The sequence below is a fragment of the Dromiciops gliroides genome, chromosome 2 (genome assembly GCF_019393635.1).
Source record: "Dromiciops gliroides isolate mDroGli1 chromosome 2, mDroGli1.pri, whole genome shotgun sequence".
Lineage (NCBI taxonomy): Eukaryota > Metazoa > Chordata > Mammalia > Microbiotheria > Microbiotheriidae > Dromiciops > Dromiciops gliroides.
The window spans coordinates 190,460,961-190,532,541 of record NC_057862.1 but is presented as its reverse complement, the minus strand read 5'-3'; the positions used below and the strand labels follow the sequence as shown (position 1 = coordinate 190,532,541).

At 44.5% G+C, this 71,581-nt stretch overlaps 1 protein-coding gene across 2 annotated transcripts; it reads left to right on the top strand.

Annotated features, from left to right (window-relative positions):
* The first annotated feature begins 37,553 nt into the window (after positions 1-37,553).
* Positions 37,554-66,492, top strand: BMF (Bcl2 modifying factor). Of its 2 annotated transcripts, none has more exons than XM_043986118.1 (4): positions 37,554-37,635; positions 40,488-40,784; positions 43,303-43,463; positions 65,461-66,492. In XM_043986118.1, exons 2-4 carry the CDS (start codon positions 40,493-40,495, stop codon positions 65,560-65,562), a joined length of 555 nt encoding a protein of 184 aa, XP_043842053.1. In that variant the 5' UTR covers positions 37,554-37,635; positions 40,488-40,492; the 3' UTR covers positions 65,563-66,492. The 2 variants fall into 2 exon arrangements, with proteins under 2 accessions (XP_043842053.1, XP_043842054.1); XM_043986119.1 differs by lacking the exon at positions 37,554-37,635 and adding an exon at positions 37,925-38,025.
* Positions 66,493-71,581: the final 5,089 nt, after the last annotated feature.

Below are 71,581 nucleotides of genomic sequence, written 5' to 3'. Positions count from 1 at the left end.
GCTAGTAAGTGTTAAGTGTCTGAGGCCGGATTTGAACTCAGGTACTCCTGACTCCAGGGCTGGTGCTCTATCCACTGCGCCACCTAGCTGCCCCTTTTTACAGTCTTAAAATCATGATACATGTCTTAATTATCCCCCATTCATCTATATATGTAATACATATGTGTATATGTGTATGTATATGCAAAGTCTCTTTGAGAGTTGATTTCTTTTTCTTGAAATTAGGATTGATCCAGAGAATCTGCTATACTTATGGAGAACCAGATTGTTCAGAAGCATATGGGTAAAGAATTCCTAATAAAACACGTCAGGGCAGGTCCATCCCAAGAACCCCCTACAACCTGGACACTATGGTCTAGTGCCCACATATGGCCACCGCCACCTGTGCTGTCTCTCCACTGCCTTCCTAAGCATCATGTGGCTTCCTATGGGGCAGGGACTTTTGAATGACAGTTCATTAGAAGGCAGGAGCCATCTGAAACCCAAACTACAGAGCAATCTGTCTGGTCTTGTCTGGAAGCCAGACTGGTCAGTGAGGGCCAGTGTGGAACAAAGAGCTCTGGAGACACAGGAATAAACATCATGAAACTTTAATAGTGTTCTCTAGCAGCAGGTGTAATAGATCAGGGTCAGCCCCCCCTCCCAGACTCTCCCCAACCTATCCAGCCACCCACTGTCCTTAGCTCTCTCTCTGCCTTCCTCCTTTTCTTCCCTTCGTATCTCTTGTTGGAGATTTCCTTACAAGGAAGCCTGCTGAAAGCCGGCCAATTTCCCTTAATGTCTGCATGCTCTTATATCTAAGTACCCCACTGGGGGCTGACTTGAACTGACTTTGACTGTGAGACAGAGACAAAGAAGGATGGGCTCAATCGGGCAAGTGGGCATGTGTCCAATGGACCTCTTCTGTAGATGTTAGAGTGCTTTCTATAGCCTGGGGACTTCCTTAGACCATGTTCCCACATTGACATAGCTCTTTTTGGCTGGGAGGCTACTCACCCATATGTTCCATCTGGCCTGGCAACTTTCAAGACCTATTAAGGGGAGAAGCAAGACCTGTGAGGCTGAAAGGAGTTATACGTATAAGGAAGAGGCCTTCAAGAACCCTAGGCAGGAGGCAAGAGCCATGTAGAGGTACTGTTTAATGAGTCCTCCATCTTGCTGTCTCATAAGATGTTGGACAGAAATCTTTGCTCAATTAAAAGGGATTGTAGGGGCAGCTAGGTGTCGTAGTGGATAAAGCACCGGCCCTGGATTCAGGAGTACCTGAGTTCAAATCCGGCCTCAGACACTTGACACTTACTAGCTGTGTGACCCTGGGCAAGTCACTTAACCCCCATTGCCCCGCAAAAAAAAAAAAAGGGATTGTAACTGGGCTGTGTAGTTCATAGATTCATAGGGCAAAAGAGCTGGAGAGGGAGCTTAGGAATTATCTAATCTAACATTTCTCAAACTGTCTTCCATGGAACTCTAGAATTCCAAGTAATATTCCAATAGCCTAAGTTTCCACAAAAGACAAGTTGTAGCGATAGACAAACACAAACAGAAAACCTGCCCTTTTTGTTATCTGCTTGGTTATGGAGAACCAGATTGCCCTTATGAGTAAAGAACCCATGTATGTTCAGACTAATGTAGAGAAAAATAGGAAATTGGTCAGAATTGAGTACAAGGCTAAAAATCCGGCTTAATGGGTTGATATCATCATTAGGCAGGCCAGTAATGCACAATAAACTGATTGTTATCTATCTGTCCCAGAAGAGAATATGCAACAAAAAAAAGGCATATTCTTCTGTGCTTTTAAAAAATACTAATACCTATTATAGACACTTTGGTAGTGCTAAGGAGTCTGAAGAGATTAAAAAAAAAGCAAGTGATAACCAAAGACTTTGATGATGGAACAAACATTTAAGGATCTAGCTCAAGTATCAAAATCCAAATGCAGAAGAAACACAAATTTGGCAATAGTTCTCTCCAATTTTGAATTTTTTCTAGTAATCCTGATGTGTGGTATATGTGCCATTTTACCATTTTAAAAAAATAGCTCATTAGTTCCAGCAAAATGACAAAAGACATTTATTTTTTAATTTAATTTTATTTTTTGCAGGGCAATGAGGGTTAAGTGACTTGCCCAGGGTCACACAGCTAATAAGTGTCAAGTGTCTGAGGTCGGATTTGAACTCAGGTCCTCCTGACTCCAGAGCCTGTGTTTTATCCACTGTGCCACCTAGCTGCCCGGACAAAAGATATTTATGAACAAAATAAAATGAATTTAAGAATGAGACACTTCCATTTTTAAAGCAAAAATGTTACAAACATAAATATCCTCCTCCCATCTCTTCCTCCCACTGACTAATGTAAGTGAAGGGGAGGGTGAAAATTGTTGTGAGCTTACACAGCCATCTCTCATATTTAGAATTATTTCCAAAGATCAAACCTATTGACAGCCCATAATCATTTCTCATTCATTTAGATGTTTGTCATATTGTTGGACTTAGGATAAAACTGATCTAAAATATAAGGTAAAATTAAATGGAAAATAATTAGTTCTATGTAATTCGATACCATTAAAATAATTTAAGATTGCTCTTCAAGACTTCCATAGTTCTGAAAACACCAAGAAACACTTGTTTAGTCCAACCCATTCAATTTATATTTCATATATGTCATGGTCTTAATCTAGGGGTTCAAAGAAATTTCTATGGGAAGCTTTAATTTTATATACTCAATTAGGCCTTTAAAAGTATAACATACATATTTTTGTAAATAAAAAAATTGTTGGGGCAGCTAGGTGGCACAGTGGATAGAGCACCGGCCCTGGAGTCAGGAGTACCTGAGTTCAAATCCGGCCTCAGACACTTAACACTTACTAGCTGTGTGACCCTGGGCAAGTCACTTAACCCCAATTGCCTCACTAAAAAAAAAAAATTGTAAGTTGTCCAAAAGTCCTTATAATTGTCCTTTACCAGATTCTCAGTGTATGAGCTATTCAGAGGTCTAGAGGTAGAAAAACAATGCATCTTTGGGCTACTAAGGAAGCACAGTCTAAAATCAAGTAAGTATTTATTAAATACCTACTATGAACCTGACAATATGGTAGGCACTGGGGATATAAGTACAGAGAATGAAACATTTCCTATACACAAAGCATTTTCATTCTAAGGGGAGAGAAAGACACACACATACACATACACACACAGAAAGAGAGAGAGAAGGAGGAAGGGAGAGAGGGAGTTCGAAGGAAGGGAAGGGGAGGAGGAGGAGGAGGAGAAAAAGGAAGAAAAAGAAAAAGAAGAGGAAGAGAGAGAGGAAGAGGGAGAAGGAGGAGAGGAGGAGATTTAAATATATATATATATATATCATAAATACAAAGTTAGTAAATAGAAATATATACAAAGTAGGCAAATACAAGGTAATTTGAGAAGAAAGGAACTAGAAGTTGTTGGGGTTTGTTTTTGTTTTTTTTTTAGTGAGGCAATTGGGGTTAAGTGACTTGCCCAGGGTCACACAACTAGTAAGTGTTAAGTGTCTGAGGCTGGATTTGAACTCAGGTACTCCAGGGCCAGTGTTCTATCCACTGCGCCACCTAGCTACCCTGGAACTAGAAGTTGTGAAGATTAGGAAAAGCTTCATGTAGAAGATGATGCTTGAGCTGTATCTTAAAGGAAGAGAGGGGCTCTAAGAAACAGAGGTAAGAAGGGAGGGCTTTCCAGGCATGGGGAACAGCCAGTGCAAAGGAAGAGAGGTGGTAGATGGATTACCATGTGTGAGGAACTGGATCAGCAAATATGGGGAAGGGAGTGGGGTGCAATGAAACTGGAAAGATAGGTTGGGGACAAACTATGAAGAAATTTAAAAGTTAAGCAGAGTTGTTTATATTTTATCCTGGGAGCTAGAGGAAGCAACAGAAGTTAATTGAGAAGGGAACTCAAAAGATCTGAATTTAGGAAAATGCTTTTGGTAGTTGTGTATAATATGGACTGGAGGAGGGAGACACTTGAGGCAGGGAGACCTATTATTACAATGGTCAAGGAGGCAACTGTAAATTATTAGATAAGTGATCATGAGAGCCAGAAATAAGGTGGTAGCTGTGTGAGTGGAGAGAAGGGGTCAGATGTGATAGATGTCATGGTAGAGAAATAGAAAGATCTGCCAATTGAATGGATGTGTGGCATTCAGGAGAGTAAGGAAGCCAATATAATTTGGAGAGTACAGACCTGGGAGATTTGAAGGATGGGGTACCTTTGATATAAGTAGAGAAGTTTGGAAGAGGAGAGGGTTTAGGGAAATAGATTATGAGTTCAGTTCTGGGTATATTGAGTTTAAGATTTCTCTGGGACATCCAGTTTAAAATTCCAGTAGGCAATCAGTGAAGTGTGAATGAAACTCAATGGAAACACAGACCGGATATATAGATGTGGTTATCTGCATAGAGATGATAGTCAAACTCATAGGAGTTGCTGTGGGTACCAAGAGAAGAAAGTGTAGAGTAAGAAGAGAAGAGAGCCTAGGATAAAACCTTGGGAAACATCCACACTTAGGGAGTGTGTTATGGATGATGAGCCAACAAAGACTGAGAAAGAACAAGCAGACATATAGGAGGCAAACCAGGAGAGATTAGCATCATGAAAACCCAGAGAGGAGAGTATCTAGGAAGAGAGGGTTGTCAACAATGTCAGATGTAGTAGATACATTGAGACAAATTAGGCCTGAGAAAAGACTATTTGATTTGGCAATTAAATATCACTGAAATAGCCACTTTCCTCATTAGGGAAGTAAAGAAAAACATTTCCCTTCCACTGCCTTATGTGTTACCTGTTGGCATTCCTGCTGAAGTTTAGCTCTGGGCTCTCATGGAGAAAGATGGTAGTAGGAATGTTGTAATCTTTAATTTGCATTTGGAAATACTGGGATCTGGTGAAACACTGAGATGGTGGTGGTGGGGGGGTGATAAGAAGAAACACATGTTGATACATCAGTCAAGAAGCCACAGAGAAACTTCAGTAACAAGCAAACATCTCTTCACTTAGTAAATACTAACAATCAAATTCACCAATGGAGTCCTGTCTGTAACTGAAAGCAATTCACATTTGGATAGTCTGTGGAACAACCAATTTCTAAGAATGGAATCAAAGTTCCTCCATGTGCAGTATCCACATGAGTTCGGCCAACAATATGTTGACAAGGAAGCATTGAACACATGGACAAGTCATGGGGATTTGTTTGTGGAAACAGAGGGACTTAATGGTGGCAATTCAGGATCATTTCTCTGAGAAATTACAGAGGAGTATCCTTAAGGATCAGACAGCAATCAATACAGATTATACTGGGAAAAGATAGAAATTGTTCAGTAGATCACTTCAGGATGCAAGCATTTAGTATCTATTAAATACTTTAGCACAACATGACCTAATGGTTAGAATTATGTGTCAAAAGTTTGCTATCATTCATGGACTGACAGATATATATATATATATAAATTATCCCTGCCATCCTATATTTTACTGGAATTGGAACAAGGATTATTTTTGTGAGCCTTTGGAAGACAAACTTCTTGATACTTTAATTTAACTACAAAAGACAGTATTTTCTCCATCTGTGTAACAGCCTATAGAACATTCAATATAAAGGAATATAGCAGGATAGTTATTTGTTCCAGGACTTTCTATTTTAATTTCAGCAAGTATGATGAGAGGAACTATTTTCCAAATATAATGGCAACAATGATTTTCATCTCAAAGAAGGCCCCAATGGAAGTAGTCCAGAGTCTAAGAACCCTGGGAAATATAGTATCCTCTCCCCCACTACAGACCACTGGTTCTGATTTCTGCCTTTCCCCCTCAGAGTCATCATCAAAGGGAACAACTCTTGTGGAGAGAGGGCCCAACCCATCTGCCACCACCAGCATCAACTACTGAAAAAAATCCTGCTACCAGCTGACTCCTCATTGTCACAGTCTGGGGAAGCATTCCTGATGGAAATAGGCCTGGCATATGCCTCTGCAGGTGCTGCAACCCCGACCTTCTCAGCAGTCACAACTACTGAAGACACAGAAAAGCAAGTTTTTACCACTAAAGTCCTCAGTATTGTATATTCAACATAGGATGGTTCAACATCAGAAATAAAATTGATTTTATCAATGGAAATAACATTTTAAAAGATTCATTACCATCTGTTTTGCTGCTTAATCCTAAGGACAATGATCTTTCCATCTGACTTGTAATGGAACCTCTTATATTCATTGTTGTTGTTATTGTTGTTTAGTTTTAGTCCTGTCCAATTCTTTGTGACTCCATTTGAGGTTTTCTTTGCAAAGATACTGGAGTGGTTTGCCATTTCCTTCTCCAGTTCATTTGGCAGATACAGAAACTGAGGCAAACAGGGTTAAATGGTTTGCCCAGGGTCACACAGCTAATAAGTGTCTGAAACCAGATTTGAACTAAGTTCTTCCTGACTCTAAACCCAGTGCTCTCTATCCACTTTGCACCCTGCTGTCTTCTTTTATGTATTATCTCTCCATATTAGAATGTGAGCTTCTTGGGTACAGGGACTATGGGACTGTCTTGCTGAGAGGGAAGAAGGAAGAAAGAGAAACAGAGACACAGAGAGAGATAGAGAGACAGATAGAGAGGCAGAGACAGAGACACAGAGAAAGAGAGAGGCAGAGAGGCAGAGACAGAGACAGAGAATGACAGGGACAGAGACACAGAGAAAGAAAAAGAGAGAGAGAGAGGGACAAAGAGAATTGATTGTGTTTATTGTGTACTTGACATTGTTCTAACTACTAGAACTACAAATACAAAATAAGCAAGACATTCCTTGCCTTCAAGGGACTTATGTTCCAATACTGGAAAACAGCACATAAAAGAGAGTTAGGAGATATGTAGGGAATGACATGGTGAGGAAATGGCCTAAGATTGGTAGGGTTGGGGAGTGGTGGTGGGAGGCCTGGTTCCTGGCAAAATAAGGCAAAAGCTCACTTATCAGAGACCAAGGTGGAGGGAGGGGGAGGAGTTGTAGTGGTGGTGAGGTGGAGGTAGTTAATTGCCCAAGTATTAAGCATGATGAAAAGATGCCAGGGCAGTGTTTGTATTCCCCAGAGCTTAGAATAGCTCTTTGCACAGAGCTGTTATTGTTGTTCAGTTGTTTCAGTCATGTCTGATCCCATTTGAGGTTTTCTTGGCAAAGATACTGGAGTGGATTGCCATTTCCTTCTCTAGCTCATTTTACAGATGAGGAAACTGAGACAAATAAGGTAAAGTGACTCGTCCATGGTTACGCAGCTAGTACGTGTCTGAGGCTAGATTTAAAATCAGATCTTCCTGGCTCCAGGCCTGGCACTCTATCCACTGTGCCACCTAGCTGCACCTTTGCACAGAGTTAGTTGTTTAATAAACACTTATTCATTCATTTATTCATTTTATTTTTGAGGCAATCAGGGTTGAGTGACTTGCCCAGGGTCACAAGCTAGTAAGTGTCTGAGACCAGATTTGAACTCAAGTCCTCTTGACTCCCGGGTCTATTCATTGCACCACTTAACTATCCCTATTCATTCAATTCATTTTACTCATTCGTTCATTCACTCATTTACAGAATGCTTAAAGGTTTACAATATACTTTCCTCATAATAAATCTATAAAATGGAGAGTTCTGGATAGCAACTTGTTCCATCACTGCTTCTGTTTTAATTCCTTTCTAAAAATATGAAAATAATTATTTTTTTTTCTATAACAACAGCAATAATATTCACTTTGAAGAAAACCCTCATGGAGACAGCCCAATACCTAGAGTCTCAGAGACCTATGAATTACAGTGCTCCAGAATAGGACAGGATAATCTCATTTCAGTTCATAGTAACAAGTTAAGTGACTTGCCCAGGATCATACAGCTCATAAATGTTGAAGCTGAGACTAAAATCCAGGTCATTTGAATCTATGACTGATACTATTTCCATGACACTAAGCTTTCTAGCACTTAGGGTCTCAAAAAAAATGCCTTGAGGTTTCTATAAAAATGTTCAAAGCACTCATGCTGAAACATTATAGTCCATTTGATAGTCTCCCATCAGGAGGGAAATTACTTTATATCTTGCTTTTAAAATCTCACGTTTTTGGAACAAAAACTCATTGTTTAATGAAAACAGCTGAGAAAATTGGAAAATAGTATGGCAGAAACTAGGTATAGACCAACATCTCACACCATATACTAAAATAAGCTCAAAATGAGTACATGATTTACACATAAAGGATGATACCATAAGCAAATTAATGGAGCATGGAATTGTTTATCTGTCAGATTTATGAGTAGGGGAAGAATTTAGGACCAAAGAAGATACAGAGAATAAAATTAAATGTAAAATATATCATTTTGATTATATAAAATTAAAAAGCTTTTGCACAAACAAAACGAATGTAACCAAGATTACAAGGGAAGTAGAAAACTGGGAAAGAATTTTTGAAACAAATATCTCTGATAAAGGCCTCATTTCTCAAATATATAGAGAAGTGAGTCAAATTTATAAAAATACAAGTCATTCCCCAATTGATAAATGGTCAAAGGATATGAACAGTAAGTTTTTGGACAAAGAAATCAAAGCTATCCATAATCATATAAAAAATGCTCTAGATCATTATTGATCAGAGAAATGCAAATTAAAATAACTCTGAGCTATCACCTCATACCTATCACAGTGGAAAATATAACAAAAAGGGAAAATGTTGGATGTTGGAGGGGATGCGGGAAATCTGGGACACTAATCCACTGTGGATGGAGTTGTAAAAAGATCCAAACATTCTGGAGAACAATTTGGAATTATGCCCAAAGAGCTATAGAACTGTGCATACCCAGGGACACCTAGGTGGTGAAGTGGATAGAGCACTGGCCCTGGAGTCAGGAGGACCTGAGTTTAAATCCGGCCTCAGACACTTGACACTTACTGGCTGTGTGACCCTGGGCAAGTCCATCCCAATTGCCTCACACACACACACAAAAAGAACTGTGTATACCCTTTGATCTAGCAATACCACTGCTAGGTTTGTATCCCAAAGAAATCTCCAAAAAAATGAAAAAGACCTATTTGTACAAAAATAGCAGCTCTTTTTGTGGTGGTTAAGAATTGGAAATCAAAGGAATGTCCATCAATTGGGGAATGGCTAAACAAACTGTGGTATATGATGGTGATGGAATATTATTGTGCTATAAGAAATGACAAGCAAGAAGACTTCAGAAAGGTCTGGAAAGACATGTATGAAATGATGTATTGTGAAGAGAGCAGAACCAAGAGAACATTGTACACAGAGACAGCAATGTTGTTTGATGAAGAACTGTGAATGACTTGACTATTCTCAACAATACAATGATTCAAGACAATCCCAAAGGACCATTGATGAAACATACTATCTACCTCCAAAGAAAGATCCGATATTGATGGAACAGACTGAAGCATGCTATTGTTCACTTTCATTTTCTTCTTTTATTCAAGTTTTCTTATACAAAATGGACATGTTTTATATAACTGTACCTGTATAACCTGTATCTGATTGCTTACCACCTCAGGGAGTGGGGAGGGAGGGTTATAATTTGGAATTCAAAACTTTAAATAAAAGTGTTTATTTTTTTAAAAAAAGAAAGAAAAAATTATGCCTTGGCCACTATCTCATCATAGAACTTCTCTAACTGATTAGGGCCTCCTCATTCTGGAACCTCCAAGGGCTCTTGCAAGTCTTCTTAATTTAGACTATCCAACTGTTAGGCCTGCCCCCTTCTCCCATTTGTGATTTCTTCTTGGAGTTCCCATTTTGTAGAGGGGCCCAAGACAGCCTTGATTCCCCTCCTGGCTTTCAGATTTCAAAACCATGTTCTGTCGCTGGATACCTACATCTCCCTTCTCCTTTTCATCTCCCTTTTGTTGGTTGTCTTTAACCATTAAAATATAAGTTCCTCAAGGGTAAATACTCTTTTTGCTTCCTGGCAAACAGTGAATAAGTAGTTAGGTGGTGCCATAGTGCACAGAGCACTGGTCCTGGAGTCAGGAAGACTCATCTTCCTGAGTTCAAATCTGGCCTCAGACACTTTACTAGCTATGTGATCCTGGGCAAGTCACTTAACTTTGTTGGCCTTAGTTTCCTCATCTGTAAAGTCTCCAAATGGGACCATTAAGAGTCAGACATGGGGGCATCTAGGTGGCACAGTGGATGGAGCACTGGCCCTGGATTCAGGAGGACCTGAGTTCAAATCCAGCCTCAGATACTTAACACTTACTAGCTGTGTGACCCTGGGCAAGTCACTTAACCCCAATTGCCTCAACAAAATTTAAAAAATTAAAAATTTAGAGTCAGACATGACTGAAAATGACTAAACAATAACACACAGAAAGGTGCTTAATAAATACTTATGTGATGTTTAAAATCTAAATTGTGGTCACCTTAAATCAGAAGCTTCAGCTCCAGTCTAGCCTAGAGTTCCAGCCTGGTTGGGTTCTTCCTGAAGTCCTCCTCCAAGAGCCTGCTTTAATCAGGAACCCCCTTTCGAAAGCTGTTTGTGGAAGCTTTTTTATACATCTGGAACAGAGGCGGTTCTTACACCCTGCTTCAAGGTGATTGGTTGGCGTCATCCAAATCCATTGTCTTTGAAGGTGTTTTCAAGTTGAGTTCACAGTCTAGTTTCTGAGAACAATACCTTCTTAAGGGATAGCCAGGTGTGATTACAATCCAATTAATTTGATACAATCCAATTAACTTGAAGTAGGCTTAATCAGCAGTCAATCACTCTCACTTGATTCAATCAGTATAGATTAATCTACAGGTGGGTCTTTGAGTATCTGCTAAAATCCCATTATTTCATCACATTTATTTTCTTCCTTCTTTCCAATAGCTGAACAAATTGCAGTACATTAATATAATGAAATCTTATTGCGCCATAATGGAGATGCAGCATACAGAGAAACATAAAAAAAAAACACTTATCGGAACTAATTCTAAGTGAAGTACAACTAGGATACCAATATACAAAATTACTAGAATAATGTTAAGGAAAACAATGCTAAAAAACATCAGAACTCTCAATATATGCAGTGATCAATCTTGTTCCCAGAGAATAATGAAATGTACTTCCCTCAATAGGGAGGACTGGGAGAGGGGGCTGTGGGTATGGAATATTGCAGATACGCCATCAGAGAATCATCTATTTAAAGCTGGAAGGGAATTTAGAGGCCATCTAGTCCAACTCTCTCATTTTACAGATGAGGAAACTGAGACTCACAGAGGTCAAGTGATTTGTCCAGGGTCATAAAGGTAGTAGTAAGTAGAAGAGGTGGGAATAGGATCTAAATCTTCCTACTTCCAAATCTATCCCAGCCCCTACATTTTTTTGGTGGTGGTGGGGCAATGAGGGTTAAGTGACTTGCCCAAGGTCACACAGCTAGTAAGTGCCAAGTGTCTGAGGTCAGATTTGAACTTAGGTGCTCCTGAATCCAGGGCCGGTGCTTTATCTGCTGCACCACCTAGCTGTCCCTCAGTCCCTACATTTTACAAATGAAGAACTGAAGCCCAGAGAGATCCACTCGTCCAAGATCATACCAGTTAGTAAATGGCAGAGTTGGGGTCCAAAGCGAAATCACTGTAAAATCAAAGCCTTTTCATGGTACCAAGCTGCCTCCCTAGACTGATACAATTACTGTGTTGGTTAGTTTTGCTTAAGTGTTTTTCTTTATTACAGGGAGGTTGAGTTATTGGGAAAGAACTCTGATATAAGAAAGAAAAAGCATCAATAAAACAACAACAGAAGTTATGTACTCATACTCTTGATTTTAGTTGAAAGTGGGTTGAATAGGGAGCATGTTTATAACTGAGCTGGAAACCTTAAGCTTGTGGTTATTCATTGTTCTAGTATAATGCAAGCTCTTCCTTTTAAAAATCTTTATCTGCTAGGACAAGTTGAGTGCCTTGAATATACTTTAACATTTCAGTACTTAAGAGTTTTTTATTCTATCAGAGTGGATATGCCTTTCAACTGAAATAGATCACTTTGTGTTTTTGTTTGTTTGTTTTTGTTGCTGTGTTGGGTTTTTTTTTTGGGGGGGGGTTGGTTTTGCAGGGCAATGAGGGTTAAGTGACTTGCCCAGGGTCACACAGCTAGTAAGTGTCAAGTATATGAGGTCGGATTTGAACTCAGGTCCTTCTGAATCTAGGGCCAGTGCTTTATCCACTGTGCCACCTAGCTGCCCAGATCATTTTGTTTTATTCTTTGTATTTGTAAACCCCACATCTAGTATCTAGCTTCTTAAACTGTGGGCCCTGACCCCATATAGGGTCATGTAACCAAATGTGGGGGTTATGAAAAATTTGGCAACAGTAAAAGATTATGTATGCCTATTTAATATACCTATATACCTGGGGTTGAGTAAAAATTTCTCAGGCAAAAAGGGGGCAAGAAGTGAAAAAAGTTTAAGAAGCCCCAATCTAGCATAGTACTAGATGCTTAGTGTTGTTTGTCCTTCCTTTTCATATATGACCAACAACATCACCAGGGTGATCAACTTGATTTGGACTGAAGTAAGGCAGAGTGGCACAAAGTCGTCAGCCTCACTCTCTCTTCCAGATTCATCAAAGTCCACTAGCAGGACAAAAGTTAAGATGACTGACAATGGCGTAGGATTCAACGGATGACCTTGGGGTTTTCCATGTCTAACCAAACTCTAAGCCCTCCACAGCACCTGCTTTGGCCACTTTCACGGCCATTGGAACAAATTATTCTTATATACTCATTCTGCCAGGGAAAGTTTTTACATGCTTGTAGTAGATCTCCCCCTAACTCACTGATGGCTTTGAGGCATTTGATTACCTCCAATCTAATTTGTCCTGTCTCAGGAGATGGTTTTACCCAGGCTGTGGCTGCTGCACATATTGTAGCTTTTTGGAGCCTCAGAAGAGAGATGGGTGACAGGGGGACACCAAAGGTGAATGAGCAGCCAATCTTCACACCAGAGGTGCTAGTCCTCTCTGAACACTCCATGCACCCCAGGTGCTCAATAGTGATTGATTGATCATTATTATTGGTGACTTAGATGATCTTTAAGAATTGCTATGGTTGGGGCAGCTAGTTGGTACAGTGGTTAGAGCACTGGCCCTGGAGTTCAAATCCAGCCTCAGACACTTGACACTTACTAGGTGTGGGACCCTGGGCAAGTCACTTAACCCTCACTGCCCCACAAAAAAAAAAAAAAAAAGAATTGCTGTGCTCAAAAAATGAGTGTGGGGCAGCTAGGTGGTGCAGTGGATAAAGCATCGGCCCTGGATTCAGGAGGACCTGAGTTCAAATCCGGCCTCAGACACTTTACACACTTACGAGCTGTTGTGACCCCGGGCAAGTCACTTAACCCCAATTGCCTCACACACACACAAAAAAAATGAGTGTCATCCGGTGACCAACCTAATGATGAGTGTCTATGAACTTAAGTTGGTTCTTGGATACCAGACATGGATTGTCTCAGTAATAATAATGACATAATAGGGGCAGCTAGATGGCGCAGTGGATAAAGCACTGGCCTTGGATTCAGGAGTAGCTGAGTTCAAATCTGGACTCAGACACTTAACACTTACTAGCTGTGTGACCTTGGGCAAGTCACTTAACCCCAATTGCCTCACCAAAAAAAAATGACATAATAACAATAATAAAAATTTATATATTGTTTTACACTTTGCAAAACCCTTTACATATTTTGTCTCACTTGATCCTTATAATATCCCTGTGAGGTAAGTGCTATCCATCCCCATTTTACAGAAGAGAAAACTGAGGTCTAGAGAGGTTAATTGAATTGCATAGGGTCCCATCACTGGTAAGCATCTGAGGCAGGATTTGAATTCAGTAGGACCTGCCAGAGTTTGCATCCAGAGGCACAGACTTGGACAATGCAGAGCCACGTTCACCCATCAGCCTTGGGATTCAAACCACATCAGTGCCTTCTGACCCTCTGATTGGCTCCACCAAAAATCTCCATTTAAGGAGGACACCCAGGTCAGTCCTCCTCCAATACCTGGCTGCAAGCCTTTGAACTTCTCCATCACACCCCCAAGCTGGGTCCCTTTCTCTCCCTCCTTCTTTCCTTCCTCTTTCCAGCTTCCTTTTGTGTATAGTCTTCTCCTAGTAGATTCTAAGATCCCTGAGGGCAGGAAGTATCTTTGTGTATATTTGTACCCCCAGCGCTTAACATAATGCCTGACACATAGCAGGAATTTAATGTATGTTTATTGACTGATGGCAATGCAAGGTCACTTCTACAACACAATGAGTCACGTTAGGCAAAGACTTCAGATGGCAGCCTCATACATAGTAAGGACTAGGTAAATGTTTCTTGAATGAGTTTACAGTGGGACCAGTGGAGAAGTATTTCCAGTATAAATCTTAGTTTTACTTTTAGTTAGCAGTCTTTGGGAAAGACATAGTAGGAGATGAGCAATTCATGACTAGTTGGGGAAATTCAGTTACTGAGAAGGCTCGTGATGATGACGAGTCATTGTTGTTTTTCTCCTTCTGCTTTATTAAGAGATCAACCCAAGGCACCGCTAGCTGCCTCAGTTCAGACCTCAACTTCTCCAAGGGGCCTTCCTGCTCTTTCCATCAGCAGCTCCTGTCCCCTCTGAGGTTACTTTGTATCTAATCTGTATGTATCATGTATAGGCCTATTTATATACATGTTATCTCCTGCATTGGGATGTGAACTCCTTGAGAACAGAGGCTGATTTTGCCTTTTCTCTGGGTCCCCAATGCTTAGCACAAGTGACAGGCCCATACTTCTTGTTTGATAGCAGAGTAAATAACCAATTGGAAATTAATAGCCTCTGACATGCTAGTCCACAGGTAGGTAGATAGATAGATAGGTAGGCTGACAAGTGGATAGACAGATAGAGATAGATATATAACAGATAGATATAGATAGATGGATGATAGGTAGGGAGAGAGAAAGAGGGAGAGGGAAGGAGGGGGAGATAGGGAGGGAGGGAGGTAGATGATAGATAGAAAGATAGATAGATAGATGATAGATGGGCAGGCAGATAAATAAATGGACAGACAGACTGACAGACAGACAGATGATCAATAGGCAGTCAGATAGACAAATGAATAGACAGGTAGATGACAGATAGGTACATAGGTAGCTAGTTAACTAGGGAATTTCTTTCTTTCTTTCTTTCTTTCTTTCTTTCTTTCTTTCTTTCTTTCTTTCTTTCTTTCTTTCTTTCTTTCTTTGTTTACTGTGGGGCAATGAGGATTAAGTGACTTGCCCAGGGTCACACAGCTAGTAAGTGTCAAGTGTCTGAGGCCAGATTTGAACTCAGGTCCTCTTGAATCCAGGGCCAGTGCTTTATCCACTGTGTCACCTAGCTGCCCCCTAGATAGGGAATTTATTAAGTGTTACCATGTTCCCATGTTCCCATCGGGTGCCAAGCAAGCAAGACAATCCCTGCCCTCAAGGAGCTTACATTTGTAACTATGGGGGTGGGAAGTACTGGACAATAAGTCCCCTGTTGCATATTCTAATGAGGGAATAAATGGAAAGGGGTAGAGGGGGAACCCCTGGTACAACATGGTTTAGAGATGACTAAGAAGTGAGGTAGAGGCCTGGATCCTAGCAAGATAAGGTGAAAGCTAACCTACCAGAGCCTAGAGTGATTTCTCAGGAAGCCAAGTTTCCAGAGGTGAGGAGTTGGGGATGATGGCAGGAGTCAAAGTGGCCTGGTTTGGAGTCGGCCAGAAATATCACACTCTCTGTAATCTGAGGACAATTAGAGAAAATTCCAAGCAGAGCCTACACTTCTTGCTTTGATGTCTGGCTTTCTCCCTCCCTAAATAGCTGAACGATGATGTGGGAGGTAGGGGAGGAGAGGGTAGGGAAAGAGGCCACAGTCCTTCCTTTGGGTGTGAAACTGATGGACTAATGGGTCAGTCATTTCAAAAATGGACATGAGAGTATCTTGGAACAAACCCAGACAGATTTCAGGAGATGCCTGGCTGGAGTTTGTAACAGGAACTCCCTACCCTCATCAATAAGTAAAGGATTTAGGTGACATGGGACCTTCCTGTCTCCCATGAAAGACGCCAGCTTCTTCCCAGGGAACATAAAGCTTTGTAATTAAAAACAAATATCAGGCTCAACCTTTCAACTTCTTTTTCCCCTCCGGGACCAGTTGTCCAGTTGAGGGGAGAGGGAAATGGGTCCAGGGGCCCCACAGATTAGCAGATTATAATTCCTTCCTGTTTATCCACAGAAGGGATCTGCCCTCAGTCCCAAACTAGGACTCAGAGGAAAGGCTTCTATTTTTCCCCTTTGTTTCTTTCCTTCTAGGGTGAGCCTGGTGACAAAAAGGAGAATGGTTTTCATGAGGTTGGGGTTTATAAAACACTCAGAAAGAACATCCTCAGTTAATATTCTAGTTGGGATTATGTTGAATCACCTCCTCTCGGGGCAGCTAGGTGGCACAGTGAATAGAGCACCGGCCCTGGAGTCAGGAGTACCTGAGTTCAAATCCGGCCTCAGACACTTAACACTTACTAGCTGTGTGACCCTGGGCAAGTCACTTAACCCCAATTGCCTCACTAAAAAAAAAAAAAAAAAAAGAAAAGAAAAAAGAATCACCTCCTCTCTTCTTGGCAATAGCAAACATCAAGGGGTCCCCAGGAGGTGAGGGCAACTGACTCATAACTTATCTGTTACAGGGTGGGGCAGTGAACCCAGGAGTTCTGATTACTATCCCCACAGCTAGAGGACCTGGGTTAAAATTCCAGCTCTGCCACTTACTAATTAAGTGACAACCCATCCGGGACTCAGTTTCCTCATCTGAAAAATGGGGGTATTATACTCAATGATTGCCAAGGTCCCTTCCAGCTCTAAATCCTGCAATCCCATGAGTCATACTTTGGGAGCTTCCTATCTCCGATGATGATGATTTTAAAGGTCATTGCTGAAAAAGAGATCATTGACCTTGGGGAGACAGTATGGTACAACAGAAGGCATGCTGGATCTCAGATAAGAGGATCTGGGTTTGAATTCTGACTCTGATGCTTGCTAGCTGTGTGACCTTGGGCAAGTTACTCCAAACTCTAGGGCAGTGGATAGAGCACTGGCCCTGAAGTTGGGAGGACCAGAGTTCAAATCTCACCTCAGATACTTATTAGCTTTATGACCCTGGGCAAGTCACTTAACCCCAATTGTCTTAAACATCTGAGGACCATCTCCAGTCATCCTGATGTATATCTTGCCACTGGACCCATATGACCCTGGAGAGAGAGTGAGGCTAGTGACTTTGCACAGCCCTCCCTCACTTAAATCCAATTCAGTACATGTCATGGCATTACTCTGATGTCGCAGTCCTTTTTGAGAACAAAGGACAAACAACAACATTACTCCAACTCTGGACTCATTCATTGGCTATATGTACCCCAAGTCCGGAATGCCCTTTCTCCATCTCCTGGCCTCTTTTAATTCCTAGTTAAAATCCCACCTTCTGCAAGAAGCCTTTCCTGATCCCCCTTGATTCTGGTGCTTTCCCTCTGTTGATAATTTTCATTTTATCCTGTGTATATTTAGTTTGTATGTAGTTGTTTTCACATTGTCTCCCCCATTAGACTATAAACTTTTTTTTTTTTTTGGCAGGGCAATGGGTGTTAAGTGACTTGCTCGGGGTCACACAGCTAGTAAGTGTCAAGTGTCTGAGGCCAGATTTGAACTCTGGTCCTCCTGAATCCAGGGCCGGTGCTTTATCCACTATGCCACCTAGCTGCCCCTGACTATAAGCTTTTTGAAGAACAAGGCCTGCATTTGGCCTTGGTTGTTGTTGTTGGTTTTTTTTTCATTCCCAGTCCTTAGTGCTTGCTGCGTATATAGTAGGATTGTAATGAATGTTTATTGCCTAGCTGACTCACTATCTCTGAAAGTCCCTCACCTGTAAAAGGAGGGGCTTGGACTAGGTCACTTGCAGTCTTAAATCAATGCTCCTGTGAGTTTGTGGCCTCACAGATCTTCTTCCTTATACACAGATCCTTAATGCTACACGTGTTGCTTCTTGATCAGATTTCATTTGGTAGCATTAGTTTATTCTCTACAAGAAGATACTATGTGTCTTGAGTGGAAGAGACTGTATTGTCCTTCAATTATACCTCCCACGGCACCTAGCATGGTTTGGGGGACTTAGTAGACACCCAATAAATGCTTGTTGCACCAACCAGTCCATCAATAAACCTTTATTAAATTCCTACTATGTGCTAGACACTGTGCTAAGTGAGGCCCACAGGAAAGGTTCTTCTCAGAAAGGAAGCTGCTCATTATCTCTGTTTAGCACTTTTCCTCATAGATTTGTAGACCAGTAAAATAAGATTGAAAAGCACATTGACAGGGACAGCTAGGTGGCACAGTGGATAAAACACTGGCCCTGGAGTCAGGAGGATCTGAGTTCAAATCCGGCCTTAGACACTTGACACTAGCTGTGTAACCTTGGGCAAGTCACTTAATCCTCAGTGCCCTGAAAAAAATAATAAACAGGGCAGCTAGGTGGCACAGTGGATAAAGCACCAGCTCTGGATTCAGGAGTACCTGAGTTCAAATACGGCCTCAGACACTTGACACTTACTAGCTGTGTGACCCTGGGCAAGTCACTTAACTCCCATTGCCCTGCAAAAAAAAAAAGAAAGAAAGAAAGAAAGGAAGGAAGGAAGGAAGGAAGGAAGGAAGAAAGAAAGAAAAGCACATTGACAAAGTACAAGAAGAGACAGAAGGAAACTTTCATGTCCTGAATGCTCATATGCTCAAAGGGGTATATTTTCTTCAATAATGCAGATTCCAGCACATCCACCCTGACCTGATCTGTGTGACCCTTGGCCATACCCTCCCACAGGTTCACTGAAGGGAGGTCGCCAGATAGATGTTCTAGGGGCTTTCTCTTGCCCCAATGAGGATACTGCTAGAACACAGGAATGTCCATCAGTTATTCCTCTCTTGTGTTATATAACTGCTGGCCCACCTACTTCTTTTTGAAAACTCAAGTAGGCCTTTCATGGTGGCACAGTGGATAGAATGGTAGGCCTAGAGTCAGGAAGACTCCTCTTCCTGACTTCAAATCTGGCCTCAGACACTTACTAGCTGTGTGACCCTGGGCAAGTCACTTCACCCTGTTTACCTTGGTTTCCTCATCTGTAAAATGATCTGAGGAAGGAAATGGCAAACCACTCCAGTATCTTTGCCAATAAAGCCTCAAATGTGATCACAAAGAGTCAGACACAACTGCAAATGATCCAATAATAACAACAAATGTATATGTGTGTATGTATATATATATAAACAAGCTACTATATGTGTATACATATATGCATATATGTACACATATAGACATGTGTGTATATATGTGTGTTTATGTATCTATGCATATGTGTGTATATACACAAACACAATGGATAGAATATCTATACATATCTATACACATACATATATACATACACATATATGGAGAGAGATTCCCTCTATGTACACTTACTTGCTCCCATACAGTTACTTTCCCCTGCTTTTCCCTCTTTGTTTTTTCTACTTCCTCAGACTGATGAAGTTTGCGGCAGGAAGACCTAAATGCCAGTGTGGTCTCAGATGCAGGTGATGCAGGCCAAGTTAACCCGTCAGCCTCAGTTTTCTCAACTGTAAAAGGAGGATAATAAAGCATTGAATTCCATGGGTTGTTTTGAGGACAAAATGGGATAATATCTATAAAGGGCTTTGCACACTTTAAAAGTGCTATTTAAATGCTAGATAGTATTAGAATCCAAATCCGGCGGCTCCATTTATCCATAAGGGACATGGGGAGTTTGTCATGAACATCTTTGCAGGTCTTTTCCAACTATTTGTTGTCCTTCCGGTTCCATCTTCTTTGGATAACTTTCTTTAATTGGATCTCATATTTACTTACTCTTTTAAAAATGAAATGCTCAGATCCATAGAAATAAATTGTTCAAAACAAGTATATATTTCAAACATAATACAATTAATATAAATTCAAGAGTATAAAAATTATGTCATTTCTTTTGCTTGTGGGCTGAGTACCATTCAGATGAGAGAGACATAGAATATTCAGCATCTCAAACTGAATATAAAAAGTTTGTGGGTTTTTTTAAAAAGAATCAGCTAGGTGGTACAATGGATAAAGCACCAGGTCCTGGATTCAGGAGTACCTGAGTTCAAATTCGACCTCAGATACTTGACACTTACTAGTTGTATGACCCTGGGCAAGTCACTTAACCATCTCTGCCCCGAAAAAAAAAAGTATCAGCACCCAAAATGAACATAATTTCATGCTCTTAAAATTATTATTAGCTTTGTGACACTAGTTATGGTAAATGGGATTTTAGAGATGGATTATGAGTGCCCCATCCTCCCACCACTCCCTCTGTCCCTTCCTTTTGATAGGACTTCTTTAAGTCTGGACAGTTGGAATTCCTTCATGATGAGTAAGAATAATGCCAGGTAAGTAGGAAATAAGGTTAATTTTGTTCATCTTCTTACCTCCATGGGGGGAGGGGGAAGGTTATGTAAGTTTGTGTGGGGGTGGGGGTGGAGGGAGTCTTCTATTTGAGATTTTCTTTAAAAAAAAGTGAATTAAGTAAACATGAGACCCATCTAAGCAAAATCATCTGTAGGAAATTTAAAGATCAAACTGAAAGGTGATATTATTTAGTAATTAGTAACCTGTTCAGGTGAAAGGTAAGAGTTTACAATGCTTTGCTACAGTGCTTTGCACTCCCCTCCCCCCCCCCCAATCCTTCTGGATGAGTCACTATGAGTCAAGTATATAATAGCCAAGAAAGTAAATACACAGTCTCGGGCTGAATTATGAGTCAATGGAATGTCCAGGAATAAGGACATGAGAGTTCTCTTGTATTCTGTCCCCCTTAGAGCACAGCTAGGATATTATTGTGTTGATTTCTGGATGGCCCATTTTAGGAAGGATGTTGATAAACTGGAGAAGGATAGGAGAAAGACAAATGGGATGCTGAAAGGTCTTGAGTTCATGCCATATCATTGGAAGGGTGTTGCCTCAGACAAACTGACACCTGGGCAAAACCTCAGCTTAAAAAGGCCAAGGTCGGGGGCAGCTAGGTGGCACAGTTGATAAAGCACTAGCTCTGGATGCAGGAGGAACTGAGTTCAAATCCAGCCTCAGACACTTGACACTTACTAGCTGTGTGACCCTGGGCAAGTCACTTAACCCTCATTGCCCTACAAAAAACCCCCAAAATTAATAAAAATAAAAAGGCCAAGGTCTCCCATTGCATCTGGGGTCATAAGTCAGTTGTCCTGACCTATGTCTTGCCACTGATCTCTGATGACTCTGGAGGAGAGAGTGAGGCTGATGACTTTGCAGAACCCTGCCTCACTCTTGTGATGTCATTGGTCCTCTTCAAGAATGAAGGACTTGAGGCAGCTAGGTGGTGCAGTGGATAGAGTACCAGCCCTGGAGTCAGGAGTACCTGAGTTCAAATCCGGCCTCAGACACTTAACACTTACTAGCTGTGTGACCCTGGGCAAGTCACTTAACCCCAATTGCCTCACCAAAAAAAAAAAAAAAGAATGAAGGACTGAGGGGCAGCTAGGTGGCGCAGTGGATAGAGCACCAGCCCTGGGGTCAGGAGTACCTGAGTTCAAACCTGGCCTCAGACACTTGACACTTACTAGCTGTGTGACCCTGGGCAAGTCACTTAACCCCAATTGCCTCACTGGAAAAAAAAAAAAAGAATGAAGGACTGGTAGGAGGAAATAAGGTTGGTCAGTCTGGAGAAGGGCAGTTAGGTGGCACAGTGGATAGAGTGCTGAGCTAAAATCTGGCCTCAGATACTTACTAGCTGTGTGACCCTAGGCAAGTCACTTAACCCTCATTGCCTCAACTTCCTCATCTGTAAAATGAGCTGGAGAAGAAAATGGCAAAACCACTCCAGTATCTTTGCCAAAAAAAACCCCAAACCCAAATGGGGTCACGAAGAGTAGGACATGACTGAAAAAACAACTGAACAACAACAAAAGTCTGGAGAAGAGAATAATAAATGGGATACAACAGCTTCTTCGAGTATTTGAAGAGTTGGTGCAAGGAAGAAGATAGAAACTAGCTCTGTTTTGTCCCAGAACACAGAATAGGGAAAAATGAGTGGATGTGGCAAAGGAGCAAATTTAAGGTTTGCATAAGTCAAACCCTCTTAACAATTACAGATATCCCAAATCAGAATGGCCCACTGTGGGAGGTAATGGGTTCTCACTCAGTGGAGGACTTGAAGCTAAGGCTGGATGATTATTTTCTGGTAGGTTGTAGGGAAGATTCTTTTCAGTCGTGAGTTGTACTCAAGGGCGATGGAGGCCCCATCCAGCTCTGGGATTCTGTTTTTTTCCTAATACTTTTAGTGAGTAGAGCAATGTCAGCAGAAGGGTAGCTTATTACCTTCTTGACATTGATTCACAGACCCTAATGGTATCAGGCTTCATTGTGAGTTAGACATTTTTTCAAACAGAAGAAAACAACTTTGTTAATTAAAGGCTGGGCGAGTCCTGTAAAAATAACAAAATTTAAATCCAGATTACTGGGGAATGAATTACTAGCACACATGTGTACTCTTTCCCCTATAAATAATGTTCTGGTGCTTTATGTTCTAATTTTAATGTTCCAATGTTTGCTCTGTGTTCTTCAGACGGCCTAACGTTCATTAATCAATAAATCAGCTGAACAGCAGGTTCAGTTAAGGTCTAAGACTGGAAGGTGAGTTTTTGTTTCAGTGGAGACAGATCACGGAGAAAGTTAAGGTGGAAGAACAGCACAGCAAAGGGACCCAGGTTCAAATGTAGCTTCTGTCACTACCTATGTGACTTCAGGCAAGTCACTTAACTTCCCTGGGTTCCCATTTTCTCATTTATACAATTAGAGCTCTAGACTCTAAAATCCCTGCTTGCTCCAAATCTATGATTGGAAGTTTCAAAAGGACTTACCTAGCTTAGGACAGGAAAGAGTGCTATTCTTGGTAATGGGGATGTGGAGGGAGAAATGTATTTTGGCTGAATCTCTTACCTTTTCAAAATGAAGGAAACCAGCTTTTCCCCTTGGTGCTAGGTGGGAGCTGCTTCATATGAAGGATAATGGATGGGAAAGGGAGGACATTTCCAGAATGGACAGTCCCAAATCTTCTAGGTTGTTGTATAAATAGTCAGACTAGGTTGATGAGTTGATGAGTTTCGTTTAATTTTTTTTTCTCTTTCTTTCTATATTTTTGTTACAGGGGGTGGCTCAGTGAGGAGGAGGGGGGAGGGGATATGTTAAAAAATTAATTAAACTTGATTTATTGTTTTGCTGGTTGATATGTTTTTAAATTAATATATTACAGTTAATATTAATTTTAAATTAATACATTAAAGTTAACATTAATCACTTTAAAATTAATTGATGTGAAAATGATTAATTTTTAGTTAATAAAATTGGATTGGACTAGACTTGTGATTTCACTGCACATAGAGAATTATATAGAGTATAGTGAACTCACTATGAGGAAACAATACAGATTTGAATTCTCTGCACTTTAGAGTTGCCTGGGGGCACTTAGTGGTGAAAATGACTTGCCCAAGGTCACACAGCCAGCAGATATTAGAAGACTGATTTGAACTCCCCTTTCCCTGAGTATCCACTATACCATGCTATCATTAAAAGAGAATACATATTTGATCAAAATATGGAGCAATATAATTCAGTAATGACAAAAAGAATATTCTAATAGCCCCTTAACCAAGAGGTAGAAGGGAACAGCAGCTTGTTTGGTAGTTCATATGCTAGGCTTAGAATCCTGGAAGACATGGATTCAAATCCCACCTCTTAATATTTTTTAGCTGTGTGACTGTGAGTAAGTCACTTAACTTCTCTAAGCTTCAGTGGTTGTACATCATGAACAAAATAATATATGGAAAGCACTTTGTGTTATTATAAAGTGCTATGTTGTTGTTCAGTCCTGTCCAACTCTTTGTGACTCCATTTGGGGTTCTCCTGGCAAAGATACTGGAGTGACTGGTGTGCAGTTTCCTTCTCCGGCTCATTTTAAAGGTGAGGAAACTGAGTGAAGTGACTTGCCCAGGGTCACAGAGCTAGTAAGTATTCAAGGTCAGATGTGAACTCTGAAAGATGAGTCTTTGTGACTCCAGGCCCGGCACTCCATCTAACTGCACCACCTAGCTGTCCCTTAAAGAGCTGTACAAATGTCAGTTTGTTTTTGTTGCCTAAACAGAGGCCTCAAAGTCAGACTGAAGGCTAGTGAGAACAGAAGTAGAAACTGAAAATGTGCCATCAGCCCTTGGTGCCGGGCTGCTTCCTGCCATCTGATGCAATATTCCCATAGCCCAGGTGGTGGGTGGGGTTTTACAGGCTGAGAAATGTTTGAAATTTATCTGAAAAGACTGTCTCAGGGCCTTCACCATTTGGTCCTCCCTGGAGGAAAGGGGGCAACTTCTTGGCTTCTTGAGGGTAAGATCATGCATGTGGAAAAACTGGGACCAGCCCAACAAATGTGTGGCAGAATCAGGTTAAAGGTTAAGTGTTAGCTCAGGCTCTGACCTCCATCAACTCAGAGGCTGAAGCATGCACTTGGGTTTGTCAGTGTTGAACAGTTTCCCAATGTTTAGGGAGGGGAATCCTAGAAACCTCAAGCTGTAAGAGAGCTTGGAAATCATGTACCATGTGATCTTTTTTTTTTTTTTTTGCAGGACAATGAGGGTTAAGTGACTTGCCCAGGGTCACACAGTTAGTAAGTGTCAAGTGTCTGAGGCCGGATTTGAATTCAGGTACTCCTGAATCCAGGGCCGGTGCTTTACCACTGCGCCATCTAGCTGCCCCTGTACCATGTGATCTTAACCTGGAGTCCATAAACTTTTTTTCCTTTTTAGTATTGCATTCTTTTGTATTTCAGTGTATTTTCTTGTATATATTTACATATTTAAAAACAGTATTCTGAAAGGCTTTACCAGACTACCCAAAAGGTCCATTGCACAAAAAAGGCTAAGAAACCTATTTATAAATGAGGACGCTGAGGCCCAAAGACATTGAGTGACTTACCCAGGAAAGAGTGCTAAATTTGGGATCAGAGGTTGTTGCTGTTCAGTTGAGTCTCACTCTTTGTGACCCCATTTGGGATTTTCTTTGCAGAGTTACTTGGAGTGGTTTGCAATTTCCTTCCCTAGCTCATTTTACAGATGAGGAAACTGAGGCAAACAGGGGTAAGGGACTGGTGCAGGGTCACACAGCCATTAAGTGTCTGAGGCTAGGTTTGAACTCTGGTCTTCCTGACTTTAGGCCCAGCGCTCTATCCACTGAGCCACCTAGCTGCCCAGGTGACACAACTAAGAAGTGTCTTCCTAACTCCAGGCCTGGCACTGTACCCACTTTGCCACCTGACTTCAAATCCTAGCCTTGCTACTTACTCCCTGTGTAACCTTGGATACACTTAATTTCATCTGTAAGCTTCAGTTTCAGGGATGCTGGAGCCAGCTGAAACAACTCCTAAGAGCCAATTGTTAAAATTATCATGGTGAGCATTTATACCTGAGAAATTGACAAATGCTACAAGTCAGGGCTTGAATTATTGTTTTGCTAATTGAGAGGAAATAAGAAAGTATTGGAGAAAGTGTTAATAATACAGATTAAACTTAAAAGGTTATCTTCTGTACTTTTGGGGGGGGGGCTTTTGGAAAGCTGGTTGTTAGACATTTATCAGCACACCCCTGCTCAGTTTCCTCCTCTTAAATGAAGGTGGCTTACTTAGATGACTTCTAAAGTTTCTGGCCACTTTTCTATCTCTGACCCCATGATCCTTTGATACAAAGCTGGTTAGTGACAACATTAAAACTGGAATTTGGGTTTCCTAACTCTTTACCTAGTAGTCTTTTAATGATACCATATCAATTAGCCACAGACATACTTTCTCCAAGGATGATTTTAGGGACCAGTTTTCTAGAGATGAAGTCCCTCCAGCCTTCCAAAGAAGGGATCATACACAGTGGCCAGAGCATCTAAATGTGGGATGAGGCAGTAGCCCCTTTCTTTTTTTTCTATAGAGGACAAATTGTTTGAAAATCGGGGGAAAGAATGTTGAGTTTGGACTCATAGGACTTTGGGCAAATTGTTTAATCTCTCTGGATCCCACATGTAAAATGAGGGTTTCAGAAACAATTGAAAAAGTACTGAACTTGGACTCAGTCAGGAATCTTGCTTCTATCACCTGTGACTTTTGTAACTAAGTCATGTGGCTCTTTGGACTCCATCTGTAAAATGAGACAGTTGAACTAATTGGTCTTAGAAGTCTTCTTTCCAGTGGTTTGTCTTTCCTTCTGGTCAGTCTGTCTCTGCTACTGCTTCCACTAAAATTGTTTCCATGGCTACTAACCGACTGCTCTGCTGCCCAGGAAGGGGGAAGATGCCTGCTGTCTTTCATGATCTCACAAGGCCAGGTACCAAAGGAAGAGACACAAACAGGAGGTGCATACTTACTTAGGAGGCCATGAGTTCACAGCCTGTAGCCTGGGGAAGACAAGGGTGACACCCCACCCACCTGGAGCTCAGGGAGCTGTCCATATACTTCAAGGCTGGTAGGCAGATTGTTGTTTTTTTGTTCTTTCCTCCTTGAAGAGGAAGAGGACCATGACATCTGGAGGTGATATTATGACTTGCACTGAATTTGATTTAAATGAGGAAGGGCTGTACAAGGTCACCAGTCTCACTCTCTCATTGGGAGACATCTGGGTCCAGTGGCAAGATATACATCAGGACAATTGGAGATGGCCCCAGATGCAGTGGGAGACCTTAGCCTTTTTAAGCTAAGATCTTTCCTAGTTCTTGGGTTACCTGAAGCAACACCCATTCAGTGATTAAGGCTAGGTAAGAAATGAGGCAACGAATGACCTCTTTTACCTAGTCATAATTAATTAATTCATCATTCAGTTAATTAATTAATGGAGGAAGGGAGGGAGGGAGGGAGAAAGAGAGAAAGAAGAAAGAAAGAAAGAAAGAAGGAAGGAAGGAAGGAAGGAAGGAAGGAAGGAAGGAAGGAAGGAAGGAAGGAGGGCAGCTAGGTGGTGCAGTGGATAAAGCACCAGCCCTGGATTCAGGAGGACCTGAGTTCAAATCCGGCCTCAGACACTTGACACTTACTAGCTGTGTGACCCTGGGCAAGTCACTTAATCCTCATTGCCCTGCAAAAAGACAAAAAAAAAAAAGAAGAAAGAAGGAGGAAGAAAGAAAGAGAAGCAATTGCTGTTTACACTCACTCTGAGCCATTGGGATCTATTGTTGGCCAATCTATGAGAGTCAAAGTGATTTGGGGTTAAGGTGTGGTCCTTAAAAAAAATCTAGACCTTAAACTCCAAGACATCATGTGAGGTTTAAGCAATAAAACTTATATTCCTTTGGGCAGAGCACCAGCAGGTAAGGATATGATTTCCTATGTGGACAGAGAAAGAAGAGGGAGGGGGAAAGGGAGGGAAAGGGGGAAAGGGAGGGGAAGGGGGAAAGGGAGAGGGAGCTGCATTGCCCAACTAGAACTTGCCAGTTGGGTCCCCAGCTCTTACAGAATGTTGATTGTTGTTTGTCCTTGTTTTCAAAGAGGACTTTGACACCCAGAGGTGATGTCATAACCTGCAGTAAATTGGATTTAAGTGAGGGAGGGATGAGCAAGGTCACCAATCTCATTCTCTCCTCCAGAGCCATCTGGGTCCAGTGGCAAGATATACATCGGGATGACTGGAGATGGCCCCAGATGCAGTGGGAGACCTTGGCCCTTTTAAAGCTAAGGTCTTTCTCAGGTCTCCGTTTGACTGGGGCAACAGCCATTAGTAAGCAGAAGAATCCTGAGGGACAGGGATTGTTCCCTTTGGTAAATCCACATACTTCTGGCTCAGCAGCCAATGAAAGAAATCCTTATGGCTGACCAGAAGCAGTCCCCTATTCTGAAGTTGGAGGTGTAGGGAAAGGGCCTTTCTATCATACAGGCTCACTTCAAACTTTCATGAGGCTGTCTGATAGAGTGACTGAGCACAGTTCAAGGGGGTGGGTAAGGAAATGCATTTTGACTCAATCTCTTACACCTCAAGGTGGAGAAAATCAACTTCTCTTGTCTGGATAGGAACTGTATCATATTAGGGATAAGGGGAGGGGGAGGACAGTCCCAGAATGGACTGTCCCAAATCTTCTCTTTTATTTGTATTACTTCAGATTCATTCATTTACTTAGTCAACAAATATTTATTGAGTACAGGGAAAGAACAAAAAAGAAAAGAAAAGCTGAACACTGTGTAATTTTAACAACCAAGAAGCTCGACCTTTCTTAGAGGACCAAGAAAAGACACCTCCCTCCCTTCTCTTCAGAGACGGGGCTTAAGGGTGAGGAATATTGCCTATATTGTCAGACACAGCTGATCTCTTGGTTGGGGTTACTGAACCATTTTTTTCTTTCCCTTTTAAAGTCTTATAAGGAATGGTTTGCTGGGAAGTAATGAAGATATCAAAAGCTATGAATAATATTTATATAAATACATAAATTACATATCTATTTATCTGGAGAGAGAGAAGGAGAGGGAGAGAGAGATGTTGAGGCTACATGCATAACAGACATCAGATATCTATATCTATTGCTCCATCTATCACCTACTATATACTATATGCCAAGCAACATGCTAGGCCTTTGGTGGGAATCTTTGAAGAGTATAATACATAGAATCCGTGTTTAAGGAAGAGATTAGGAAGAGATTTAAGATTGTAGATGGCACAGTGGATAGAGCACCGGCCCTGGAGTCAAGAGTACCTGAGTTCAAATCCGGCCTCAGACACTTGACCCTTACTAGCTGTGTGACCCTGGGCAAGTCACTTGACCCTCATTGCCTCGAAAAAAAAAAAAGATTGTACAAAAATCAGCCCCCCCCCCTTAAGGCAGCTGCCTGGATCCCTGCAGTGGAGGATATTTTTAACCACTGGGGAGCATATTTAGATGATGTAAACAGGAATGTTTCTTCAATAAGTTTTGTAAACAGGCTTACTTTGTTGAGATTTCTCCTTCTCTACTGCCTAGTACAGAACTAGTCGGCATTTGTTAATGTGGATTCATTCATTCATTCATTCATTTATCCATTCATTCAACAAATACAGGCATCACTCAAATAATACCTTACATATAGTAAGACATTTAACCTATGAAGCACAAAAACTTTCTCTTTCTGACCTAAGTCAATAGTGGGCATTCTGGTGCTCAAAGCGAAAAGGATCCTAAAACAGCCAGGGGTGAGCAGTCAATAGGAGAAGGGTGTGCTGAGAGAAAGAAAACTCTGGGAAAGTCCCTGACCTCTGACCTCAGGACACAAGGTCCCTTAGGTAGAGAAACTGCCTTATGTAAGGGAGACAGAGACACAGGGTCAGGGACACTGGTTCAAGTGGGGGGATACTCTGGGATGCCTTGAAACCACTTAAGGTTTTTTTTAGTAGCTTCCTATTTTAATGAATTATTGACTATATTTTGGTACCTTGGAATAAAGCCCAAATCAACCCAACTTAGGACTCTGATCTAAACCAATATTTCCCTTGATATTTTATGTTTCCCTAGGCTTTGGAATAAGGTTCTATTAAATAATTTCCTCTTTTATTCTAGGCCATTAACTTTCCAAATCCTCTTTTTAAACCTCTTCTCATTCCCATCTCCCAATTAAATTTTATTCATCCCAAAGACTGGTAAGTGGGGTGGTCTTATTTAGAGCAGTAACCAGGGTGGAGCCATGGGACTTTGTCCTAGGGCAACAGCATTTAGAAAGCGCTGACAATCCTTCTGCAAGGAGAAACAACTTGCTCAAAGTCACACAGGAAGTAAAAGTTAAAAGGGAGATTCTAACCCATATCCTCTGATTCCTGAGTCTCTGCTCTTTTCATTCTGTTTGCTCTGGTACGCATTAACATACACATTGGCTCTGAAAATCAATAGGAGGGTGTTATTCCGCCCACTTTACATTTAGGTCCACTGAGGCACAGAAAGGTTAAAAGCAACCTCATAAGGTCGAATGGAAAAGCCAGAGGCCAAAGGGAATATTCTTTTGGAGACTAGCTCTTTCTTCCAGACTAGTGTATTGCTCCAGAGACTTTCAAGGCCACTTATCCAGTGGTAAGGGGTCAGATGCTCCAGGCTCTCCCTCTAGGACTTCTGATTTTCCCATAAATCAGTTTCCAATCTAAGCCCTCCCTTGAGGTTGAGTTACAAACCTCGGCAACCCCAGGGCGGCCTGCCTGGTAATTCCTATTATTCAGCTGTCAGCTGGTTTTTAAAAAACCTCCTTTCCTGGTGAGATCCAGTTACTGGGGGTTTAAAGCCGATTCCTTGTGTTAGAGAGAAATCCTATAGCCAGGTGAAACAATGGCAAAGGCTCGCGGCTCATTTCCCCCAATCCTAGTTTAGGGATTTCACAAAGTAGAGGCAGCTTAACTCTTTGCATCCCCACCTGGGCCTCTGGATCTGGAGAAGAGGCCACACTGATAGAGTGATAGAGCAGGTTTGACTTTTGGAAGGAGGGAGGTATGGGAGGGGATGCCGTCCTCTGAACCCAGCTTCTCTCAGTGAGGAGAAAACAAATTGAGGAGTGGGTCGGCGGGGGGGTGGGGGGGGGCGTCGGCAGGGATGTTGCAGGAGAGAGGAGGGGAGGGGCGGGAGGGAAGGGCCCATCAAGAGATGCTCTACAATCACTGGTGGTTGCTGCTGTTGTAGCAAGTCTGCCTTTCCTCCTAGGCCCAGTCAAAAGCTCTGAGCACATCTGTTACTAGGGGGCTCCTGTCAGTCATGGGAGAGCAACACCCGACCCCTCTAATCCAGCAGGGTCCTAAGCACAGTTGGGTCTGCTTGCATCCCTGCAATAGAGGGCATGCCCAACCTCCAGAGAACATGTCTGGATGATTGGGGTGAGGGAGGGGAGATTCCAGACCCTGCTCTCCAAGACTCTTTTTGCCCAGATAGCTCCGACTCTGTAAAGAGCAGGACCACCCCCCACCACACACACACACACACACACACACACACACACACACACACTTCCTACTGATTCTCATAGAGTCTGAACAGCTGAAAGGAGATGAGGCCAGGCAACCTTTCCCAGGGCATGGGATGTTTTCTAGAGTTGGACTGGTAGGAGTGACCTGGGGAAGAGGTGGAGGGCAAAATATCCTGGTAGAAATGGGCACAGAGTTTGGTTCCTCTCTATCCCATAGGCATCCCACATCCGGAGCTGTAACTAGGAATTCTGGCTGTGGTACCCTTGGGTGGTACCAAGCGGTGAAGGGTTGGTGGAGGACTGAACCACATAGAGATGTCAGGCTAAAGGACAGACCCAGAGAGGAAGTGTACCACCCCTATGTCAGTGACAAGAGACAAAGACCTAGTTGCCCTAACTTAGTTATGGCTCTTTCCCAGATCCATACAGAGGACTGCTGACATTTTGCTTTGCTTTGCAGGGCTGATTTCACTCTAAAAATCTACAAGATACCTAGTGATAGAGTAGGGGCCAAGGAAGCTGGGCACAATGACCACCTTGAACTCCCTGGAGTTTTCCCTGTCACTCTTAACTGCTTTGGACTTGCCCAGCACTTTCTGGACATTCACTGCATATTCACTTTCCTCTAGAGCAGGACTTATTAAACTTTTTCCACTCGTGAACCCTTTTTACCTGAGAAATTTTTATACCACCACAGGTATATAGGTATATAAAATAGGTATACATCACCTTTTACTGTTGCCAAATTTTTTGCAACCCCCACATTCAGTTATGTGACCCCATATGGGGTCATGACCCACAGTTTAAGAAGCTAGGCCCTAGAGCTACCAGTAGGAAATGTTTTTGTTTTGAGCACTAACAGGATTAAGTAATTCCTATGAGTGCGGTTTAAGCAGCTAGGTGGCTCAGTGGATAGAGCACTGGGCCAAAAGTCAGGAAGACCTGAGTTCAAATTCAGATTGAGACATATACTAACCATATTACCCTGGACAAGTCACTTAACCTCTGTTGGCCTTAATCCACTGAAGAAGGAAATGACAAACCATTCCAGGGTCTTTGCCAAGAAAACCATGAACAGTATTGACATGCCATGATCTACATGGTTGTGGAAAATTAGACACGACTGAACAACACAATGTGAGTGCCATTAATAGGCAGGGGAGGCAAAGGAAAGTATAAGGAAGAAAGCCTGATTTCTGTGGAAATCTTACGTGATTTGAAGTCAGAGCACCTGGGTTAGAATCCTGGTTGTGGCATTTGCTACCTGTGTGACCTTAGGCAAGTCACATCACTTTGTTGGACTAGTTATGTGCCTCGAACATAGTAGGCACTTAATGGCTGTTTATTAACTGTCTGATCTATATGATAAAGGAACTGGGATGGATGATTTCTATAGTCCCAGTTCTAAAACCTGTGATTTTTTTTAAAGGCAATCAGAGCCAAGTGACTTGCCCAGGGTTACACAGCTAGTAAGTGTCTGAGGCTGAATTTGAATTCAGGTCCTCTTGACTCTAGGGCTGGTGGTCTCTTCACTGTACCACCTAGCTGCCCCCCTATGATCTTAAAGAAAGCAAAAGAGAAAAGGAAAAAGGAAGACAAAAAGTCAGTATGGTGGTAGGGTAGGATGGAAAACACTGAACATGACTCTGGATGTCACTCATTTCCTATTATTGTCCTTGAGCAGGCATTTTTAACCGTGTGTGTGTGTGTGTGTGTGTGTGTGTGTGTGTGTGTGTGTGTGTGTGTGTGTGAGAGAGAGAGAGAGAGAGAGAGAGAGAGAGAGAGAGAGAGAGAGACCCCTCTGGCAGTCTTCTCAGAATAATATTCTTTTTTTTTTTTTTTCTGGGCAAAGAGGGTTAAGTGACTTGCCCAGGGTCACACAGCTAGTGTCAAGTGTCTGAGGCCAGACTTGAACTCAGTTCCTCCTGAATCCAGGGCCGGTGCTTTATCCACTGCACCACCTAGCTGCCCAAGTAATATTCTTAAATGTGTAAAATAAAATACATAATATTTCAAAATAAATTAATATTATTGAAAGACAGTTTTCAAAATATCAAAACAAAGCAGATCACAGACCCCAGGTTAAGGACCCCCACCCTAAAGGTAGATCTGGATTAGTGGTTTTGTCCCTGAGCCATACATAGGATCTTAGACTCTTAAACCTGGAACAGACCTTAAGAGTAGTAGATCATCTAATATTCTCTCTGTATAGATATTAAGGCCCTCATTATTTCTGGCTGTCCTGGATAGTTGTAATGGCCTCTAGCTTCCAGTCCCTCCCCTCACCAATTCATCTTTTTGTTTGTTTGTTTGTTTTTGTGAGGCAATTGGGGTTAAGTGACTTGCCCAAAGTCACACAGCTAGTAAGTGTTAAATGTCTGAGGTCGGATTTGAACTCAGGTCCTCCTGAATCCAGGGCTGGTTCTCTATTCACTGCGCCACCTAGCTGCCCCTCACCAATTCATCTTTGACAGTACTGCCCAACTGGTATTCCTAAAACACAGGTCTAGTACTGTAACTTCCTTGCTCCAGAAGCTTCGATGGCTCCTTATTGTCTCCAGAACAATGAACAAATAAATCCCTCTTAGTATAAAACCCTTCACTGTCTATGAACTTTTTTTTTTTTGCAGACTTTTCACACTCTATCTTCAGGTAAAGCAAGTCTACTTAATTTTCTTTTTATACAGCATTTTCTCAGCTACCTTTGTGCCTTTGCAAGTTTCCCCTTATGCTTAAACACTCTTCCTGCTTATTGCTAAGTCTTGGAGACCTGATCTCCCTCCTTTCTTCCAAATCTCAGCACAAGTGCTACCTCCAAGAAAAGGTTTAGAGTCCCACCCTTCCCAACACATTAAAATCACTTTGTATTTATTTTGTATTGACTTATCCGCATCAATGTTGTTTACTCCTTGTAGAATGTAAGCTCCGAGTCCAGGCTTGACTATTATTAGTCCAGGGACCCTCAAAACCACTTGTCCAGAGTAAGGAAAATCTTAGTGTTGAGGGACATGTGCCTTAGGATATGCCCCAGTCCAGCAAATCAGACATCTCCAGCCTCTTACTCCCATGATCCTCAGCATCAAGCATAGTGACTGGGACCTTTTTTTTTTTTTTAAACCAAATCTATAAATTCAAAGAGGGTGTGTTCAGTCATGTCTAACTTTTCATGACCCCATTTGGAGTTTTCTTAGCAAAGATATTGGAGTGGTTTGCCATTTCTTTCTCTGGCTGATTTTACAGATGAGGAAACTGAGGCAAACAGGGCTAAGTGACTTGCCCAGGGACATACAGCTAGTATGTTGTCTGAGACCAGATTTGAACTCAGGAAGATGAGTCTTCCTGATTTCAGGCTTGATCCTCTATCCACTGAACCACCTAGTTGCCTGAATTCAAGGGCGGGGCTGGGTAAAGACCTCCAAATGAGTATTTCCCTCTACCGAGGTAGATAGGCACCTGTTCTGAAATGAAATATATAGCGATAACTTTGAATTCACTCTCCCAGAGCCAGGTTTGCTACATCTCCCACTCAGGCTTCTGGAAGTCAGGAGTGTCCCTTCTCAGACTCTCTGCTAATCTGGACAAGCTCCATTATGTACTGATGACTCCCTACTCACTCTCTCATCTGAGACTGACCTGTGTCTCCTCTGTCTTGATTTGCCCTCCCTGAAATCTCATTTACTCCCAGCAAAGAGTTCATTCACTCGCCTGTATTTTCTAGCATATTGTAATCTGCAAAACTTTTCTGATTTCTGCTTCCTGTCTGCTTGGATACATAGGTTTACTTGTTGCTTGCTATTTGTGATGATTTATCATATAACTGACATTTGGTGGAAAAGAGTTTAAAGAGCAAAAGTATGTTAAGATATGGTGATTAAGGAGAGGACTTTTGTTTTGAACCCCTAAAATTGCACCCCCTAGACCAGCAATATTGAGAGAGAAGCAGATAGTTATAATTGAACACAGGTACCCCCTTTCTGGAGGGCAACTAGGTAGAGCTATGGATAGAGTGCTAGGCCTGTAGTCAGGAAGATCTGAGTTCAAATATGACTTCAGACACTTATTAGCAGTGTGACCCTGGGCAAGTCACTTCACTCTATTTGCCTCGGTTTTCTCATCTGTAAAATGAGCTGGAGAAGGAAGTGGCCAGGCGCTCAAGTATCTTTGCTGAACAACAACAGTGCCCCTTTCTGAGAGTGTAGAAAAGAGTGCTCAGCCTCCCAGGCCTCCTACTCTCTCAGCAGCAGCTCTGACTCCTACTCTCTTCTTCTCCCCTCACTTGGTTCAGACCTCAGATCATATCTACCCACACCTCCTGAGAGCCTCTTATGAAGTATGGTCTAACAGAGTTTGCAAATCCTTACCTGAGGTACTATGAAGTTAAATGACTTGCTCAGGGTCACACAGTTAGCAGGTTTCGAAGGTGAGATTTGAATCCAGGTCTTTCTAAATGCAAGGCTGAATCTTCATCGGCTAAACCACGTTGCCCTTGTATCTTGTTTTTGTCTTTTTATCCTCAGCCTTTAGCACAGTCGGTATGTGGTAGGTGCTTAGCAAGTACTTGTTGAATTGAATTGAATAAAAATAATAGAACTTTGTCTGTGGTGCATCTTGCTCTTTGAGCCTCAGTTTATTTATAAGATGGGGCTAAACATACTCATGTTACCTATTTCCCCTCTTTGTTGTGAGGATGGTAGTTTGGAAAACAAATACACATGAGCTATTATTATTGCTGGGATGGATCTCAGCCTTTAGGAAGGACAAGGTGGATATCTTGGGCATTTTCTTCAATATCCTTTTGCCTGTACCTTATCTTTTGTGGACACCATCTTCCCACTTGAAAGATCAAAATCCCACCCAATCTACCAAGCAGGCTGCCAGTGTTTGGCCCTGATTAATCCTTAAGGACAATTAAATTGTGGTCTCCATTAGAGAGAGGGTACCCTCTTCTAACCAGGTGGGACACTCATAGGATCAGAGATCTAGTAGGATTAGATCTTAGGGGTCATCTAGTCCAAACTTCTCATTTTACAGATCAGGAAACAGAGGCTCAGGAAGGTTGAGTAATTTGTCCAAGACTACACAGTAATCAAGCATCAAAGGTAGGATTTGAACCCAGGGTCCTCTTCAGCACCAGTGTTCTTCCCATCATACCATATTAGATAGTTAAAGAGTAAGAAAGGAACTATAGAGGGAGGCTTTGGGATTGCATGGCTCTCCCCTTCAGAAGATCATAGAAGTAGAGCTGCTCATCTTGTCTGACTCCCTCATCTTGACAACTTGTGGCAAAGCTCTGATTGCCCTACCTGTCATGATTATAGTAAGTGGCAGAGCCCAGATTGGAATCCACTTTCCCAAACTCCAAATCCTGTGATTTTCCCATGACTATACCTATATGTGATATTACAAACTTTGATGGGACTTTGGTGGAAAACTTCTTTGGGAGCGAGGGGTGCTAGCCAGCCATGATTTATCATCGAAGGTGGGAATTCCAGGCAAGATGGGAGGAAGAGTTCCCAGGAACAACAAGTGAGGGCAGGGTATAGACTCAGGACAAAAATGAAGCAAAATGTTTAACCACACCATCCCATACCCATCCAGCAGAAATATTTACCATGCGCTTCAGGATCAGCTGGAGTGAGTCATTGTTCCCCTTCCACCAAACTCAAAGTCTGGCTAAGTCTGTAGCCCATGAATTAAGAGGTTAGTTGTCTTCAACCAAATGGATAGAGTTAACTACCCTTCCCACTGCCCAATGGAGATGTGAGGCAGACAGCTATGTCTTCACTTTCCCTGCAAATAGGCACACTGCCCAAGCAGCCCCTGGAGAATAAAGAACTTCCCCCCCCCCCCCCCCCCCCGCCCCGGAGATGTTTACTTTGCAGCATACTCGACATCTAGAGAGCTTTCTGAATTCTTTTTTTATTCCTTTGGAGTCCAGAACGTGAAACTTGGGCGGTAGGTTAAAAGCTCTACGTGCACTGATAAGGTTCTCCAGTCTATGACGCTTCTGGGTTGTAAAGTCACACCCCTTGGCATGAATGTATACACTGTGGCTCGACAGGAGGACACGTGTGTCATGGGGGTACTAGTGCCTTGAGGACGCTCATCACTTGTCAACAGGAAGCTGCGATCCGATTCGCTATGGTAGGGGATGCAAATTGAAGCTATCTTCCCCTCCCCCCAGGTAATTATTTAGTCCGATCACGAAAAACCCTGGGTCTCATAGGAACACTTTTTGGGTCTCCCTTCTGTTTTCTGGGTCCCAACAGAAGGGGTGGCACAGTCGATGCTGAGGCTGGGAAGTCAACCCTTCGTTTCTGTGGCGGTTCAGAATTTTTCCCTGCCCCCTTGCCGCGCATCTCCTGGAAGGTTCTCACATTCGCGACTGTCCCTGCCTGCTGCCCAGCCCCGGACCCGGAGCTTCGCTCTCCATTGGTCAGGTCGTCGTCGAGGGGCGGGGCTTCGTCAGCTGTTTGCGGGATGCCAGAGAGCGGGGGTATTTTGGAAACAATACCGCGCGGGCGGCGGCGGAGGGTGGCCTCCCTGCGCGCGCGCCTGCCGCCTGCGCCCCTTCGCCAGGTAAGCCCCCGGGGCTGCGGGGCTGACCGGCCGAGTGGGGTGCAGCGCCCCGTGGGGGGCAGACGTGGGCGCCGCGTGGCGGGGAGCGGGCTGCCGGGAGTGATTCGTGTAGGGAACAGAGTGGACTCGTGGGGAGCCGTGCCCCACGGCAGGGAAGTCTCGGAGTGGTAGCCAATGCTTGGGGGCAATGCCTGGAGAAGGGAGGAGGAGTTAGAGGGTTGACCCTGGAGGGGAGGTGAGCTTCCTCCCACCCCGGTGATTTGTGAGCTCGGGGCTCCCAGGAAGGAGCTTGGGGTGGACTCTGCCCCAGCGGGGGGAGCTGGCAGAAGAGGGGCTCAGCTTGCAATGACCAAGGGAGCTTGGGGGTGCGATGCCTGGGGGACTTTGGAGGTGAGATGCCTTAGTTCTTCTTTTAGATTTCTACTCCAAAGTAGGGATGGTGGTGAAGAGTTTTGGGGAGTACTGCCTTCCGAGGGGGGTCTGACTACTCCATACATCTTGGCTTCTTTCACCTCCTTCCCGTCTTAGTCTGGGCACGGAGCCCCAAGCGCTCATCCCTGCGCTTTGGCTCTGAGCCCTGGCATCACAGCCCTAGAGCTGAGGCTCTTTCCTGGACTTATCTTGTACTGTGGACCCAAGTCTGGAATAGACACATGACCCCTGACTCCTGGCAGCGCCAGGGACTCCGGGTGCCTAGTTTCTGTCTGTGCCCTCTGGGGGCCAAGCCGAACTTTTGGAAGCCACTGTCACAGTTGAACAAGGTTTGGGCAGGTCCAGAAGGGCTTGGATTTCACTTTGGAATAATGTCTTACCTGGCAGTGCCTTCCTGAGGAAACCGACCCCTCTGAGGCTTTGTCCGGTATCCTCAGCTCCACGGGATTCTCTTCCATCCATTTATCCTAAGGTTTTACGGGGACCCCTTGGCTCATCTTCCACCCCTCCCCCAGTCAGTGTACCACAACTCTTCTGGACTAGCCTGTACTGGCAGAGGAGTCTGGAGCTGAATCACTGGGGAAAGTTAGATCAGGTGGGAGAGTGGTGTGTCTGTGCAATTCCTACAGAGAATGGAGAGGGTCTCCAGGGGAATCGTGATCCAACCCACTCTGGCTACACCTCCCCCACCCACCCACCCCAGACAATTTAGAACTAGGGTTTTGCCTAGAGGGGAAAAGCTGACAAGCTGCGGAGGAGAAAAAGAGGCTCTGTGTTTTGCCCGTGTTTGTGGGATCCCAGCGGCTTTAGGGAACCCTCTTTGGGGTTACTGTTATCAGATAAAGGCTGTCATTCTTTGGGGCAACAGGTAACCACCCTCTTTATAACTGTGGTAGAGCAGCCTCAGGTCAGTTCTGTTAGAAAGTTTGCATCCTGGTCCATGGATGTGTGTGTGTGTGTGTGTGTGTGTGTGTGTGTGAGATCTAGATATACACTTTGCCTCTATTCATTAGGTATCTGGGAGAGAGGAGTGATGGATTTGAAGGCAGAAGCATTTGATACCCAGGTTCTTCAAATTTAGGTGTGATCTATTCCATTTAGATGTTTCCAAAAAACACGGTTCCGTTTGGATTGTGTTTGAAGGCACGAGGTAATCTGGGTGACAGGAGTCCGGAGTTCTGTTTTTGATACCTTCTTTGACAAGCTCTGTGCCGTGGCACTCAGGTGAAGAAAGAGCATTGGAGAGTGTAGGTGACTTCTGCCTTTGGGCACTAGCAAAGCTAAGTGACATTGGAGTCACTGAATATACAGGACAAGTTTATAGTACTGAGTTACAAACTCTGGGAGTTGGGGAGTGGGTATCCCTGGGACTTAGTCTTCTCTAAGCTTCCTGTCTGCTCAATCAAGAGGTGCTTCTTAGTTACCCGGATGGCATAGGTGGTGGAAAGTGGAGTGATGCCAGGGAGATGAGGCTGAGTTTTACTTCCTCCTAGGAGGCAGGATACACAACTTGCAGGTTCAACTAGGGACAGGAATGGGAACCCTTCAAGGTAGGGGTTTGGGAGCAGTAGGTACTGGGGACCTTGCAAGGAGCTGGTTATAAAGGCTTCTAGATGATAAGCTCACGCTCCCAGTGGACTTGTGGAGAACAGAGAGCTCAGTTCAGCGAGTCTCTAGATTCAGAGCATCTTGTTGTGACTTAGGCTCTCCCAAGAATCTCACCACCACCAAACCACCCTCCAGTGTCTATTGGTGGGCGTTGAGTAAATGGGGGCGGGGCTTAGGGGAAAGTTAGGCAGCTGGGAGGGACTCGGGTTCTGGAGCTGGAAGGGAGGCTGCAAGGTTATTGTTGGCTTTTGTTGTAGTTGTTGCTCAGCCAGGACTTTAGCTCTCTGCCTGAGTATGGTTGGTGAGCTCCCTAGGGCAGGGATTATGCTTCTTTCTTACTTGTAGAGAACACTGTGTCTGGAGCCTGCTTGGGTGACCTTGCACTCCTGGGGCAGGTGAATAACTTGGGTGCCTCCCCCCCCCACTGCTTCCATTGTTTACCATTTCCTAAATACCCCACAGCAGCACCCAGACTCTGTAAGCAAGTCACACAGCAGCCAAAATAGCCCTTGCCAAGAGACTCACAGTCTGAACTCCACAGACAGGCCTGTTCAGGAAAAGAAGCCAAGGGCAGAAGAGGCTGTGGGCAGCCTAGTAGAGGGGCCAGGTGTGTTGGGTTTTGCCCAGGTTGTTTGGGGGGATTTTTTTTTTTTTGGTCTTCCCTTACAGGTCCCCTGTGCCAAGGCTGTAGGCCAGCAGTGCCTGACCTTATCTTCCATTGGCTGAGGAGCAGCATGGAGAGGAGGGGCATGGATCTTCCAAAGCGGAGGCTGGGGAGTGGCGCTCCAGACTTGATTGCCTTTCTTTTGCAGGAGAGATGGAGCCTCCTCATTATGTGGAAGAGCTGGAGGATGATGTGTTCCACCCGGAGGAGGCAGAGCCTGGTGCTCAGCCAGGGGGCCTGACCTCGGCTGCTCTGTTTGCCCAGAGCCAGCCCGATTGTATGCTGGATGGGCTGCAGCTTTTCCCTCTCACCCACTGCTGTGGCCCAGGGCTTCGTTCAGTTGGCCAGGAAGACAAGGCCACTCAGACCCTCAGTCCGGCATCCCCAAGCCAGGGTGTCATGCTACCTTGTGGAGTGACCGAAGAACCCCACCGACTATTTTATGGTGAGTCTGAGTACCTCTGCCCTTCAGGGTAGAGGGAAAAATATCCCTTCTGATAAAGGTCTGGCAGTGGGCAACAGGAATATCGAGGCCTCTCTTCTTCCCCTTCGGAGCCCTCCTTTCTTTCTGCTCCTTGCTGGATCGCTTGCCAGTCTCCATAGAGCTAGATTACCCAACTCATCATTTATCATTTAATAGATAGCATTTGTATAGTGGTGTGTGTGTGTGTGTGTGTGTGTGTGTGTGTGTGTGTGTGTGTGAGAGTGAGAGGCAGGTGGGGTTAAGTGACTTGCCCAGGGTCACACAGCTAGTAAGTGTCAAGCGTCTGAGGTCAGTTTGAATTCAGGTCCTCCTGACTCCAGGGCCAGTGCTTTATCCACTGCACCACCTAGCTGCCCCTATTCATTTATCATTTATTCAGTCAATAAATAACTATTGAGCACCTACTATGTGCAAGGGTTCAGTGCTATGGGAATCGAGGGCAGGAATTCTCTCACCATTCCAAGAATACCACTATTCTAATACAAGAAGGAATTGTATTAATGACTTTTCAGTTCTTTTCCAGCATTAACATTCTCCTTCTTTCTGTATTCTAAAGTCCCTTTTGGCTCTGGTTATCTGTTAATTCTGCTCAGTGGGTATGGCAGGCTTTTTTTTTCCTTCCCAGAGCAGGGACAGCCCAGTCCTAGATCTAGTTGTATGTCTTCTCCCTTTCCACACACCTAGGAGAGGACTTTAGGGGTAGAAATGGACTAGCCAAGCCTTCCTGGTTTGGTGGTGGCCCTCTGTCTAGGAGGTAAGCTAGAGGAAAGCCCTTGCCTACTTATCAGTGACCTGTGGTGAAGACATAAAAGTACTTACCCACTCCCTCTGGGGTTATCATTTGGTCTGTTGCTACATTGCAGTTCCCTCTGGAAGAGAATGTTCCTGAGGGCCAAGCCTGGCTCACAGCTTTTATTGGAGACTACTTGTGGTTGGAAGGAGAGCAGAAGAAACTTGCCAAGGCCTGGCTGGGTTTGGCTTTGCACTGAGAGAGGGGCTGCTCCTCAGAAACAGAGTGGCTTAAATCAGGGCAGATCCCACTCCTGCTACCTAAATTTAAGGGGTATGAGGGGCACTCATAAGGAAGGAGGTTGGACATAAAGCCCATCTTTTAGTTTAAAGAGAGGAGAGGAAAACCTTATGTGTATAGGATGAGGCACACGACCTATGGTGACTGCATTTCTTTCTAGAAGAACTGCCTCACAGCGATAAGGCAAAGTAATTATGTACAGAGTTGGCCTGAGCAGTTAGAAAAGGAGGGGAGGGGGTAGAGAGTCTCTGGGTTGAGGGATGCCTATAGTCCCTGCATTCAGAGGGCATCCCAGAAGTCCCAGCTGAGGCTGCCTGCTGAAGGACTTTGTTTTTTCCTATGGCCTGAGGCACTCTCTTCTTGGTCTTGGCGGTATTGCCAGGAGCGTGCTCATGCTCGGGGAGGTTCCAGGGTGTATCATCCTCTGCAGCTCCACCTTTTGGCCCTTTCCTTGGTTCCTCAGTCTATTGGAACCAAAAAATCCTGGAGAGTTTAAGAATTCCTTCCAGAGAGGGGCTTCACCCTGGAGGGGGCTGAGCACTTAATTATGGTAATATACAACCTGAAAAATAACACTCAGATTTGTTACCAGACTTTTCTGACCTTCTAGACTAATTTTATGCCCTCCCCCCCATCATTTACTCTGTATTTTAGACAGATTGGACTGTTTGAGTTTTTCTTCCTGTGTTCAGTGATCTATACACCTGGAATGCCCCCCCCCCCCACAATCCTTCTTCTCCATCCTTTAAGGCTGAGCTCAGATACCAGCCATATAGGAAGCTATTCCTGTGTTCTATGTCTCTTTGTCTCTGTCTGTCTTTCCCCCCTTCCCTCTCCCTCTCCACCTCCCAACTAGGTATGATCATTTTTCTCTTCTCAACTCTTCAAGTATTTTGTTATCTTTCTTATACTCCTATCATGTCCTAGTCTGTACCATAGTTATTTGTATATGTCAGGTCAGATACTGAGTTTTATTTCCTTTATTTCCTCCCCCACAATACAGCGTAGCACTTAGTAGGTGGTCGTTTTTGTTGTTGTTGGTTTTTTGTTAAGGAAATGAAATATAGTCTCTATGTATAAATTCTTTTTTAATCAACTTGGGCAAATAGATGAGAGACTTTCTACTCTGGAGACATGCCAAAGCTGAAATGTATACTCTCTGGTTTTGATCAAGCCTCTAGTATGTCCACTGGCTCAAGAGTCAGAGGATCTGGCTACAAACATGACCTCTGGTGCTCTTTTTTGAGCCTCAGTTTCCCCATCTGTCAGATGAGAGGGTTGGGTGCCGCCTGACCAATGAGATCCTTCCAGATTTGCACTTGGAACTGATGTTTACTATATACCAGTGGCCCCTCCTAGGCATTTGCGGATGAGGCCCCCAGGAAGGACTCTGGCTGTTGTGTGAAATGCCGGCTCACGTGGACCTTCTCTCTCTTGCCATCCTTGCAGGCAATGCTGGATACCGACTTCCCCTCCCAGCCAATTTTCCTTCGAGCCTGAGGCTTGGAGAGGAGCCCCCTGAAGAGCAGTGGGAGCAGCGAGCCGAGGTGCAGATTGCACGAAAGCTTCAGTGCATCGCGGACCAGTTCCACAGACTCCACATGCAGCGGGTAGGGATCAGGTGATAGATGCTGAGCTTAGATCTGTGCCAAGAGCACAAGAGCCCTATACTGCCTTTCTCTCCTTGGAAATTCTTGTTCAGACTCAGGGCATCCTCCAGTCAGACTCTCGGGCTCTTCTTTGACTTGGGATTGCTGTAGTTTCCAAGGAGTAGTTGGGTCCAGTTCAGGGGAGGGTCTTGAACTCTAGAGATGAGAATCAGGAAAAGTCTCACCCTGATGGGGAGACGGGAGATACTGAAGGGAGTTCTAGGGAGATGGGAGCTTGGAGAGGGCTGGGCAACAACTTGGTCGCCATTGCCCCCTCCCCATCTCCTTGCCCCAGCACCATCACCCCCGTGGATTGGAGTGGATGCCCAATCCCCACCTCCTGCTCATGCGTTCAGTGCAGCCAAGGGAAGGTTAACCCAGGCAGTGGGGCTCCAGCATGGGAGGGGGAAGCTGTGGAACCGGTTGTAATTTGACACTTTCCAGCTGGGGAGGCCGCCTGATCTGATGTCTCTGTCTGGGAGCCAGGGCCAGGGACTTGGGAGAAAATAGTACCTCTGTGAATCCCTCATGGCCTGGGGCTTGGGGTGCCCGGTGGCAGCCCGGCAGCCTGGCCCTGGCACGGCCACAGTGGAGCATCGCGTGTCAGCTAAGCATGTGGCAGAGTTAGTCAACAAAGGCGGTGGCGGCCGGCTGGCTCGTGCAGGAGGAGCAGTGAGTGGCACGGGCTGCCCTCCCCTGTGCTGGGCCTTTCTGAGCTGCTCTGCCCAGCCAGAACACTTAACCCTTCCTCCCCTGGCAGACATTTTGGAATGTTGCCCAGGCAGGCAGAGGTATCTCGGGCTGATTCTGTATTAGAAGATACAATGCTGAGTGTGAATTCAACCAGTCTTTGAGGTACACCATCCTAGCTGGTCTAAGTTAAGTGGGTGGTGGCTGTCTGTTTTCCACCCATCCTGCATACTAAAGGAGAATTTGCTTTGGGACAGGAGATGAAATAGGTGATCTCAGAGGGCTGAAAGGGAACCACTGACTAGATATCGACCTGGTTGCCTATCCCACCCCTACTTGGGTGTCAGACCTGAACAGTAGCTGGATCTTGGAATATCTCTATTGTGTCCTCCACTTGGCAGCAGTAATTTCCCAGGCATAGGCTGTGTAGGTTTAGATCTGATTAGAGTCTGGGGTAGGGGGAGAAAATGAGACAGAAAATGGGTTGCCAGCGTGGGCCCATGAATACTTTCTGGTTCTCTTGCTGGGCCTTTACTCATAGTGGGGGTATGTGGGTTGTGTAAGGACAGAATCAGTGAAAGGGCATTGGACAGCGAGAGTAGTCTCTAGGGGGTGGATAAGGGTTACATCAACAAAGGTGGCTTGGAAATCGTGGCTCTGACCCTGACCCAGAGTCCCCATCCCCTTGTTTCTACCCCAGGGATGCCAAGTTGCTCTATCCCTTGGCCCCAAGAGCTTCCCTTTTGGCTCACACCCTGGGCCCTTGACCTAGTTCCAACTTGGCCTAATTCTCTCCTGGCCTTCCTTTCCATCCCCACCCCTGTCCCCTAATCTACTGCCTCCATTACTGGATCTTACACAGTGGTTTGGCGTGGGCAGGAGCTGTTCAGAACTATTCCTTCTCTGTAGTCACATTTTTAGACCTGGAGGGAGCTAGATGAGGGACAAGTTTTGGGGCCACACACTGGCTCCCCTCCTCCAGCTGGAAGGGATTCTCTTGTAGTCTGTGTATCCAACAACTTCCTGGATCTCCAGTGGTGGGAGCTGTCCGGTTAGTTATTTCTCCAGGGCCTTCCTGTATAGCTAGTCTGGTGTGGGATCTGAATGTGAGGTGAAGGCCGCCCACCCCTTCCCAGGGCCTGGCTTGCCCTCCTGGCTCCTCTTCTACACAGTTCTCTGCCTCCTCCGTGCGGCTGCTACGTTAACACGTTTTCACCTAGGGAGATTTCCCAGTTCAAACTCACCTAAGAAAAGGTAATAGGGAATCCTCTCTTCCCAGGGCTTGGCTGCAAGTCAAGTTCTTCCAGCCCCCAATCTCCATTCCTCAGCTCTGGCTACTAAACAGGAAAAGGTGACCCAGGAGTTAAGAGTGGCCCCTTTAAGAGCACAGAGTCAACTTCCCAGCCCTACTTAGGCTCTGAGCCAGAGGCGCTCACTATTCAATCTCAGTCTGGGTTGCTGACCTCCTAGGGCCCTGGCCATCTCAGCCTGGGGGGGGGGTGCAGGGGGGAGGGGAATGAGAGTACAACCTTCCAGGGAAGCTAATGTTGAGTGTTCAATGGAGGGGCCCTGACTGATCCTTCTCCCCTCCTGCCAGTGGCTTTGGAGTGATTTAAATTCTGATTTTCCAACCTGTTTTCTCAGCTCCAACATTATGTAAAAAAAAAAAAAAGTCAGGCCCTAATGTTATTATTTCTTTTCTCCCCAGTCTTTCTTTCTTTCTTTCTTTCTTTCTTTCTTTCTTTCTTTCTTTCTTTCTTTCTTTCTTTCTTTCTTTCTTTCTTTCTTTCTTTCTTTCTTTCTTTCCTTCTTTCTTTCCTTCTTTCTTTCCTTCTTTCCTTCCTTCCTTCCTCCCTCCCTTCATTCCTTCTTTCCTTCCTTCCTTCCTCCCTCCCTTCATTCCTTCTTTCCTTCCTTCCTTCCTCCCTCCCTTCATTCCTTCTTTCCTTCCTTCCTCCCTCCCTCCCTTTCTTCCTTCTTTCCTTCCTTCCTTCCTCCTCCCAATTCTAACACCAGGCTCCCCTCCTGCCACTGCTGCCTTTGGGGAAACCAGAGGGCCTATTAATCATAAGCAAAGGGACCACAGATATTGTCTCTTTTAGGCATTTTAGAAATCGACTTTAGAAAGTAATTCACTTTTCTAATCTGGCCTCTTACATCCACTGCTGACTGGCATTCCACATCTACAAAGCACTATCGTCTTTATTCCTTGTGGCCCATTCTTGCCTCTGTTCTTTCTCTCTTTGCAGGCCAGGAAGTTGAAGCCCACAATGGTGAAGGGATTTGGGACCAGGATCCCAAGCTTCTGCTTATTCCCTTAAGTTGAGTTACCTCTCTCTCCTGGCTTGGTCTTTTGTTCCATTTGTCCCATCCTAAGGCATAGCCAAGAGGTAACCTGTGGCTTTGGCCGAGGCTTTCTCCCATGGAGACTCTGAGAGATCATAGGATCATAAATCTAAAGTCGGAAGGCCTTCTAGTTACACAGAGTCACCCAGGTAGTAAGGGTCAGAGGTGGTACTTCAACCTAGGCCCTGTGACTCAGAGTCAGTATTTTCCTTTCCTGGTTTCCTTTTTAAGGAGGCTTCAGTATAGCAGAAAGAGCTCTACCTTTAGTATCAGATGACCTTGGGTTTGATGGATTGCTGTTTTCTTATTACCTACGAAGACCTGGACAAGTGACTTAACCGGTATTGGCCTTAGACCCCTAAGCTTCCTTCTTTCTCTAAATGCCTCATTTGTGGCCCCTGGTGGGATAGACAGGGTTGAGTGATGCAATCAGAGCAAAGGGGGAGAGAGGCCCCAGCTGTGTGACAGGGTCCCTAGAAAGGATGAAGGGAGATCTAACCACCTTCTTCCTACCTTTTGATCTTTTGAGACACTTTCACTCTGCTAGGGTGGTTTTCTCGATAAGCATGTTACACCGGGGAATCTATCTTCTATTCCTAGTTTCTCTGTCTTCCCTCAGATATTCTTTTTCTTTTCTTTTCTTTTTTTGCAGGGCAATGAGAGTTAAGTGACTTGCCCATGGTCACACAGCTAGTAAGTGTCAAGTGTCTGAGGCCGGATTTGAACTCAGGTCCTCCTGAATCCAGGGCCAATGCTTTATCCACTGTGCCACCTACTTGCCCCCTGCCCCAGATATTCTTTTGGCAAAATCAGAGAATCCTTTCTACTGTGGGGAGTTATGGGTCAAAGTTGGAAGGCTTGATGAAGTTAGGGATGGATCTGTAGTATTGAAAAATGGGACTACCTGGAGAGCACGGAACTCTAAATGTGTCACCAGATGGAACCCGGTATGGAAATAGTCTGAAACGGAATGTAAACTACTTAGAGGCAGGGACTACTTAATTTTTTTTCTTTGTCTCCCCAGTGTCAAGCACACGCCTAGCTTATAATAGACACTTAATAAATGCTTGTCAGGAGATTGATTGTGCCCGCCAAGATCTCTCTGATGGCTTTTCAGTTGAAGACTTGGCTTATTTCCCAAGCTGCATTGCCCTCTGGGGACTGGTGCAGTTATGCTGATGGTCATTTAGGGATGGACAGTGAAGCTACAGACAGAAAATGACTCGGAGGCAGAAAATCGAAGTCAGAGATGAGCCTACTAATAGCTTTTTGGGTTTCAAAGGCAGTTCGAGAAAGGCTGTAGTATTAACTCTTCCTACCTACTTATAAGCACTCTGTCTTCTTAACTCCATTGTTTAAACCCAGAGGTGTAAGCTTTGACTCCTTGATGCATCCCTGAATTGCTAAAGTATGCAGTGTGATCCCTGAGATGCAGTGAGGGAACCCAGGGTTTGGCTACTTAGGGTTGATCTTGGTGTTCTCTGAGTTCATGTGACCTTCCTTCTGCAAGAAGGAGGTGTAAACCTTTCCTGGCAACTTCAACAGATACCTTGCTAAAACCTCCACAGAGAGGGGTTCTAGCTTCTTTAAGCACAGCACTGGTTCCCTTGTTCTGCTCTCTATTTGCCTCATCAAAGCATGGCTTAAAGGGGAGGCATGAAAGGGGCTGATGGATGAGTGGTTTCCTGTAGAAGAGGTTGGTGGGCTCCTTTAAGCCTTGGGACATTTCCCAGAGATCTCATGAAGCTAAGGCACCACTGACCTCAAGAGAGCTAGTTAAGCCATCCTACAAGGGGCATCTTGTATTAGGCACCTAGAAACTGTTCTTTCATTTGTCCTGGGGGATTAATTCCACTCAGACCAATATGACTTAGAAATCCTAGGTATAATCATTATTAAATCCTTAGAAAATTAGTTCTGGTTGAGATTTCACCTGTGCTACAACCAAAAATGTCATTAGGCAGTTTGATAATGGGTATTTTTTTTCCAGAGGGAGTTAAGAAGTGAGTTTAGTTTGTAGCATAGGCCTAGCCTGTAGTTTATAATAGAGGCTAGGCACTTTGGTGGAGAAATCTTGCAGATGACCAGTCATGACCTCAGATGCTTGATGGTGAAGGTTGCCTCCTGCCTCCTAGAAGAGGTGGCCGACTATGGGTGTGGAATGAGGCATACATTTTCAGACATGACAAGCATTTTGATTTGTTTTGCTTGATTATGCTATTTATCACAAGAGAAGATTCAAATGCTAGGGAGATGGTGGTGGGAGAAGTCGAGAATGATTTATAAAAAAAGAAAAGAGCATCAGTGAAACATTTTTTAAAAGAGAGAGAAGGCTAGTCTAAGCTGTTGGTTTATGTGGTGTATTAGACTTATCAGTGACTTTTCTGCCTTGGCTTATCAGCTTCCTGGCCTTTTAGAACCCTCCCATTGTTGGAGGGTGGTTTTTCTAGCCTCTAAGAGAGGGTGGGCTTGAGCTGGGGGACAGGAGAGACTCAGAGACTGGTAAAAAGGAATCCCTAGGGAGTCTGCCTCTGCCACTGGAGTGGAAAGCCTGCCCGGAGCACTTCAGAGAGGTGGGGGTTGGGGGATGGGGTAGATGCCGGGCAGGAATGGAGGTGGGGGGGTGGGTAGAGGGGTAGCTGTGGAGAGAGGCTGTGCGTGAGAGCCCAATCTTCTGGGCCCTGTGTTTGCTCTGTGGCTGGCTCTGTTTATATCGCTGGCTATATTTAGCCTCTGAGTCATCTGTGTGGCTGACAAGGGGCCGAGTTCCCCACAGGCTGTGCACCTGACAGCTCCTCCTTCAGTGTTCCAGGAGAAGGGGCCAGTTAGTCTCCCCACTGTGGTAGGCGTGTGTGTGTGTGTGTGTGTGTGTGTGTGTGTGCGCGCGCTCAGTAGGAACAGAGGTAAGGTTTGGCTTGAATTTTAACCTGTGCTACTTACTGGTGGCAAAAAAAAAAAAAATACCCTTACTATTCCTACCATGCCCAGAACAAAGTGTATATAAGAGAGAAGGGAACTAGAGCCTCCTCCCCTGCTTAGGTTTGTAGTATCCAGGAAGGAAAACCCCAGTGTGGCAGGAACCAACTAACAGCCCATTGGGAGGAGTCAATTTTTACCTCTCCATGGCCTTTCAGATCCAAATAGCATCCCCGCCCCCCCTTTCATCTCCAAGATAGAGTCAGAGGACCCAAGTTCAAATCCCATTCCAGGCATTTACTGAACATGTCACCTCACTCCTCTGGGCCTCAGTTTCCCTCTCTGTAAAATGAAAGAGTTGGGTTAGATGCCCTCTGGGTCCCATTCCAGCTCTCAATCCCTGATCCTGTGAGCTATGACTCCTACCCCTGTGTCCTAGGGGAGTCAGATATCACAATTCTGTGCCAGGCTCCCAAGAGTCTTCTTCACTTCTCCAATTGTAGACCAAAGGGAAGTGAGGCGTTGAGGGGGCTTTTAGAGAAACTGGGCACGGGACTCTATAGCTCCTGCCACAGAGACCCACACCCAGATCGCTCCATTACCTAGACCAAAGAGGGGAAGGAGGGCCTGTGCATTTGGGGGAGAGAAGAGGAATGGATCCAGACCTTTTCACTTCTCTCTCAGTCTCAAGCCCTCCCTTCCTCATAGCCACCCCCCAGCCACTGAAGTCAGCCTCTTGGGTTGGGTAAGAAGGGAAGCACACTGCTGCTAGGCATGAGAACGGGATGTCCCGAGGCTGCCCTCTCCTCCCCGTGAGGCGATTGGTGTTGCCATGGTGGCCAGTGGCTTCCACTTCCTGTGGGCATAGCTGTCAGAGGGGACAGCGCTTGGCAAGGTATTTTTTTTCCTTTTCTTTTCTGTTTTTGTATGATTTCTTCCCCTAGGGTAGAAGAACTGAAACAGTGAAGATTTTTTGTTTTGTTTTGTTTTGTTTTGGGTTTTTTGCAGTGCAATGAGGGTTAAGCGACTTGCCCATGGTCACACAGCTAGTAAGTGTCAAGTGTCTGAGTCTGGATTTGAACTCAGGTCCTCCTGAATGCAGGGTTGGTGCTTTATCCACTGTGCCACCTAGCTGCCCTCAATGTTGAAGTTTTTAAGAAATGTCCCATCATTCTGTCTCCCCTGGCAGGTCTGTTTCCTGCCCAGGGTCTGTAACTATGAGGTTTAGTCTCCCCTAGAACAATGTATAGCATTCACCCTCTAATCTTGGTGCCAGGGAGGAGGGGGGAACAGAATGGGAATAGTTCTAAGGTCTGATGATCTAGAGGGAGGAGAGGGGGTTTCTCTGGGGGGCCTGGTCACCTGAGGCCCCTTTCAGTAGCATCACAGATATAGAAAGGGCTCTCAGAGAAAATTTAGCTTGACCCCTTCATTTTATAGTTGAGGAAACTGAGGGCTAGGGACAATAATACATTATTGGCCCAGAGTCCCACAGGTGGTAAGCATTAGAGGCTGAATTTGAACCTAAGTCCTCAAGAACTAGTGTGCTTTCCCATGTTGAAGGCATTTCTTTGTAAAGATGAAGATAGGGGCAGCTAGGTGGTACAGTGGATAAAGTACCAGCCCTGGATTCAGGCGGACCTGAGTTCAAATCCAGCCTCAAACACTTTGCTTTCCCATATTGAAGGAATTTCTTTGTAAAGATGAAGATAGGGGCAGCTAGGTGGTACAGTGGATAAAGCACCAGCCCTGGATTCAGGTGGGCCTGAGTTCAAATCCAGCCTCAGACACTTGACACTTACTAGCTGTGTGACTCTGGGCAAGTCACTTAATCCTCGTTGCCCTACCAAAAAAAAAGTAAAGATGAAGATAAGGCTCATTCTTGCCTTGAGCTCCATTTCATCCCTCACTAGTCCACATTGCAGCTAGGTAGAAAGAAAAGAAGGAAACCAACCTACTATGCTGCTAGGTGGTACAATGGCCAGTCCTAGAGTAAGGAAGACCTGAGTTCAAATCCAGCTTCAGACAGGTAGTAGCTGTGTGACCCTGGGCAAATCTTTTAAACCCTATTTGCCTCAGTTTCCTCATGTATAAAATAAGCTGGGGGAGGAAATGGCAAACTACTCTAGTATCTTTACCAAGAAAACCCCAAATGGGGTCATGAAGAGTCAGACATGATTGAAAATGACTGACCAACAAAAACAGTCCACATTCCTGGAATACAATTAATCAATCACCAAGCATTAATTAAGTGCCTACTATGTGCCAAGTAGTACCAGCTACTGAAGATACAGAGGCATAAATGAAATAGTCCTTGACCATGAAGGAATTCACATTCTGTTGTATACAGGTAGAATGGAGAGTCACAGATTTTGAGCTGACCTAAGAGGTTTAGACAAACTCTCTCAGTTTATAAGTAAGGAGACTAGGCCCAGAAAGGGGAGTGACTTTGCTGAAGCCACTTGTGTCAGAAGCTACAAGAACCTTGTCCTCAGGCCTTGGCTAGGGTTCTTATGGATAGAGGGTAATGGAAGGAAAAGGGATAGATTCATTCCTGAAACATACAATACCTGAATTTTTATAAGTGGAATCATCTTTCCCGTTTATTTGCAATGATAACTTCAGGCATGTTTTATCTCTTTCTGATTTTACCTTCAGTGGGCCATGGCTCCTTCACAGCTTACTTTACTCTTGTTTCTAGTCTCTTTATGTGGGGTTATTGATCAGGAAACAAATTCCCTTTAACGTTATTTCTGGGATGAATTATTTGGCTAAGATGGCCAAGATGGCTAATTTTGGGGCTAAGATTATTAAGACTAATAAGTCTGCTTATTATGTAGTGAAGAGAGCACTCTGTGAGGGTGGCAGAAAACTTGAATACTGCTACTACTAATTAACTCTGTGACCCTGAACTAGTCCTTCAACCTCCCTGAACCTCTGCGAATTAGAGCAGAAGCAGCACCCATCCTTCCAACCTCACAGGACCATTGCAATGAGTGAATAAGACACATGGAAACAGTTTGCCAAAGATCAAGTGCTTTATAAATGGTCCATATTATGAAATGAGATGTGAGTGCAGCATCTCAGGTTTGGAGGGGCCCTCGGAGACCATCTAGCCCCACCTGTCATACCTGAACAGCAATTGCTTTGTCAAACTACATGGTAAGCGGTTGTCTGGCCTTTGTTTGATGCTCTCCAGTGAAAAGGGGGGACGGAGAGGGGAGGTAGCCAATCGCCTCTGTAAGCCACTCATTCCACTTTTGGATAATTCTTATCATTGGGAAAATTTTCTTTATATCAAGCCTAAATGTGCCTGTTTGCTACTTCCTTGGAGTGTTCCTGTTCCTGCCATCTGGGACTAATCAGGATGTCTTCCAGATGACAAACATTCAAATCCTTGAAGACAGCTGTCATGCCCTCCTCCCTAAACTGTATTATATATTCCCCCCCTCCCCAGTCTTGACTTCTCCAGGCTAATCATTCTCAGTTTCTTCAACTTATCTTGCTATAATATATAACAATATATCATACATATACACATACACACACACACACATATATATATATATACATATATGCATATGTATGTGTATATTTACATAAAATAGATATGAGTGTATATATGTGTGTGTATGTATATGTATATAGCTACATATATATGTATACCTATATATATCCTGCTATATATATTCTTTACTCCCTTTACCCTCTGGAAGCTCTCAGCTTATCAGTGGCCTTCCTAAAAGGCCATGCACAGAAATGATCACAATAATCCAGATAGAGTCCGGGGTGACATTTTAAAAGTTGGAGAGATGTAATTTCTGGGTAATTAGTCATTTTATTAATAATGCCAGTGTTTGGGGGCAGCTAGATGGCGCAGTAGATAAAGCACCAGCCCTGGATTCAGGAGGACCTGAGTTCAAATACGGCCCCAGACACTTGACACTAGCTGTGTGACCCTGGGCAAGTCACTTAACGCCCATTGCCCCGCAAAAAAAAAAAAATAATAATGATAATGCCAACGTTTTGATAAAAGGTCAGTGTCCTTCTCGAATGCCAATGACAGTCATGGTGGTGGTCTCACATCTTATATGCCCTTGAAAGACGAGTGTTCCTGAGGGTGGCAATCAACTCTGATTGGTTAACAATTAATGAGAGAATTAATATTAAAATGAAGGGCTGAGAGTGACATCATGTCATTCTTGGCCAGAGAGACTATTGCTATACCCAGACCACCCCCAGCCTTGGGCAGTCTAGACAAAAGGATCTATCTCCACCCAAATTTAATTGAGTGGAATTCACCTTACATTAGAAATTCCTTGTAGGGTTAGGTTAGGAGTTAGAGTAGAAGAGATTAGCTCAACCTCCAGAGACTGAGTTTTTAAAATGAGGACTATAAGAAAAGGGGGGAGCTCTGGATCTCCCCTAAATCATTGCTTATTAGCAGTCGTTTTTCTCATCAGCCAGGACAGAGTATGGTGGAACTTTTCATTTCCTTAATCTGGGTTACCATCCCTCCAACTATGGAACCTAAGATCCAATTAATTTTGTAGGCCACCATTTCACAGTGGTGACTCATATTGAATGGTTGAGAATCCTGAGGTTTGGAGAGGTAAGGACTTTGCAATCAGTGGGGAGGCGGGGGTGGGTGGGTGGGGGTAGGGGTGGGGAATGGGGAAATTTCCACACCCTTATAACTGCCCCCACACCTAAGGAACAATAATAATGTCTGATGTTGCTACCTTGCTCTAAAGTTTGCAATATGATTTATATACCCCCCGCCCCTTTGTTCTGGATCTATATTTTCAATGGGGGAGGGAACACCTCTATGAGGAAGCTGCTTCTAATAATGCAGATATGCAATTGTTTAGCAGTCTGTAGAGAGAGGGAACACAATGTTGAGGACAGAGCTGGCCTCAGCCTTTGGATCACTAGGGTTCAAGTCTTACCTTTGGCACATACTGACTGGATGACCTTGGGCATGTCACTTAGTGCCCCATGGCATCTCCCTTACCTACCCTGTTTCACTTTTTTGGAATTTTGGAATTTCATAGGTGGGATTTTCAAAAAGTGAGCCACACCTGTATTCCTTCTTCTTTGTATTTCTTTGAGCTAAAAATTAGCTTAAGAGTACACTTGGGAAGTAAATGACAATGAAATATATACAAATTGTTTGGTAGCAAGAGAGGAGAAGCAGAGATCCTGGCAAACTGAAGATCCCGTATACCTAAGGCAGGGTATATAGGCTCTGTTCCTTCAGACAGAGAAGCCTTATAAATCAGGGCAAGCTTTAGATTGAATAATTCAACCTTGTCAGATAAAATGAACCATCATATTTTTTCTTTTTTACTAGTTGGATTTCCTCATAGGCAATGAACATAATTGTATTTTAAAACAAAATAATTCTTTTCATTCTGGCTTGACAGCTTTTGGCCTTGGCCAAGGGGCCACTTCTAGTCTAATTTCTTTGTATTCCATCCACAAGTGATTATCAGTTGCCTGCTTTGTACGCTTGCATGTTCTGGGTGGTGAAGAGAGAGTGACAAGGAGGCAGCATGTAGTTTATTGGAAAGCTCCACCCAAACAGAAGACCTGAGTTTGAGTCTACAGCTTTGCCACTGAGTACTTTTGTATCTGAGGAAGTTATTTAACCTCTCTGAACATTGGTTTCCTTATTTGTCAAACGAGGATAATAATGCCAAGCACTTATTTTTAGGATTAGCTGTATGGGGAAGCATTTTGTCACCATTCTACCAATAGTGTGTGATTTTGGGTGGGCCTCAGTTTATTCTCTAAAATGAATGGGTTGGATGAGATCTCTCAAGTCCCTTCTAGCCTTAAATCAATGATCCTAACCATCAAAATGTATATAAATGTAAGCTATGATGTATGTATTTATACTCTTTCTTTGTTTTCTTCATCTCACTTGGTCAGGAGCTCTGAATTAGACCCTTCCAACAGTCTGATCAAGCCTCTGGCCCCCTTATCAGGAAAAAAAAAAGTATTTTGGGGAAAGGAAATACTAAATTTCAGTTAGGGGTTAATGAAAACAAAGATGTAATTTTCTTTTTCCCCCATCCAAGTTTATGGCCTCACTGCACAGAGCCCAGATCCTGTGCTCTAAATAATACAGACAAGCTTCTGACCAGAAGTAACGGTGAACTGGTCACTGGTCTAGAATATGAGCTCCCATACTGGTGATGCTTTCTCGAATACAGCAACTCCCCTATTTTGTAATGTTTCTGTTCCAATTGTTCACTGCTTCCGCCGGAGTGCCCTTTAAACATGCCCATGGTTTGAATCCCAGTTCTACCATTGAGCAGCTGTGCAACCTTGACTTAACTTCATATAGCCTTAATTTCCTTACCTGAAAAATGAGGATAATAGAATAATACTGATATTGGCTGCCTCATGAAGTTGTTGTGATGAATAAATGAGGGAATGAATATATTTTGTAAACTAAAAAGCTTTATGTCAAGATCAACTATTGCTAATGATTTGGGCGGAGGGGGGGGGGGTTGGATCACACCTGTAATTTCAAAGGCATAAGGAGCTCTCTCAGTGAGGAATTTCCTCTCCCAGTGCAGAGCAGTGCCTGCTTGGCAACAGCTGTTCTTAGCGAGTTGGGGGCAGCTAGGTGGCACAGTAGATAGAGCGTTGGGCCTAGTTCAAATCCAGCCTCAGACATTTCCTAGCTGTGTGACCCTGGGCAAGTCCCTTTCCCCTGTTTGCCTCAGTTTCTGCATCTGTAAAATGTTCTGAGGAAGGAAATGGCAAACCACCCCAGTATCTTTGCAAAGAAAACCCCAGATGGGGCCGTGGAGAGTCAGATATGACTGAAATGAATCAATAATTCTTAGAGTTACCTGGAGCATTGAGAAGTTAAGTAACTGTCCTAGAATCACACAGCTGGTTTGTGTCTATCAGGACCCTGAGGCCAATTCTCTATCTACTACCATTCACCATATTTCATTATAATGGCCAGTAATAATAATAACAATCATCATCATTGTGTATATGGGGCAGCTAGGTGGCGAAGTGGATAGAGTACCAGCCCTGGATTGAGGAGGATCTGAGTTCAAATGTGACCTCAGACACTTAACACTAGCTGTGTGACCCTGGGCAAGTCACTTAACTCCAATTGCCTAACCAAAATAAATAAATAAATAAACAAACAAACAAACAAATAAATAAATAAATGAAAGTTCATCATTGTGTATATTCTTTTCCTCAGTGCCTAAACTTGCCCTTCAGTATCCTATTGAATACTGGTATAGAGGCATTCAATCACTCAACTAGCATTTATTAAGTGCCTACTGTCTACTGGATATCTGTTATGCTCTGGGTTTACAAAGAAAAGCAAAAAATAAAAAACGTCCCTGTTCTCAGGGAATCTACTGGGGGGAGGCTGTATGAAGATAACGATGTACAAATTATATACAGGACAAACTAGGGATAGTTTCAGAGGGAAGTCACTAAGACTGAGGAGACAGTGGCATGAGTTTATATTACGGGGCCCATTTAGGCCTAGCATCCTTGGGGATGTCCCCCTTGTACATCCAGGAACTCTGAAGGAGCTACTTGGGTATTAGTTCCTTTTCTAGGCCAAGGTCCATCTAGTGAGTCTGGATCTGCAGCAAGTTGTACAAGGGGTCATCTTGATAGCTGGATGCCAAGTACAGCTCTCCCAGTCCCCCCTGCCCCTGAAGGAATCTTGAACAATAAATCTGACGCTCCCATGTTTTGGTCTTGTCGAGTTCTCTGTGTTCTTTTCAGAAAAAGTTGATTTCCTTCCTTCTTCCCGTGTTTCACCCGCTGCCTTCCCCCCAAACAGTTTTTCTTTCCTTGCTAGTCAAACCTCTTTGTTTCAAACTTTTTTTTTTCAGGTTGTTTCTTGTAATCAGGATCTTCTTTGATTTTTCTCGACTCGAGGTGGCTTGGTTTCCTTTTAGGAAGGGCCTTTTGGGGGCTGCTTAATGACAAGGGAAGATGGAGTGGAGACATGTGTGCATGGCTGTGTCTGGCTGTGCCCTGAGGGCTCATGTGAGGCCTGTGTGCATATTCACAATTCCCATTCTGCATTTGTCACATTGTGCTGCTGATACAGTGTGGTTCAGACGGTTCCTGGATGGTTTAGTCTGGTCTCCAGGCTCCTCTCGGGCTCACCCTCCAGGGATGATAGGGCTAGGTTGATGGAGCTCTGAGTCAGAATCTTAAGGAGACACATGAGTAACAAATGTAGAATGTTAGATCTGGAAGAGACCTTGCCTAGTGCCTTTGTTTGGCACATGAGGAAATGGATATTCAGGTACAGTAATATGACCATCATCACATACGTAGTCCGCGGTGGAACCAGGATGAGAATCATAGGATTTAGACCAGGAGGGAATGTTAGAAATCATCTGGCAGACCCTTTTCACTTTATTGGTGAGGACACCAAAGCTCCAAGCGTCTAGACTCACACTCTGGTAGTCTTCCTACTACACCAGATTTCTTCCCTTGGTTGTAAAATTAAGACTCTGATCTCAGTTTACTCCCAGCAAACATTAAGGAGATCTACCACAAATATTGTCATCTATCAAGGAAGCAGCATAGCACAGTGGAAGGAGTATTGTATTTGGAGTCTGAGGCCTTGGATTCAAATCCTGGCTCTGTCATTTACTAGCTGTGTGATACATGCAAGTCATTTCCGTTCTCTGGGCCTCTGTTTCCTCATGTGTGAAAAAGGGAATATTGACCCAGATGGCCTGTAAGCTTCTTTCAAGTTCTAAATATATAACCCCAGGATGCAGTTAAGTTTGATGCACAAACTAGGCTCTGGCATTTTTTCTCTCACTTGAAGGGATCATGGTAGGAGGACTTTGGCTTTGTAGTGCTTTAACTCCCTACTTTGGAGACTGAATTCTATCAGGGTGGGAACTCCCTCCACAACTTTCTATCTGGTATATGCATTTCTTTTCCATATTTCCCCATAAATCCTTCCATAAAACTTCTAACATGATGAAATCAATCAACTACTAGACTGTGCTAGTCACTAGGAATACAAAGACAAAAATGAGACTGTTCCTGTCTTCAAGAAGCTTATACTCTTATTGATCTTCTTGTTCTTTTAATATCTTGGAGGGAAACAGTATAATGAACATAGTGGGTGCTCTATCCACCAGTTCTCCTTCCATCTGACAGGCTCCCCCTTTCTGGGTTATCTTTGCCCTTGATAATCTATCACTGCTACTTTAGGATCATAGATTTAGTGCTGTAAGAAGGGAACTCAGAAGCCATTTAGTCTGACCTTTTCATTTTGCGGATGAGAAAACTGAGGCCCAGATTGTTCTTGGCAATGTGCTGCATCTAATTTATGCCTCACCATGTGTCTTTCCATTTCCCTTTGGGTTACGTGCAGTTTTCCTCCTGAGATCATGGCGTTCCATGATGAATCCTTGCCTTATACAACATCGCTAGAAGACTGTCAGTGTTAAAAAGAGAGGTTCTTGTGGTAGCAGGCACTTTGGAAATCATTGAAAACACAGCACAATTTATTTCTTCTAGCAATCATATCGCTCTTTTAAAAACAACTTTTTTTTGTGTGTGTGTGGGCAATGAGGGTTAAGTGATTTGCCCAGGGTAACACAGATAGTAAGTGTCAAGTGTCTGAGGTCAAATTTGAACTCAGGTCCTCTTGAATCCAGGACTGGGGTTTTATCCGCTGCGCCACCCAGCTGTCCCTTATATGGCTCTTTTTAAGTTTTACAAAGCACTTTATAAACCGCTCATTTGATTCTCACAAGAACCTTGGGAAGGCAGGTGCTATTATTATCCCTCTTAATTCCAGTGCTTTCCCTCTTTTAATTATTTCCTATTTTAGCTGGTTCTGGTCCATTGATGTCCTGTATGTGTTTATTTGTTTGCATGTTGTCTCTTCCCTTAGATTGTAAACTCCTTGAGGGCAGCCAATTGTCTTTTGCCTCTTTTCTTATTCCTAACACTTACCATAGTGCTTGGTATATAGTAGGTGCTTAATGAATGTTTATTGCTTGATTACCCTCATTTTACAGATGAGGAAACAGAAGCTGAAGGAGTTTAAGTGACTTGCTAGTAAGTGTATGAGGCTGGATTTGAACTCAGGTCTTCCAGACTTCAGATCTGGGATTCTATTTATTCATTGTACCACCTAGGTGTTATTGATCAAGCTGATCTCGTCTAACTACTCACTTCTGGGCCCAGTCCATTACTGTATGCTGCAGCTGTCCCAGAAGTACTTGGATAACTATCTGAGAAGCATAGATATAGCAGGCTCTGAGTCCCAGCTCTTGCCACTTACCACTGATAGGATCTCAGGCCAGGTGCCTTCACCTTGTTGGGCCCCCATTTCCTTATCTGTAAAATAAGAAGTTTGATTGGACTAGCTGACTTCTCAAGTCCCTTTCTGCTCCAAGTCTGACTGTTTAGTCTGTCCCTTCCATTGGCTTTTGTAGAGCTCAGTAAGCAATTTAGAGCCTTGCCCTGTTGATCCTCCCTTTCCTGAATCAGCTCAGCGTTCCCTGACGGGACAGCAGTTTCAGTTCCTTGGCTGATTCTGTGTCCCCACACACAACGTTGACATTATTCTTCAGAAATGCACTTCGAAGTACTTTGTTTCCCAAGAGCTCTTGGTGCTTTATAAGCCAAAAGGAAGCTTTTCCTAACCCCACTGATTGCTAAGTTCCCTCCCTCCCCCACCCCATCTCTGTCACCAAGAATCCCCTTTGTATATTCGTATTTAACAGGATGGGAAAGCTGGGTGACACAGAGCATAGAGTGCTGGGCCTGTAGTCAGGAAGACTCATCAGCCTCAGATATTTACTAGCAATGTGATCCTGGGCAAATCACTTACCCCTGCCCGCTTCAGGTCCTCATCTTTAAAAATGAGCTGGAGAAGGAAATGGCAAACCACTCCAGTATCTTTGCCAAGAAAACCCTAAAATGAGGTCACAGAGTCGGACACAACTGAACAACAACAATTTAACAGGATGCTGGGGTCAATTCTTCAGGGCACTGATTAAGGTGGGGGAGTGGGGGAATGCTGGTACTACTTTCAATGGACATTGTCTCAGGCACTCCGATGTACATGTTGGCTTCTCCAATAGAGTATAGGCTCTTTGAGGGCAGGCACTGTTTCACTTTCTGCTTTGTCGCTCTATTACTGAGCACAGTGCCTGACCCATAGTAGCCACTCAATCAAATGCTTTTGGTGGACAGATCGATAGGTTCCCTATTGGGAATGTGAGAAATATTGAATTACATAGACACTTACTTGTCATATTGTAGATGACTTGGATATAGTAATGGTAACATATACCTTAGGGCCTGGAGTTAAGGGTTAGAGTTAGGATCCAACTAGATCTTGAGAGGCTTAGAACAGTGGGCTAAAAAGTATGGGGTGAAATCTAATGGAGATATATAAAATCCTATACTTGGATTAAAAAAAACACTTTGACAAGCATGAGATGGGCAAGGTATGGCTAAATAATCATTGAATATAAAGATGATGCAGCAAGGGTTCTTAGTTCTTCACCATTTTTGTGTGTGGAAGTCTGGTGAATCCTATGCATCCCTTCCTTCTCTGGAAAATGTTCTTAAATAAAGTGCATGGGATTGCAAAGGAAACCAATCATAGTGAATATATATTTTTTAAAAGTTCATGGATCCCAGAGTTAAGTACCCTTGATCTTGCTTGGGGTTTTAGTGGACCACAAGCACAATGTAAGTCAGCTCTGCAAAATGGCAGCCAAAAAAACCAATGTGAGTTTAGACTGAATTAAGAAGAACACAAGTGTCCAGAACACAGGTCATTTCTTTGCACACTTTCCCATTCAGACCGCATCTAGGGTGTTGTGCTCTGTTCTGGGTGCCACATTTTAGAAACAGCAACAGTAAGCCAGAGGGTGATCTGGAAGACAGGTTAGTACAGCGGTCAGACCACCTTCCTGCTACTGCACACTACTCTTGCCTGTGATCAGGCACTCCAGCTCCCACCGTGGGGCCTTGTGCTCCTGATTGGTAAGGGCTCATCCGGCTCCCTGCCCACCACTACATGCTTCCATGGTTTCCATTGCTTGCCATAAGATCAGTAATCAAATCAATACTGCCATTCCTAGAAAGAACATTTCGCTCAATTGTCTGATGACTCTACTCATTATCTTTGCAGCTTTCTAGAACAAAACACTCTTCCCCACTTTGGCCTCCACTCCCTTGTATTGTGGTCTTCCCCATAGAATCTAAGCTCTTTGAAGTCAGGAAGTGTGGGGTTTTTGTATTTCTATTCCCAGCTCTCAGAGCAGTGTTTGGCGCATCATAATAAGTACTTGGTGAATACTTTTCTTATTCATTCACTAATTTATCAACCTAGGTTCAAACTCTACCTCTGGTGCTTACTATGGTTGTGACCTTGTCACCCCTAGAGCTCAGCTTTCTCACAGTAAGATGAGGAGGGGTTTGGGGGCAGCTAGTTGGTGCAGTGGATAGAGCACCAGCCCTGGATTCTGGAGGACCTGAGTTCAAATCTGGCCTCAGACACTTGACACTTAATAGCTGTGTGACCCTGGGTAAGTCACTTAACCCCAATTGCCTCACCAAACAAACAAACAAACAAACAAAGATGAGGAGGTTTGGACTGGATGGACTATGGGATTCTTCCAGGCTCTAAAATCTATGATCCTATGAGCCCATGATGATGATGTTTGTCCTTTGTTCTAGAAGAGGACCAATGATGTCAGGAAGCTGATGTCTTGACTTGTGAGTGGATTGGATTTAAGTGAGGAAGGGCTGTGCAGAGTCATCAGCCTCACTCTCTCCTCTGGAGCCATCTGGGTCCAGTGACAAGATATAGGTCAAGAGGACTGGAGATGACCCCAGATGCAGTGGGAAACCTTGATCTTTTTTTTTTTTTGGTGAGGCAATTGGGGTTAAGTGACTTGCCCAGGATCACACAGCTAGTAAGTGTCGAGTGTCTGAGACCAGATTTGAACTCAGGTCCTCCTGACTCCAGGGCTGGTGCTCTATCCACTGTGCCATCTAGCTGCCCCGAAACCTTGACCTTTTAAGCTAGGGTCTTTCCCAGGTCCCAGTTTGTCTGAGGCAATGCCCCTTCAGTGATTAAGCTAGGTAAGAAATGAGGCAAAAGATGGTATAGTTTGCCTTCCCAAAAGAATCAGTCTTGGGAGGGAAGACCTCAGGGTTTTGGCCAGAACAGAAACAATTGCTATTTACAATCACCCTGAGCCATCAAAACCCAATGATGTGAGGCTTGGGCTGGGACCTATTATTGGCCAATCAGTGAGAGCCAGAGTGATTTGGAATCCATGATGATGGGAGGCGTGAAGGCCAGGCCTTCATGGTTGAAGAAACTGGAGATGAAACTGGAAGAAACAGGAAAGAGAAGACTCAGTAGAGAGGCATGGGAGATGTCTCCAAGCATTTGAAAGGCTGTGATTTGGAAGGGCATCTGATGTGTCCTTGCAGGGCTAGGAGCAATGAGAGGAGACAGATTGAAGGCTTGGTTGAATAGAAGGAAACCCTCTCGTTAGGAAGTTACCTAGAAGTATCCTGGGCAGCCTTGGTAGCACATTTTCCTTCATAAAGGTCTTAGACCACTTGTTGGGAGATATTGCAGTGGGGATTCTTGATATGTGTTAGATTCGATGGCAATCTAACCTTCCAGCTCTTACATTTGTGAAGTTTTCCCCAAGATCCTGGAGATGACAATGTGGAACATCCTGAGATGGTGCTCCAAAAGTCTGGCTGATAGGTCCTCAGTTCATAGGATTGCAAGGGAACTAGAAGGCCACCTAGTTCAACCACCTTGTTTTATGGATGAGAAAACCGGGATCCAGAGTGGCAACTTGTCCAAGTTCCCATAGTGAGTGAGCTTCACAAGTGAGATTTGAACCCAGGTTCTCCAACTCCAAAGCCAGACCTCTCCCATTGTACCCTGATGCCTCTACTGTGGTTTTGAGTTGGTTTCCTGCCCCGTTCTTCGCTCTCGGTGAGAAGAGGGAGCAGGTGGTCTGCTCTGATAATACAAGAGGGTAGTGTGGTGGGAACAGCCAGGAGGATTGTGCTTTATCGTTTCCTTGGAGGGTGAGGGTGTGTGTGTGTGTGTGTGTGTTGTCTCCCTTCTTACAGCACCACCCAGATTTAGCGCCTGTCTCCCCCTGCAGCTGGGGGAGGGGGCCAGGAGTGGTCTGCCCGGCAGCTGCCTGACTGCCTGAATAGGCAGGTTTGTATCTGAGTCCTTTTTCACACTGCTTTACTCTAACCAGATTATATAAACCCAGCACAGGTTTCCTCATTTACTGTCCTCATTTACAAAACAGGAGGAAGTCATCAGTCTCCCCCTGGCACGTATCTGCAGGCCTCCTTCACTGGCACATCCCTGTATTCCCTTGGCTCCTAAGTATGATTGCTCCCTCCCTTCCCCCCCTTCCTGATAATTATCCCTCTGGAAGGGGGAGAGAGATTCTCCTCTCTACTGGACTCTAAGAAGTGTCCCCAAGGGCATCTCTTTGTTCCTCTTGGTGACCATTCAGGCCAGATGCCTTAGAAGGTATCTCTTATCTCTGTGGCCAAGGTCACAGGTGAGATAGATCCTCAGCAAGTTCACCTCTGCTAAGGGAAAATGTCGGGGAGGTTGGTGGCCAGATGGTATTGCTATTGGTATTGGCCTCAGAGTCAGGAAACTTGGGGTCAGTTTCCAGTTCTGCTGGAACTGACTCACTATGTGATTTTCAGGCCATCTGACTCATACCCAGAGTTGCCTGGTGCTATGGCTGAAGCCTCCTTTAAAGAGGAGGTTCAAGTTCCCTGGGGAAACATTTTATGAAATTTATCTTCAAATGTCTGATTTGCTGACTAGGCCATTGGAAAAGCTCTAGTACAGAGGGTTCCTCCTTTCAGGTTCTGACAGGGACTTTCCACCACATTCTCCTTCCAGGACACAATCCCCCAACCCAGTCCTCTGGCCCAACCAGCTAGATAAGGAGAGAAGTCTATCTTTCTTGAACAAAGACCCTCCTAGCCAATGGATATCAGAGGCAGAGGAGGGCCTGCTCTCTCCAGTCCCTATGGAATCCCGAGAAATGGTACCTGTTTGGGTAGGGCACCAGCAGGCATCCTGGAGACCACTGACCCCTGAACTTTGCCTCCAGTGTTCCTGCTTAACAGTAGGACCTGGGATAACCTCCGGGAGCGTAGTGTACACGCTTTGTTTTTGTTTTGTTTTAAAGTATGCTCTTGCTTAAGGTTTAATTGGCTCCAGTCAGTAGGAAAGGGCTCCAAGAGGGATTATTTATGGCTTACTGTCAAGAATAGCTATAAAAAGGGCAGGACTGAGCTGGAGATGCTGGGAAGGGAAAGCAGGGGAAGCGGGAGGGTGCACAAGTGTGTGGTGTGTGTGTGTGTGTGTGTGTGTGTGTGTGTGTTTGCACTGGATGAAATCAGATTTTTGCTGCCTCAGCAGTGTGGTTTAAATTGAAGATTAACCCTTTGACCTTCACAGTGTCAAATCACTTGCAGATGGAGACTCCCTCCCCTCTCCCTCCCCACTCCCTTGTTCTCTGTGTTACTTTGGGGGGAAAGGGGCACTTTTTTTCCCTTTCTTTCTGAAAAAAGTTTGTTGTTAGTGCAGCTGGGGTTTGAGAGGCTCAGGAGCCAATCTGATTAAAAGCAGCTCTTGGCTAAACTCTGTAAAATCCTGCAGGCAGGAGGGGGAAAGGAGTCTAATCCTCTTGTGCACAATGCCTAAAGAGTCTGGTCTTTTCTTTTTAATGTTAGATCGACAATTGTTTTTGGAGAACTTAACTTTCTCTTCCCCATTACCCCTTTCTCTCCCCTCCCCTTTCCAACTTGCTGTGCTGATAGGATTAAAGTGCCTGCCCCAAGAAATGTGGAACTGAACTTTTATTGGTGTTGATAAGGAGTCTGTATGGGACTTAGGTGGCTTTTATTTTTATTTTTATTTTTTGTCTTCCAGCACCAGCAGAACCGAAACCACGTGTGGTGGCAGATCCTCCTCTTCCTTCATAATCTGGCCTTGAACAGAGAGGAGAACAGAAATGGGGCAGGTCCTAGGTGAGACGTTGCTGCCCCTCTCTGTGTGTGGACCACAGGGAGACCCCTTCCACCTCCACTCCTGGAGCAGGACATTGGGGAGAACTCCAGGAAAACTGGCACTGTGTCTTGTGAAGCTTTTGTTATTATTATTATTATTGTTATTATTATTATTTTGATTTTTTTGTTTGTTTCTGGGGTTTTGTTTGTTTGTTTTACTATCTTTATGTACATAAGACCAATTCAACAAGGGACATTTTGCTCTGCTCCCAGCCCCCTACCAGGCTGGGGAGACTTGGTCAAACACTGTTGAAGAAAGGGCTGATGTGTCTGTGCTGATGAGACCTTCTGCTGGCTCCTGGCAAATGGACCCATGAAGAAGCAGGTGTTTGAGATGCCAGCCAACTAGTCCTTTCTGGGAAGGAAGCCTCTTCTTAAGGACAGTGCTAACTAACCAATGAAGTTCGAGTTGGCTTTGGCTCCTCCCACTTCACAGAGCCAGTCTCTTCTCTGTGGCTGATGTTTGGCATAGATTCTAATGCCCAAGCTCAGAGATTGGGTTTGTGTGGGGAAAACCAAACCAGATGTGCTGACATCAGTCCTGTGTTGGTCACCTTGCCCGGCTTCTCCCATAATCCTCTTTCCAGCAACTCCTTACTCCAGATTATGGCTGTGAATTCTTCCCCCTCAGAGCAAAGAAAACATAGGTTTGCTGAGCCTAATACAGAACAGTGCTGTGTGGCAGCACTGTTCTGACCACTGTCATTTGAACATAATGGAAATTTACTCAGTATGGGCTTCCATCTCGGATGTGTGGCCATCAGGGACTAAAGGAGTGGCAAGTTCAGCAGTCATTTAATTGGTTACAAATCCAGGTTCAAGCCTGACCTGTGGCAGCCCCAGAGGATGTAATTCCATGGACAGCTACCTCAGGATCTCTAGCGTTGCTCCCAAAGACCATGGGTGGGTGGGTGGGTAAGGTCACTCTGGCATTCCCCAGTCCCATGAGGCCTGTTGTAGAGTGAACCAGTCTTATAAGCAGGTTCTGGATCTGACTTGGCAGTGACCCAGAATTGATAAGAACATTTTCTTCTAGGGTCTTAGAGTCACTCAAAAGTAAATTGGCCTTCATCTCAAAATAAGTGGAATGATCAGTCACCTTGTTGTATCAGCTTCCTTTGTGAGGAAGGGGGAGCTGGAGGCTTGTCAGCTTTTCTTTGGAAAGTTACTCTGTTGGTAAAGGAGAACCCTGGTTTGAAATTCTTGGTTATGTGAGACACTAGACAAGTGGCCATTTTCTCACTTATTGGTAGGAAAGACATGTCAGTCCCCGAGGAAGATGAAATTCCTGCTTTCTATGGAATTCTCTACCATCCTCCTTTGTACCTAATGCTAGGTGGGAGAAAACAAGGCATAAGGGGTAGGGGTGCTTACTGGCTTTTATCTGCTGAACTATGGGGGGTGGTTTTGTTTGTTTTTGGTGAGGCAATGAGGGTTAAGTGATTTGCCTAGGGTCACACAGCTAGTAAGTGTCAAGTGTCTGAGGCCGGATTTGAACTCAGGTACTCCTGACTCCAGGGCTGGTGCTCTATCCACTGTGCCACCTAGCTGCCCCTCTATGGGGGGTTTTTCAAACAAAAGATAGCGCTAGGTTCAGGGCTGGGTTTCAGGTGTCTCCTTGTTTTTCCAACTTCCTCTGGTTATAACTCTTCTGCACTTGTCTGTCTGTCGTCGTTGCTCCCCCTCCCCCCAAGAAAGCAATCAGAATGGCTGCCTGGAGGGAGATCTACTCTGAAGAAGGAACAGAAAACACATTAATCAACTACTTAGAATTTAAATTATATTTTGGGGAAAACAAATCTCCAAGTAGGGATACAACTGGGTGCTAAAGGAATGTGGTTTGTGGAAGGAGATGTTCTCCCTGGGCAGAGAAGGCTCCATCAGGAATGGAAGATAGGTTGCCTATCTGATCTGTCTCTTCTTTCAGCACCAGATCACCCTCAGGACTGGTGGAGTGGAGGGAGACATTAGGTGGTGGCAATTGGTTCTGAAATCAGTCTGCTTTTGTTGAGCCTAAGACCATGAGGCATCAGTGGTGTCAGCTCCCTTCTGCTTGGATTCAGTGGTGTCCCATCCCCAAGGCCTCCCCTTCCAGAGCCTGGAATCTCATCTCAGGGTGCATACTGTGTTTTTTTCTGCTAAGAAAGAACGGAGAGAAGTCTCTCAAGGAAGTGAGGCAGGGGGCTGGGATGCATGTGTCTCACAAATGGACTTTGGGAAAGGTTCCTTTCTCCTGCCCATCCCTTGACCAACACTACTCTCCCCCAGTGTTCCCACTGGGATTCTGGCATCCTTTCCAGGGTGTGTCGGGGATGGATGTGCATCCTCTTCTCTCTGTGTATCCAGGCTGTGATACCGAGTGTTCTGACTCCAGCTGTTCCTGGCCATCTAAATTAACTAGGAGTTTGCCAGCCTACCCCTAATCCTGCTGGAGGGCATGGAGAAGGGCTAGGCCTCATTTCTACCCCGGGTGCTTAATTAAAACAGCTCTGAAGGCAAAAATCTCTACTCTTCTGTCTTCAGAAGCTTTTTTCTTCTCCTTTCCCCTCCTCAACTCTATCCCATATGTGTGGGATCAGTTCTTGGTTTCGTGGTTTTTCTCCCAAGCTGAGCCAAAGAGTTCTTGTGACTGGGGCAGGGGCAATTCCCCCCCCCCCACACACACACACACTCTTCACCTACTGACTCACTGAATTCACCCTGGACATCCCACCCCCCTGTACCACCTCCCTTCCCTCCCTCCCCCCAGAATCACTAACTGGTGTGAGGTCAGGAACCAAGTGTGTCCTCAGACAAGCCTGGGCAAAATTTAAAAACTAAATGGAAGCAACTGGAGAGGGGGTGGGGTGAAGGGGCTGACCTTGTATTGTTTAGGATTCGATGCCTTGCTTTTCTCCACCTCCCACTGTGAGAAAATGGTTCCTAGGCCTGGTCTCTGAGACACTCCCTCCCCCCAGTAGCCTGGCTGCCCCTTGGGGAGGGGAGGTGGAAGGGGAGCAAGCCAGAGAAGTGACCTGTAACCAGCTTGAAGGCTGGAGAGAGGAGGGAAGGGAAGGCAGTTTGAGAAGTGACCTGTAACCAGCTGAAGACTGGACTGGGGTTCTGAGAGAAGGGTGAAGCCATATGATTCATCTTAGAATTTCTCTTGGGGCCAGAGGCAAGCCGCCTTGACAACATCAGAGCAGTCCCAGCTCAGGAGCTTGGTATCCCAGAGTCTGTGGCTGCTGGAATGGATCAGCCAAAGATGGTGTGGCAGCCTGGGGCCAAACCCCGGGACTGCCTTTCTCCGTGGAGTTGGTTGGATTTGAAAAGGAAGGGGGAGGGGGTATGTACCCTCCCCCTCCTCCCCACTGGATTTGAGAAACAGAAATAAGTGTCTATGTGAGCCTCCCACTCTTGGGCCTCTAGGGAGTTGACCTCTCTGCAGCCTCCTACTCTTGCTCAATCCAAAATGGAAAAAAAATCACCTCCCAATGACCTACAAACCAGTCCCCTAGGGGCGTGTGTTTGTGTTCAGAGCAGACAACTGTGGCTTCTAGGCGCTGGAAGGACACAGTGCAACCCAACTGGCCTGTTGCAGACACCAGAACTCTTCTCCTGACCCCATGCCATTGAATGCACTGGAATACGTGTGTGCTGTGTGGATGCGTGGATGCATATACTATGTGAGAAAGGGATGGAGACAGCTGACAGGGAAGGGGTGATCCTTCGCTGGGCTGCTTTCTGGGAAGTGAGAACTAGGGAAGCCATTTCTATGCCTTTAGTTTCATGAGACTGGCTGTCTTTAGGGGGAAGTTGTTCTGTTTTGTGTTGTTTTTAAATGGGGGAGAAGACTAAGAGAAGAAACAGGAATGGGATGGCTTAGGATACATGTGGGTGCCTGGTGTTTGGGCAAATCCTACACTGGAGAGCCTTGTCCAGGAACTTCCCTGAGTCAGAGGGCTAGTACAGGGCAGGACAGGCGGGTCCCAGCTCTGCGAAGGACAGGAGGTGGTTAGTGTGACAACCCTCCCCCTCCTCCACCTCTCTGGTGGCTTTTAAGGCAGTCTGCCTTAAGACCTCCAGGGTTTCCTGGGCATCGGGGTTGGCAGTGGGTATTCAGGATTTGATGGGGACTCCAACTCGGACAGCTTCCCAGGGCCTTCCCTCCTGTATGTGACTGACTTCCTGACTTGCATCTAATGCCATGGTTTTGCTGCTTCCTGGATGTTGCCAGTGCTGGGCAGAGAGGACTGTTCTAACTGGTGCTTACCCCTTGGTGCTCAGTGCCCTCTGGAGATGGGGGCCCCGGGGCATGCACTCCACTCGTTCTCTGTCCACAGCTGGCAGACCTCATCTGCTTGAATTGAAGTGGCCCTGCTCGAGGAAGCCGGCCAGCTGGTTAACCTCCTACCTTCTTCCCCTTCCCCCTTCCCCCCTCAATCCACATCAACTGGGCTATTCCCAAGAGGCACAGACCTCGTTTCTCTGCTGTGGACGGAGACCCAGTGAGAATGTAGCATTTTGTTCCCCCTGCTGACGTATCTCCAGGACTCTGCCCTTTGCCTCCTGGGATCTGGCAGGGAAAGAGTGGGAGGGAAGAGGAATTGGGGGAGGGGAAAGAGGGAGGGGAATTGGGGGAAGGGGACCTGTTTTGTAACTGTACAGAATACTAGCTTTATGTTCTTCACACGCATATATATAATGTGTATATATATGGAGTCTTTTTTTTTCCAAAAATTGGTACAATTTTTAATAAAATCATTTAAAGCAAAGCTATTCTCTCTTCTCTATTCTGTTGTATGGTGTTTTTTTGTTTGTTTTGTTTTGTTTTAAAGTAACAGCAATGGTATATGGTATGAGTAGTAGCCAGGGTGACAAGGTCCATTGTCAGCTGCCTCTTTGGATAACCCCGGGGAAGTTGGTATTGCCTTTGCCTTCTTAGCAACGAGAACATTTCTGATTGTTTTTCGGTTCTGTGAAAAAGAACAATACAGCACTTGGGAGGGGGGGGGGCGGGTTGTAGAGACCTGGATTCTAGGCCAAACTTTGATGCTAACTCACTCACTCACTCATTCACTCACTCACTCACTCACTCACTCACTCACTCACTCACTCACTCACTCACTCACTCACTCTGTGATGTTGGAGGAGATGTTTCATTTCCAGACCTTAGTTTTTTCATCAACATTGGCTGTGTGGTACAGCTGAAACAACAAGCTCTTTAAAGTCAGAGAACGTGGGTTCAAATGCTGCCTCGGATACTAATACTTGTGTGACCTTGGAGAAGACCTTGGGCCTCAGTTTCCTCAGCTTTCAAATGAAGATGTTGGATGAGATGACTTCTGAAACCTCTTCTGGCCCTCAATCTATGGTGCAATGATGAGGTGAAGGTGAAAAATTCCTTTTAGCGCTATTTTACAAGTCCTAGTTACTCCTAACTAAAATTAGAGACATTCTGACTACTGAAGCGATTTCTCACCAAGGCAGCAAGGGAGGGAGGACAGAGTCCAAGGAGTGACCTTGCTCAACACTACCCACAACCAAAGTGATGGTGTCAGATTCCTTCCTTTCACCACGGTAAGGTCTGAGGGGGTGTATTTGTTGTCAGAGGACTTGGGAAGGACAGCTGCTATTTTTACTCATCTTTTCTGGTTTGAAAAAACATTTAGAATCTGGTGTCCAGAGGACTCCCAAAGGGGGGAAAACCAAACACTGCTCTTAGCAGTCGTGGGTATGCTGGTGGTTCTGAAGTTCTTCCTCCAAAAGGGTGGTTGCTTTGCCCTGGGCCCTCTGGTTCTTGGGCCATCACAACTTCATAAATTTTTAGTTCTGCAGTGGGAAAAAACCCTGGATTTGGAACCAGAGGATCTGGGTTCAAATCCCGACTCTGCCACTTACTACCTATATCCCAGCTTCTTAAATTGTGAGTCTCTATTCCACATGGCACGGAGTAACTGAATGTAGGAGTTGAGAAAATGTCGGCAGTAAATGTGTGATTTGTA

What these genes read in the sequence shown, in the direction of transcription:
- BMF (XM_043986118.1), top strand. Translation starts at nt 40,493, where the DNA reads ATGGAGCCTCCTCATTATGTGGAAGAGCTGGAGGATGATGTGTTCCAC. An exon ending in ACCCCACCGACTATTTTATG is followed by an intron (nt 40,785 to 43,302) that starts GTGAGTCTGAGT and finishes CCATCCTTGCAG; the next exon opens with GCAATGCTGGATACCGACTT. An exon ending in ACAGACTCCACATGCAGCGG is followed by an intron (nt 43,464 to 65,460) that starts GTAGGGATCAGG and finishes TTTGTCTTCCAG; the next exon opens with CACCAGCAGAACCGAAACCA.